The sequence below is a fragment of the Homo sapiens genome, chromosome 2, assembly GCF_000001405.40.
Source record: "Homo sapiens chromosome 2, GRCh38.p14 Primary Assembly".
Taxonomy (NCBI): domain Eukaryota; kingdom Metazoa; phylum Chordata; class Mammalia; order Primates; family Hominidae; genus Homo; species Homo sapiens.
Window position 1 is genome coordinate 94180582 of NC_000002.12, and position 72089 is coordinate 94252670.

Below are 72089 nucleotides of genomic sequence, written 5' to 3' on the forward strand. Positions count from 1 at the left end.
GATAGAGCAGTTTTGAAACACTCTTTTGTAGAATTTGCATGTGGATATTTGGACAGTTTTGAGGATTTCGTTGGAAACGGGAAAATCTTCATATGAAATAGAGACACAAGCATTCTCAGAAACCTCTTTGGGGTGTTAGCATTCGAGTCACTGAGTTGAAAATTCCCTTTCATAGAGCAGGTTTGAAGTACTCTGTTTGTAGTATCTGGAAGTGGACATTTTGATCGCTTTGTGGCCTAAGGTGAAAAAGGAAATATCTTGCACAAAAACTACACAGAAGCATTCTCAGAAACTACGTTGTGATGTGTTTACTCAACTAACAGAGTTGAATTTTTCTTTTGATAGAGCAGTTTTGAAACACTCTTTTTGTAGAATCTGCAGGTGGATATTTGGATAGCTTTGAGGATTTCCTTGGAAAAAGGAATATCTTCATATAAAATCTAGACAGAAGCATTCGTAGAATCACCTTTTTGATGTTTGCATGGAAGTCAGAGAGTTGAACATTCCCTTTCATAGAGCAGCTTTGAAACATTCTTTTTGTAGTATCTGGAAATGGACATTTATATGTCTTTGAGGTCTATAGTGAAAAAGGAAATATCTTCGCATAAAAACTAGACGGAAGCAGTCTCCAAAACTTGTTTGGAATGTGTGTACTCAACTAACAGAGTTGAATCTTTCTTTTGATAGAGCAGTTTTGAAACACTCTTTTTGTAGAATCTGCAAGTGGATATTTGGATAGCTTAGAGGATTTCGTTGGAAACGGGAATATGTCCATATAAAACCTAGACAGAAGCATTCTCAGGAAAAACTCTGTGAGGATTGCATTCAAGTCCCAGAGTTGAACATTCCCTTTCATAGAGCAGGTGTGAACACAAGATTTTGTAGTATATGGAACAGGACATTTGGAGTGCTTTGTGACGTATTGTGAAAAAGGAAGTATCTTCACATATAAACTAGGCAGAAGCATTCTCAGAAACCAGATTGTGATGTGTGTACTCAACTAACAGGGTTGAACCTTTCTTTTGAGAGAGCACTCTTGAAACACTCTTTTTGTAGACTCTGCAAGGGGATATTTGGATAGCTTTGAGGACTTTGTAGGAAACGGATATATCTTCATATAAAATCTAGACAGAAGCATTCTCAGAAACATCTTTGGGATGTTTGCATTCAAGTCACAGAGTTGAACATTCCCCTTCATGGAGCAGGTTTGAAACAATCTTTTTGTGGAATCTGGAAGTGGACATTTGGATCGCATTGAGGCCAATGGTGAAAAAGGGAATATCTTGGAATAAAAACTAGACAGAAGCATTCTCATAAACTAGTTTGTGATGGGTGTGCTCAGCTAATAGGGCTGAACCTTTCTTTTCATAGAGCAGTTTTGAAACACTCTTTTTGTAGAATCTGCATTTGGATATTTGGAAAGGTTTGAGGATTTCGTTGGATACGGGAATTTCTTCATATAAAATCTAGGCAGAAGCATTCTCAGAAACATCTTTGGCGTGTTAGCATTCAAGTCACAGAGTTGAACATTCCGTTTCATGGAGCAGGTTTGAAAAACTCTTTTTGTGGAATCTGGAAGTGGACATTAGGATCGCTTTTAGGTCTGTGGTGAAAAAGGGTATATCTTCGCATAAAAAGTAGACAGAAGTATTCTCATAAACTAGTTTGTGATGTGTTTGCTCAACTAACAGAGTTCAACCTTTCTTTTGATAGAGCAGTTTTGAAACACTCTTTTTTTAGAATTTGCATGTGGATATTTGGACAGCTTTGAGGATTTCGTTGGAAACGGGAAAATCTTGATATGAAATAGAGACACAAGCATTCTCAGAAACCTCTTTGGGATGTTAGCATTCGAGTCACAGAGTTGAACATTCCCTTTCATAGAGCAGATTTGAAGCACTCTTTTTGTAGTATCTGGAAGTGGACATTTTGATCGCTTTGAGGCGTACTGTGAAAAACGAAATATCTCGCCACAAAAACTACACAGAAGCATTCTCAGAAACTACGTTGTGATGTGTTTACTCAACTGAGTTGAACCTTTCTTTTGATAGAGCAGTTTTGAAACACTCTTTTTGTAGAATCTGCAGGTGGATATTTGGATAGCTTTGAGGATTTCCTTGGAAAAGGGAATATCTTCATAGAAAATCTAGACAGAAGCATTCGCAGAATAACCTTTTTGATGTTTGCATGGAAGTCAGAGAGTTGAACATTCCCTTTCATAGAGCAGCTTTGAAACACTCTTTTTGTAGTATCTGGAAATGGACTTTTAGATCTCCTTGAGGTCTATGGTGAAAAAGGAAATATCTTCGCCTACAAACTGGACGGAAGCAGTCTTCAAAACTAGTTTGGAATGTGTGTACTCAACTAACAGAGTTGAATCTTTCTTCTCATAGAGCAGTTTTGAAACACTCTTTTTGTAGAATCTGCAAGTGGATATTTGGATAGCTTAGAGGATTTCGTTGGAAACGGGAATATGTCCATATAAAACCTAGACAGAAAGATTCTCAGAAAAAACTCTGTGAGGATTGCATTCAAGTCCCAGAGTTGAACATTCCCTTTCATAGAGCAGGTGTGAACACAAGATTTTGTAGTATATGGAACTGGACATTTGGAGTGCTTTGTGACCTATTGTGAAAAAGCAAATATCTTCCCATATAAACTAGGCAGAAGCATTCTCAGAATCAGTTTGTGATGTGTGTACTCAACTAACAGGGTTGAACCTTTCTTTTGAGAGAGCACTCCTGAAACCGTCTTTTTGTAGACTCTGCAAGGGGATATTTGGATAGCTTTGAGGACTTCGTTGGAAAGGGGAATATCTTCATATAAAATCTAGACAGAAGCATTCTCAGAAACATCTTTGTGTGTTAGCACTCAAGTCACAGAGTTAAACGTTCCTTTTCATAGAGCAGGTTTGAAACACTCATTTTTTGGAATCTGGAAGTGGAATTTTGGATCGCTTTGAGGCCTGTGGTGAAAAAGGGTATATCTTCACATAAAAACTAGACAGAAGTATTCTCTTAAACTAATTTGTGATGTGTTTGCTCAACTAACAGAGTTAAACCTTTCTTTTGATAGAGCAGCTTTGAAACACTCTTTTTGTAGAATTTGCATGTGGATATTTGGACAGCTTTGAGGACTTCGTTGGAAACGGGTATATCTTCATATAAAATCTAGACAGAAGCATTCTCAGAAACATCTTTGGGATGTTTGCATTCAAGTCACAGAGTTGAACATTCCGTTTCATGGAGCAGGTTTGAAACACTCTTTTTGTGGAATCTGGAAGTGAACATTTGGATCGCATTCAGGCCAATGGTGAGAAAGGGAATATCCTCGAATAAAAACTTGGCAGAAGCATTCTCATAAACTAGTTTGTGATGTGTGTGCTCAGCTAACAGAGCTGAACCTTTCTTTTCATAGAGCAGTTTTGAAACACTCTTTTTGTAGAATCTGCATGTGGATATTTGGAAAGCTTTGACGAGTTCCTTGGAAACGGGAATATCTTCATATAAAACCTAGACAGAAGCATTCTCAGAAACATCTTTTGGGTGTTAGCATTCAAGTCACAGAGTTAAACGTTCCTTTTCACAGAGCAGGTTTGAAACACTCATTTTTTGGAATCTGGAAGTGGACTTTTGGATTGCTTTGAGGCCTGTGGTGAAAAAGGGTATATCTTTGCATAAAAACTAGACAGAAGTATTCTCATAAACTAGTTTGTGATGTGTTTGCTCAACCAACAGAGTTAAACCTTTCTTTTGATAGAGCAGTTTTGAAACACTCTTTTTGTAGAATTTGCATGTGGATATTTGGACAGCTTTGAGGATTTCGTTGGAAACGGGAAAATCTTCATATGAAATAGAGACACAAGCATTCTCAGAAACCTCTTTGGGATGTTAGCATTCTAGTCACCGAGTTGAACATTCCAGTTCATAGAGCAGGTTTGAAGCACTCTTTTTGTAGTGTCTGGAAGTGGAGATTTTGATCGCTTTGGGGCCTAAGGTGAAAAAGGAAATATCTTGCCACAAAAACTACACAGAAGCATTCTCAGAAACTACGTTGTGATGTGTTTACTCAACTAACAGAGTTGAACCTTTCTTTTGATAGAGCAGTTTTGAAACACTCTTTTGTAGAATCTGCAGGTGGATATCTGGATAGCTTTGAGGATTTCCTTGGAAACGGGAGTATCTTCCTGTAAAATCTAGATAGAAGCATTCGGAGAATCATCTTTGTGATGTCTGCAATGAAGTCAGAGAGTTGAACATTCCCTTTAATAGAGCAGCTTTGAAACATTCTTTTTGTAGTATCTGGAAATGGACATTTAGATCTCTTTGAGGTCTATGGTGAATAAGGAAATATCTTCGCATAAAAACTAGACGGAAGCAGTCTCCAAAACTTGTTTGGAATGTGTGTACTCAACTAACAGAGTTGAATCTTTCTTTTGATAGAGCAGTTTCGAAACACTCTTTTTGTAGAATCTGCAAGTGGATATTTGGATAGCTCAGAGGATTTCGTTGGAAACGGGAATATGTCCATATAAAACCTAGACAGAAGCATTCTCAGGAAAATCTCTGTGAGGATTGCATTCAAGTCCCAGAGTTGAACATTCCCTTTCATAGAGCAGGTGTGAACACAAGATTTTGTAGTATATGGAACTGAACATTTGGAGTGCTTTGTGACGTATTGTGAAAAAAGAAATATCTTCCCATATAAACTAGGCAGAAGCATTCTCAGAAACCAGTTTGTGATGTGTGTACTCAACTAACAGGGTTGAACCTTTCTTTTGAGAGAGCACTCTAGAAACACTCTTTTTGTAGACTCTGCAAGGGCATATTTGGATAGCTTTGAGGACTTCGTTGGAAACGGGTATATCTTCACATAAAATCTAGACAGAAGCATTCTCAGAAACATCTTTGGGATGTTTGCATTCAAGTCACAGAGTTGAACATTCCATTTCATGGAGAAGGTTTGAAAAACTCTTTTTGTGGAATCTGGAAGTGGACATTTGGATCGCATTCAGGCCAATGGTGAGAAAGGGAATATCCTCGAATAAATACTTGAGAGAAGCATTCTCATAAACTAGTTTGTGATGTGTGTGCTCAGCTAACAGTGCTGAACCTTTCTTTTCATAGAGTAGTTTTGAAACACTCTTTTTGTCGAATCTGCATGTGGATATTTGGAAAGCTTTGAGGATTTCATTGGAAATGGGAATATCTTCATATAAAATCTATGCAGAAGCATTCTCAGAAATATCTTTGGCGTGTTAGCATTCAAGTCACAGAGTTGAACATTCCGTTTCATGGAGCAGGTTTGAAACACTCTTTTTGTGGAATCTGGAAGTGGACATTTGGATCGTTTTGAGGCCTGTGGTGAAAAAGGGAATATCTTTGCATAAAAACTAGACACAAGTATTCTCATAAACTAGTTTGTGATGTGTTTGCTCAACTAACAGAGTTGAACCTTTCTTTTGATACAGCAGTATTGAAACACTCTTTTTGTAGAATTTGCATGTGGATATTTGGACAGCTTTGAGGATTTCGTTGGAAACGGGAAAATCTTCATATGAAATAGAGACACAAGCATTCTCAGAAACCTCTTTGGGATGTTAGCATTCGAGTCACAGAGTTGAACATTCCCTTTCATAGAGCAGATTTGAAGCACTCTTTTTGTAGTATCTGGAAGTGGACATTTTGATCGCTTTGAGGCGTAAGGTGAAAAAGGAAATATCTTGCCACAAAAACTACACAGAAGCATTCTCAGAAACTACGTTGTGATGTGTTTACTCAGCTAACAGAGTTGAACCTTTCTTTTGATAGAACAGTTTTGAAACACTCTTTTTGTAGAATCTGCAGGTGGATATTTGGATACCTTTGAGGATTTCCTAGGAAAAGGGAATATCTTCATATAAAATCTAGACAGAAGCATTCGCAGAATCACCTTTTTGATGTTTGCATGGAAGTCAGAGAGTTGAACATTCCCTTTCATAGAGCAGCTTTGAAACACTCTTTTTGTAGTATCTGGAAATGGACATTTAGATCTCTTTGAGGTCTATGGTGAAAAAGGAAATATCTTCGCCTAAAAACTAGACGGAAACAGTCTTCAAAACTTGTTTGGAATGTGTGTACTCAACTAACACAGTTGAATCTTTCTTCTCATAGAGTAGTTTTGAAACACTCTTTTTGTAGAATCTGCAAGTGGATATTTGGATAGCTTAGAGGATTTCGTTGGAAACGGGAATATGTCCATAGAAAACCTAGACAGAAGCATTCTCAGAAAAATCTCTGTGAGGATTGCATTCAAGTCCCAGAGTTGAACATTCCCTTTCATAGAGCAGGTGTGAACACGAGATTTTGTAGTATATGGAACTGGACGTTTGGAGTGCTTTGTGACCTATTGTGAAAAAGGAAATATCTTCCCATATAAACTAGGCAGTAGCACTCTCAGAAACCAGTTTGTGATGTGTGTAGTCAACTAACAGGGTTGAACCTTTCTTTTGAGAGAGCACTCTTGAAACAGTCTTTTTGTAGACTCTGCAAGGGGATATTTGGATAGCTTTGAGGACTTTGTTGGAAAGGGGAATACCTTCATATAAAATCTAGACAGAAGCATTCTCAGAAACATCCTTGGGATGTTTGCATTCAAGTCACAGAGTTGAACATTCCCTTTCATGGAGCAGTTTTGAAACACTCTTTTTGTGGAATCTGGAAGTGGACATTTGGATCGCATTGAGGCCTAAGGTGAAAAAGGGAATATCTTCGAATAAAAACTAGACAGAAGCGTTCTCATAAACTAGTTTGTGATGTGTGTGCTTAACTAACAGAGCTGAACCTTTCTTTTCATAGAGCTGTTTTGAAACACTCTTTTTGTAGAATCTGCATGTGGATATTTGGAAAGCTTTGAGGATTTCGTTGGAAATGGGAATATCTTCATATAAAATCTATGCAGAAGCATTCTCAGAAATATCTTTGGCGTGTTATCATTCAAGTCACAGAGTTGAACATTCCGTTTCATGGAGAAGGTTTGAAACACTCTTTTTGTGGAATCTGGAAGTGGACATTTGGATCGCTTTGAGGCCTGTGGTGAAAAAGGGAATATCTTTGCATAAAAACTAGACACAAGTATTCTCATAAACTAGTTTGTGATGTGTTTGCTCAACTAACAGAGTTGAACCTTTCTTTTGATACAGCAGTTTTGAAACACTCTTTTTGTACAATTTGCATGTGGATATTTGGACCGCTTTGAGGATTTCGTTGGAAACGGGAAAATCTTCATATGAAATCGAGACACAAGCATTCTCAGAAACCTCTTTCGGATGTTAGCATTCGAGTCACAGAGTTGAACATTCCCTTTCATAGAGCAGGTTTGAAACACTCTTTTTGCAAAGTCTGCAAGGAGATATATGGATAGCTTTGAGGATTTCGTTGGAAACGGGAATATCTTCATATAAAACCTAGACAGAAGCATTCTGAGAAACATCTTTGGGGTGGTAGCATTCAAGTCACTGAGTTGAACGTTCCTTTTCATAGAGCAGGTTTGAAACACTCTTTTTGTGGAATCTGGAAGTGGACATTTGGATCGCTTCGAGGCCTGTGGTGAAAAAGGGTATATCTTCACATAAATACTAGACAGAGGCATTCTCATAAACTAGTTTGTGATGTGTTTGCTCAAATAACAGAGTTGAACCTTTCTTTTGATAGAGCGGTTTTGAAACACTCTTTTTGTAGAATTTGCATGTGGATATTTGGGCAGCTTTGAGGATTTCGTTGGAAATGGGAAAATCTTCATATGAAATCGAGACACAAGCATTCTCAGAAACCTCTTTGGGATGTTAGCATTCGAGTCACAGAGTTGAACAGTCTCTTTCACAGAGCAGGTTTGAAGCACTTTTTTGTAGTATCTGGAAGTGGACATTTTGATCGCTTTGAGGTGTAAGGTGAAAAACGAAATATCTTGCCACAAAAACTACACAGAAGCATTCTCGGAAACTACGTTGTGATGTGTTTACTCAACTAACAGAGTTGAACCTTTCTTTTGATAGAGCAGTTTTGAAACACTCTTTTTGTAGAATCTGCAGGTGGATATTTGGATAGCTTTGAGGATTTCCTTGGAAAAGGGAATATCTTCATAGAAAATCTAGACAGAAGCATTCGCAGAATCACCTTTGTGATGTTTGCATGGAAGTCAGAGAGTTGTACAATCCCTTTCATAGAGCAGCTTTGAAACACTCTTTTTGTAGTATCTGGAAATGGACATTTAGATCTCTTTGAGGTCTATGGTGAAAAAGGGAATATCTTCGCCTAAAATCTAGACGGAAGCAGTTTTCAAAACTTGTTTGGAATGTGCGTACTCAACTAACAGAGTTGAATCTTTCTTTTGATAGAGCAGTTTTGAAGCACTCTTTTTGTAGAATCTGCAAGTGGATATTTGGATAGCTTAGAGGATTTCGTTGGAAACGGGAATATGTCCATATAAAACCTAGACAGAAGCATTCTCAGAAAAATCTCTGTGAGGATTGCATTCAAGTCCCAAATTTGAACATTCCCTTTCATAGAGCTCGTTTGAAACACTCTTTTTGTAGTATCTGGAAGTGCACATTTGGAGCGCATTGAGGTCTATGGTGAAAAAGGAAATATCTTCCCATAAAAAGAAGACAGAAGCATTCTCAGAAACTTGTTTAGGATGTGTGCACTCAACTAACAGAGTTGAAACTTTCTTTTGATAGAGCAGAACACTAAATTGAAGTTTAAAATAATTGTAACAATTCCATCTTATATAGCAGGTCAGATTTCATAGTTTGGTTCAAGTAGTTTTCAAGTGACAAATTTTCAAGGTTTTTAGTTTTCAAGAGTTGTGCAACTTCGTCAGCCAGAAATCAAGCAAAAGGCTAGATAAGTAGCAGCAGGTGCGGGATTCTTGATATTGAAACTTTTAGGACTTTTCTCCTTAGGGATTCCAATGTTGTACATTTTATTTCCAGTATAACCCCTATGCATAGGATAAAGTAGTTTCACATGTTTGATTTTTCTAATTAGTTATTTGGGTCTCAAAATGTCCAGTTTATCAAAACATCTTGTGCTGTGTACTGGGGACTATCTACTATAGCCTGATCATTGAATTTTTCAAGAACTTAAAGGGTTCCCTAAGTCCAAGGAAGACAATCAGCGTCTACAGGTCAGGAGGAGAAGGGGAAAGGGCATTCTAATCATTGCTTTGTTTTCATTGATTCTGTTGTTGCTTTCTTGCCATTGAAAGTACTCTTGCAGTCTGGTAATCATTATCCTTTGCCACCAGGATGCCCTTTCTATTTGAGATCCCTCAATCTTCATGTTGATCCATAAAAAGGCTTCAAAGTTACAACCATTTTTTTTAGTTCCCAGACTAACAAAAATAATCTAGCTTTTTGTCTTGACTACCAACCACTCTGGATTTTTGTTTTTTTTTGAGATGGAGTCTCGCCCTGTCGCCCAGGCTAGAGTGCAGTGGCGCGATCTTGGCTCACACAACCTCCACCTCCCAGGTTCAAGCAATTCTCCTATCTCAGCCTCCCAAGTATCTGGGACTATAGGCACACACCACCACGCCCGGCTAATTTTTGTATTTTCAGTAGAGATGGGGTTTCACCATGTTGGTCATGCTGCTCTTGAACTCCTGACCTCAGGGGATCCACCTGCCTTGGCCTCCCAAAGTGCTAGGATTACAGGCATGAGCCACCATGCCCGGCCCACTCTGGATTTAAGGACACTTCTTCCTTCAATCAGCAGCCAAGGAGTCCTGATTCCTGATTCTAATTAAGAAGTTTAACTTGGTATTCTATTTCTGATGGAAGGATGGCTGAAAGAAGGGAGACTCAAACAACAGATGAAGGCAAAATACTCTGTACTGAATTTTCAATGTAATCTTAAATTCAATGCTTAATTGAGATGACCCAAATTCTTTTTTTTTTTTTTTTTTTTGATACGGAGTCTCACTCTGTTGCCCAGGCTAAAGTGCAGTGGCATGATCTCGGCTCACTGCAACCTCCGCCTCCTGGGTTCACACCATTCTCCTGCCTCAGCCTCCCAAGTAGCAGGGACTACAGGCGCCCGCCGCAACACCTGGCTAATTTTTTGTATTTTTAGTGGAGACGGAGATGACCCAAATTCTTAACTGCCTCATAAATACTGTTAATATATTGAAAGTTTTGCCCTAGGCTTTTATTAAAGTCAACTATATAGAAAAAGTTTCTCCTATCTTGAAATGTATTATTAAAGACATCATCCCCAATAATATTCCATATTCTCTGTTTAGGAACCCCAATTGTTTTCAAATTCAAGAATTCAGAGAAATCTACTTGTTACAAAAGAGTAGAATGGATAATGGGCACCACATCCTGAAGTGTATTTTAATAAAAATTCATGTAAGATGGTTCAAAATTTCATTAACTACTTTATATAAAAAAAATGCCTGGGAGAATTCTGTTTCTAGCAGAGTGGCAGACTGATGCCTTGAACAACCCTCTTATTACAAAACTGAATACTCCACATGAAAACAAATCTTTTCAAATGCATTGTTAAGCTGTGAAGAGAATAACGAAAATTCTAAGAAACCAAAATCTAAATGAAAACACAAGTCCAGGCAGGCACTGAAAACCTAAAAAAAAAAAAGAACTGAAGAGGCCAATTGTTGGCAAGCATGTGGAACAGCAGGAACTCTTTAAGCTGCTGCTGGTGGCGGAGGCCAAGCCACTGTGCTCCCCGAACACAACACAGAAGCCTCCACACTGAAGCAGAGCACAGGTGCCCTGGAGTCTCCACCCCACCCAGGGATCCTCCAGCAGAAGTGTGTGTGCCCCTGCATACCTGCAAGTCCCATATCCAGACCTAGTGTTCAGGGCCGTGGGATAACAGCCAAAAATAGGAAATCATTTTACTCATCAATGGAAAAATGGTGACACAGTCATATAATGGAACTCAACAATGACGATAAATCAATGTCTGCCATAGACAAGAACATGGATGTGTTCTGTAATACTGAACCAAAGAAGCCAGGCTAAATAGAATGTGCTGTATTTTATAGAAGTCAAAACCAGGCAGAACAAATCTACATCAGGAACTGGGAAAGTAGCTATTTTGTAGGTTGGGGCAGCAGTGCCTGGGAGAGGCCACAGGTCAAGGCTACTGCTTGGTCCAGGGCGTGGCAGCCTGGTGTGCTACAGTTCATCTAGATGCACACTTATGATTCGGGCACTCTTCTGTATGTACATTAACATTTCAATAAAAAGCTTATTAAAACATTAAAACTTTCAGAAAAATCCACATTGCTTCAGTAGAAATTAGCACATTAACGTTTAAAAAATACATGTATATGGTGGGGGAAAAAATAGTTCAAAAGAGTATCCAGTGAAAAGTTTAAGAGGGAGTGATGCCAGCAAGGGGCTGATCAATAACCCCTTGCACTCATCCCCTGACAAAGACAGCCAAAGCAGCAAACAGCTATATTTTGATGAAAGTCACTAAAGGAGAGCCCCAGAGTGCATCAAGGAGTAGCAGAAATCCAGTAGAGCCCGGAAAACAGGACAGTCACATAAAGGAGGGAAGGAAACATCTGGCCCCCACCACCCATTCCCCCAGAGGGATCAGCCTGAAGCAGAGGGGATGTCTCCCTGCAGGGATAAGGAAGCAAGAGGGGCCCAGTAGCCCCAGCACTCCCCTCAGAGAAGGAACTGACATTGTGCCCCACCCCCATGGACCAGCTGCTGCTGCAACGTGCCCTCCTGGACCTGGACCACTTCGGGAGCATGTCCCACCCAGGGTGAGCAGCCACCGCACCCTTCTTCCATCCTCAGGCTTTGTTGCTCTATATCACACCCACCTAGTGGCCCACCACCCCCGAGCCGCTGTTACACTGTCTTAGGCCATTTAGTGTGGCTGTAACACAATACTTGAGACTCGGGGTAACTTATTTTATAAAAAAGGTTTATTTGGCTCACCCTGCTTGTGTCTGAAAAGTCCGAGATCGGGCAGCACAACTGGCGAGGGTCTTATGCTGCTTCATCTCATGGGGAAAGTGGAAGGCGAAACAGGTGTATGCAAGGGGCTCACATGGCAAGAGAGGAAACACGAGAGTCTAGGAAGCTGAACTCACTCTGATAACAATCCACTCCTGGTAACTAATCCAGTCCCATGAAAAGGCATTAATCTATTCATAAAGGATCTGCCCTGTGACCCAAATAACTCCCACTAGGCCCCACCTCCCACACCACCACATTTGGAATCAAATCTCAAATGGATGAAATTTCAAATGGCTGGTGGGAACAAATGATGTCCACATCACAGCATACACCCCACCTGCGGGGCCACGCTGCTGTGCCCCTCCCCTCCCAGCTGCCATTGCGCCCTGCCCCTTGGAGCCTGAGCTGACTTGGTGCCCTGCTTTCCAGGGAGTCAGTGCCTTGGCCAGTCTGAGCAGTCACATCCCCCACTGCACGAGAGCTGAAGCACTGCCCTGCTTCACAGGGAATCAGTGACTTGGCTGAGCTGAGCAGCCACACCTGCCAGGGATGAGCCAACATGGCACCCCCATATCCCAGGAAAACAGCATTGGCTGAACTGGGGTACCTTGCCCTTCAGGACAAACAACTGTAGAACCCTGCTTCCTTGGAACTGGACTAGCCCTAGAGAATCTGAGTTGCCCAGGCACCTGCCTCCCCAGGGAGAGAAGTAGTTGCTGCACTGGTCCCTGCCCCCAAGGGCCCAAGCCACAGTAGTGCTCCACCATTCTGGGGTCCTTGCTGATGCTGCGCCTGGCCTTACAGAGACTGAGATGCTGCTGTGTCCCACCACTGCAGGGTCCAGAGTCACTATCATGTCACTCCCATGTCCAGAGCCACTCCCATCCCCTGGGAGTTTACTTCTTAAACTCTTCGCAAAAACAGAGTGAGAGGAAATAATTCCAAACACATTTTACCAGGCCAGTATCACCTTAATACCTAAGCCAAACCAAAACACACACACACACACACACACACACACACACACACACACACACACACCAAACAAAAACTACAGGTCAACTTCTCCAATAAATTAAATACTGATGCAAACATCCTAAAAAAATTTTAGCAAATAGAATTCAACAACACATCAAAAACATTATACATCGTGTTTAAGTGGGATTTATCCCTGGCATGCAAGGCTGGTTTAAAATATGTAAATCAATCAATGTGATATATCACATTAACAAAATGAAAGATAAAATGACATGGTCACCTCAATTGATTCAGTAAAAGCATTTAACAAAGTTTAGCAACCTTTCTTGATAAAACCTCTTAATAGTTTATGTATAGAAGGAAAGTTCCTCAACATAATAAAGACCATTTATGAAAAACCCACAGTCTAATCATAGTTAGTGGGGAACAACTAAAGCTTTTCCACTAAGATTGAGTACAAGATAGGGATGGCCAGCCTCATCACTTTTATTCAATAGAGTGCTTGCAAGAGCAATCAGATGAGAAAAAAAGGCAACTAAATTAAAGAAGTAAAATTATCTCTATTTGCAGATGACAAGATCCTTTACGTAAAAAACTCCAAAGATTCCACAAAAAACTGTGAGAACTACTAAATCAATTCAGTTAAGCTGCAAGGTATAAACTCAACATATAAAAATCAGTTGCATTTCTGTATACAAATAACCTAGCTGACGAAGCAATGAAGAAAATAATCTCATTTACTATAGCATCAAAGAAAAACAAAAACTTAGGAATAAATTTAACCAAGAAGGTGAGAGATGTGTACACTTAAAAACCATAAAACATTGATGAAAGAAATTTAGACATGAACAAATGAAAAGACATCCTATGTTTATGGATCAGAAGAATTAATATTGTTAAAATGTTCACACTACCCAAAGCAAATATACAGATTTAACACAATCCTCATCAAAGTTCTGATGACATTCTTCACAGAACAGAATAAAACAATCCTGGCCAGGCACAGTGGCTCACGCCTGTAATTCCAGCACTTTGGGAGACCGCAGTGGGCGGATCACGAGGTCAGGAGTTGGAGACCAGCCCGGCCAACATAGTGAAACCCTGTCTCTACTAAAACTACAAAAATTGGCCAGGCATAGTGGCATGTGCCTGTAGTCCCAGCTACCTGGGAGGCTGAGGCAGAAGAATTGCTTGAATCCAGGAGGCAGAGGTTTTAGTGAGCCGAGATTATGCCACTGCACTCCAGCTTGGGTGACAGAGTGAGACTTCACCTCAAAAAAAAAAATAAATAAATAAAAGAAAAGAAAAAACAATCCTGAAACTCATATGGAACCGCAAAAAACCCCAAACAGCCAACAGATAACTGTGAAAGAAAAAGTTGGAGGCATCACACCTCTTGATTTAAAATTGTATTACAAAGCTATAGTAATCAAAACAGTATGGTGCTGGCATAAAAACAAAAAAATAGACCAATGGAACAGAACAGAGACCTTTGAAATAAATCCAAACATATACTGTCAACTAATTTTTGACAAGGGCAAACAAGACAACACAATGGTAAAAAAGATAGTTTCTTCAATAATAGGATTTTCACATGCAAAAGAATAAAATTCGACCCTGATCATACACCATACACAAAAATCAACTCAAAACAGATACAAGACCAAAGACCCAAATAAGACCTGAAACCATAAAACTCCTAGAAGAAAACATAGGGGGAAAGCCTCTTGACATTGGCCTTAGCAATAATTTTTTGGATATCGCACCACAAGCCAGGCTACAAATGTAAACATAAACAAGGAGGACTGCATCAAACTAAAAAGCTTCTGCACAGCAAAGGAACAACCAACAAAATGAAAGGGGAACCTATAGACTGGAAGAAATATTTGCAAACCACATATCTGATAAAGTGTTAATATCCAAAAATCAGTAAAGAACTCTTACAACTTAATAGCAGAAAAACAACCCAGTTGAAAAATGGGCCAAATAGGAAATGACCAGTAGGAAATGGGGAGATGTACATTAAAATAATACAAAGTAGCAGACATGTAGGATGAACAAGTTAGAGATCTAGTGTACATCATGAGGGCTATAGTTAATAAAAATATATTGTCTTTGGGATTTTTGTTAAATAAGTAGATTTTAGCTGTTCCTGTCACACAAACAAAAATCTAACTATGTGAGATGGTAGCTATGTTAATTTGCTTCACTATAGTAACCAGTTTACTATCTATATTTATCCTTTAAGATCATGTTGTCAACCTCAAATATATAAAATAAAATTTATTTTAAAAAAGAAAAGTTTGTCTTCAATCCAGAAAGAACCACTATTACCATTTTTTGGTGTTCCATTCCAAAATATCCCACAAATATACAATTGTTCAATCAAATTTAACATTAGACTTTATACTTGAACATTCAAAGTACGTAAGAAATTATAGAAAAGTGTCTGCGTGACTCCCTGTCTGTAGGGCACAGGCTTCATCTCCACTAACACACACACGACCAGTACCTTATACAGAGAGTCCTTGTTTGTCTTTAGTCTGACACCATGGGCGAGCCCGAGGTGGCCCGTGGTCCACATTCCTGACCAGGTGTCTTTCTCACCCACTGGTTTCAACAAAGATGTTACTGGGTTATAGAAGGCTGGGATGGAAACAGGATACCAAGTTCGCATGAAGACAATATCTGAAAAGAGGTAATTTACTTTAACATTTTCAAAAGAAGATTCATATCCATACTGCAAAGAAACAAAGAACAAAACCTTCACTCCAAACTTCTCTACCTGGCTGCAAAGTATTTGAAGGGAAAGCTCGCTAAGGAAACTATTCTCATAGATCACAGAACTGTTACTGGGTGTGGCCAGGGGGCTGCAGACACCAGGCGAATGGGCACACCGCATAAGACTGGGAGATCTAAGGCTGGAGCTGCTCAACTCTCTGGAGACCTGACTCCAGCCTCTCGTCACACTGGCTAGAAGTCAAGCATGAATGGTAACGCCCTGCCCTGAACACTACTTAAGACACTCACCGCTCATCCACAGCTTATCCTCAAAGCTAGCCTGGAAAGCTCCTTCTGGAGCTCAGAGTGCTCTCTTGATCTGCCCCCTTATCCCACTGACAGTTCGAATCACAGCATCTTCAAATTTGGCCACTTCCAAGGCAGAATTAAACATTCCCTACAGGTATAGCAAGATAAACACACACACACACACAAAATCGTATACTTTATGCTTTACTTCTTACTTCAAACATACATCCTTGATTAAAGAACAAAAACAACTCACTGAAGGGTGATAAAATAATCAAAATGTATTTGCCCCTGAAAGTGGAATTACTACCTCAAAAAGAATACAACTCTTTCATTTTCCCCAAAATAATCATGTGAGTTCACGGGCATGCTCATCACTGCTGTCTGTGTGGGAGAGAAGATTGAAGAGGGATTTACTGGACTGAATTGGCCTAGGAAGCCTTTGCTGGCATCTCTCAGACTGGACTGCAGCCCAGATCCTTTTACTCAGATGCATGCACTTAGAACATGAAAACATAAGATAAACGCCGGTGGTATTATTACCTTATATTGCAAGAACATTTTATGACTTCCTAACTCTGTGTTTTCAATAGAAACATCCCCACTAATGAAATTGTCAATAAATGCTGCTCAAACCACCCTCCCCAAATACTGTAAAACAGTACATCCGTTTCTCTGTACCCTTGCCAAGTTGTCTGCAAATGCTTTGTCGGTTTTTCTACTGAGTTAGACAAACTTGTGATTTTTTTCCCTTTCTTAACACCAATTTAAAAAGTAGGAAACAAAACCTAGTGGATAAAATGACATATTTTCAATATGAGTTCCGTGGCAGTCTCACATGGAAGTCAGGAGTAACAGCCTCAATTCCTAAATAGCTGTTTACCACTGCTTTTTTGAGCATATTTAAGTAATACAGAATATAAAGGAGCAAACAAAATATGAAGTTTATAAAAGATTTCAAACACTTTTCTAAAAATATGAGGCCCACATTTTAGAGGTATTTCATTCCTTTTCTCAAACAATATGGACATTTATAAATATGAGAATATATAGATATACAGACCTTAATAAATGAAGTGTTCTTGAAAATTTTATATGGAAAACCAGTTAGCTTTAATTTCTTCACAATTTTTATGGATTTATCCAGATCAAGGACAACTCCTGTGGCAGCTATCCGAAAATCAGGCTAACAGGAGCCCCAAAATTTGAAAATAGGAATAATATTAGCAAGAGAAAAACTTCAATTCTATGTAACACAATAAATTACCAAAGTGAACTTTACTTACAATTAGCTAAGAAAAACAAGAGAGACCATCTGAACTTGCAACCCAGTGGTTTGACAAAAGCAATCCAAAACTTTAAAGTTGGTAAGCCAAACTAACAAGGGTGACTTGAGGCCAGGCACAGTGGCTCATACCTGTAATCCCAGCACTTTGGGAGGCCAAGGCAGGTGGATCACCTGAGGTCAGAAGTTTGAAACCAGTCTGGCCAACATGGCAAAATTCCATCTCTACTAAAAATACAAAAATTAGCTCGGCATGATGGTGCACACCTGTAATCCCAGCTACTCGGGAGGCCGAGGCAGGAGAACCACTTAAACCCAGGAGGCAGAGGTTGCAGCGAGCCAAGATCGTGCCACTGCACTCCAGCCTGGATGACGGAGTGCGACTCTGTCTCAAAAAAAAAAAAAAAAAAAAAAAGAAAAGAAAAAGAAAAAAGAAAAAAAAAGGCTACTTGAGTACTTTCCTGAGAGTGATTTCAGAGGAATGTAATTTTACTATAATGATTTATTTGGAACGAAATGGAAAAGAAAAATACAGTTGCAATGTTTAGAAAATTAAAATTTGGACCTCCAGGGAAGATTCCATCTGCTCATTATTCTGCTTTCTTCTCTGTTAAATGGGACCAGTAAACCCTGCCCTGCCTGACTGGTCAAATGAAAATGGAGTGAACAGACTGCTACCCCAGCACAGCTGCAGGGAGTCTTGTGTCTGGGTGGTCTCTGATGGCTCCTCATAACCTCATATAGTGCTTAGCACACGGTGAGCACTGCTTAAATACTTGCTTAGATAAATAAATGCAAAAGATGCACAAAAATAGGAAATGTACCATTATAATTCTTCCACCTCCCCTCCTCTAATCCCACACCCTACTGAAAAGGATGTACAAAGATTAAAAGCAAAGGGAAATTTACTTTATAATAATAAAAATGAGTAATTTTCAACTTAAAGTCTCATGTACATAATAACCCACATTCAGGATATATTTCTCAAACCAATCTGTAAAAGAAATTGTCCAAGATAGTTACCATTATGCCACTGACAGACTGTATTGCCAAGAAACCAGTTCCCTGTGGAGTGATAGGGTCTTAAAGGAAAAGGAAAAAAAGAAATATAGCAAACCAGAAATTTTAGATTCTAGTTTAACATACTGGATACGGACATTTAGATTTGGATATAGATTTACATATATACTCCAAACCACCTCCCCGCTCCCAGAAAACAGAAACATCTTAGGAGTGGAATTTTATGAAAGGAAAAGCACAAAGCTAAAATAACGCAGCCTGTAAAGTTTAATCTCGGCAATAGGCAAGTTATTGTAATCATATTTTACCCCAAAAGGCTGCTCCACAATGCATGTGCTGTGGGGTATACTTTAGAAGCCTTTGTCTTCCATTGTGGTCTTCAATATAATAGAGCAGGATGGTCTGAAACCTCCTCCACCCTACAGAAAATATGATTGGATCTTGGGACTTGAGGATTTTCTTATACCAGCGATGTTTCTTCAGACGCATCTGAGGGGGATGAGAGGGTAAGATGACTGATGGAGGGGAAATCCACAGAGCCTCAGGCACCAAATATGCAGCAAAGGGACCCACCTGCACGTGTCCAACATTTCCCTCGCTGTTGCCCAAGCCACCCAGGATAATGGGGTAATGGGGGTCAAAGTTCTGCACAAATTCACAGGGAACATTTTCAATCTCAACGCGGACGTACATCCCAGGTCGAAAACCATCATACTGAACTCTGGCTTCATCATCTTGATCTTCAAATTCTACGTGATTCAGCTGTACATGACGGGGTGGGGGGAGGGGGGAGAAACCTGTATGCTGTTATTTGTAATAAACATAGGATTAACATGAACAAATAAGCAATTTCTAAGTAAAGGAACTGTGGACAGAATTATGTAGGCTTTATCCTATTAAAAATACTACACATTTGGCCGGGTACAGTGGCTCATGCCTGTAATCCCAGCACTTTGGGAGGCCGAGGCGGGCAGATCACATGAGGTCAGGAGTTTGAAACCAGCCTCGCCAACATGGTGAAACCCTGTCTCTACTAAAAATACCAAAATCAGCTGGGCATGGTGGTGCGTGCCTGTAGTCCCAACTACTCAGGAGGCAGAGGTGAGAGAATCGCTTGAACCTGGGAGACGGAGGTTGCAGTGAGTCAAGATCGTGCCACTGCACTCCAGCCTGGGCAATAGAGCGAGATTCCATCTCAAAAAACAAAAAAACAAAAAAAACCTACACATTTTACCTCTACAGTCTGTTCAGAATATGTCCCAACCATTTTCTTCTCTCCTGCTCCAAGGGACAGCAAATGTAGATAACTGTGGAGCCCTGCGTGCTCGAACATTGGAAACATCCCCAGTCCACACTTTCTTTCCTTCCTCTCCAAATAATTCTTTCACACTTTTCCCTTGTCTTCAAACACCCACCACCACCCTCACCTTCACTCAGCTGATGGCTGTTTCCTGATTCACTCCAAAACCAAAAGAACCTCTAAGGTCAACCCTCTACCAGGGTTTCCTCCCATATCCAGCCTTATCAGAGCTCTGACCTGGCCCATAGAGGAGCTATGTGTGGCTATTTAAATTAAAATTAATTACAATTACATAATATTTAAAATGCAGTTCCTCAATCACACTAGTCACACTGGAAGTGGTCCATATCAACTTGCGGCCAGTGTTACAATATTGGGAAGCACAGACGTGCATCTCCATGATCACAGAAAGTTCTACGGGCAGCTCAGGCACAGATGATTTGTCCATGCCTCTACTCAGGGCCACACATCACTTGCACACTAGACACCATCCACTCTTCCTGGACTTCATTCCAACAGCTCTTCCCTCTGTTCTCTCTCTTACCTCAAAACCTTTTGATTCCACTTCTTCCACCAAAAACTGCTTCATTTCTCTGCTTCTCTCTGCAGCAAAACCCCACAAAAGTTTTCCACAGTTGCAGCCTCCAGTTCCTCTGCTCCCATTCTCCTACATCCATGAAAATTGGTGTTTGCCAAGATCGCTGAAGGCCTCCACGCTGAAGGACTCCTCCAGTGGTCAACTCTGCCTTTACCGTAGTTAACACTGCAGCGGGATCTGAACAGTGCTTCGCCTCCGTGTACAACTGGACTCCTGCGTGCCTGCATGCTCACACTGCTTCTCCCTCTCCCTCCTAGGCACTGCTCAGGCCTCACGGCCGCAATCGCCCCATCTCGCCCATGCCAGTCTTCCTCCTCCCAGTCACTCTGCACTCACTCCCCGGCCACCTCACAGAGTTAAGTGGCATCTACATGCTGAGGGCTGTACATCTAAGTCCCTGGCCAGACCTGTCTCTCCAGACTTGACACTCCGCTTGTCTGCATGATACCCAGCCGAACCAAACATCATCTTCCCAAAACTGCATCTGCAGACAGTTTCCTATCTAACCTGCAACAACCCATCCTTCCAGGAACTTCCAGTCGCCATCCTCATTTCCTCTCACACACCCCACATTCAGTCCACCAGGAAATCCTACTGACCCAGCTTCCAAATAAACTCTATCCGCGTTTGACTCTTTGTCTCATCTCCACTGCCAGCCCTCTGGTTTGTGCCACCGGACTGATCTCTACCAGACTGATGTCTTGGCAGAGTGATCTGATTACCAGAATGTCTCTCCTCTGCTCAAAACCCTCCAAGGACTCCCATTTCAGAGTGAAACATTCAGTCTTTTCCAATGGCCCACAAGGCTCTAGGTAATTTTAAATTGTAAATGGTGTGAAGCAAAAACTTCAGAGTTAGCCTAGTCATGCCTTTCAAAGGTCAACACAGACTAGCAACCACTAAGCTAATGCCTAATCAGGAAACAGTCCTTTGACTAGATGAAGATCTAGGATGAAACTCCGTTTCACAAATCATATACCTAATCTGTTCCAGCTTACACAGGCACTCCTGGCCTCACTAACAAGACGCAACTCAGATGCTCACCATCAACTGTACACACGTTTCTGTGTCTGTCTCCTTCAGAGTGACATCACTGTCTCCAGCAACCTGCTCAGCAACCCCAGGCAGGAGGGCCACACCATCTCCCTTTATCTCCGCATCTGACCTTATACTCCACGTGTCCTTCTGAACTCTGACCAGGATGAGTTTTCAGAGCACTTCCCCTGGGAGCTCTGGTGTGTCCATAAGCCACACGGGCCACTGATCACCTGCCATTCAAATCAGGGAGCAGCGATCGGAATAGGCAGCATTGGCTTGCACTGAAATGAACACACTGTCTCAGATCACTACATTGTAAAAGTCTCAAAAGTAGAGACCATGTCTCAGTCATTTCGGTTTCCTAATTCTTGTTACAAAATAGGTATGGATCTTTTTCTGGTGATCTTCTGACTGTAGAAACAATGAGCTCACTGCATGAATAAACATACTCACATGCATCTACCCAGGAGTCCAAATGAAAGGCACAGAAGCAGGATAGGAAGCAGGGACCCAAAGACAGTCAGGGATTCCTGCACTATGTGATAGTCTTGACAAGGGGCTGAGAGGAACTGAGGTTTCTCACCTGTGCTTCTTTCTGCATTTCTCCTTTAAGATCATCAAAATATGTGCTTTCTCCTTCATCATATTCCGCATCAAACATCTCCTTCAATTTTCTCTTCTTATCCAAATGCTTTTTCTTGGCACTTTCTTCTTCGTCGGGGTCAATTTCTTCCTTGTTTCTCTATATCTTCATTCTTAAATTTCCAGAAGAAAAAATTTTGTGTATGTTTATGAAGGTCTTTTCTTTAAACATTACATTTTTTAAAGTTCTATTTAAACAAAAATCTTAGCAAAAATCTGTTATCGTTATCAATAAAACAAAACAAAACACAACATAATCTTTGTCTCTGAATAACATGGTACTGCTACAGGAAATTGTTACATCTGCATTACAATTAGCTGCTATTCCTTAAGCTGGCTGGGAACACAAACTAGAATAAAAATAACAGACATGTCCCTCACCCAGATGCTCCCAGACCCTGTTCTAAAGAAATATTAGGGAGAACAGGAACTTCATTCTTTTAAATGACACTTAAATTTAAAAAGAGGAGAATGATGGCAATGGTTGAATGTAAGTCTGAGAAGCTAAGACTTCTGTGAGTGAAAAATCACAGTAGTCTTGGCAAATGACTATGGCAAGAAACAGTAGTAACTGTCGTCCAAAACTTAACAAGTAAACAAGAAAGCTTCTCTTTGGTCCCCACATCCCCACCCTTTAGGAAGGAATCTATCCATCCAGTCTGCAATCTTCACACATCACAAGTAAGATTTGCATTTCTCAATGTGGGCCTCTCTCAGAACACAATGACCAAGAACAGCCAGCTACGACAAAGTCATACCTGAGTGTCGGGGCCCGATTTTCCCTTGTGCATGTCCCCTGTTTCCAAGTCTTCAAAGTCACCGTAGAGCTCCTCTGGGAAAAGAACACCCAAAGGCTGCTCTGTGAGCCAGGCATGCATGTGCTGCTGGCGCCACCCACGACAGGCCCACAATGCGCTCCGCGTTCCAAGCCTCATTCTTACTGTTCCCGTCACTAGACACACAGGCAAAACTTTGCACTAGGGAATGCTTCGTAAAACAGTATTTCATCATCTGTTTAGGTAAACTAAATTGACCCAATCCACATTTCCGCACTTCATGTCAAAAATCCCAATCTCAATTTTTCCAGTATAGATAATGGACACTCTTTCGTTTTTGTTTTTTTTTTTTTTTTTGGAGACGGAGTCTCACTCTGTCACTCAAGCTGGAGTGCAGTGGCACGATCTCAGCTCACTGCAACCTCTGCCTCCCAGGTTCAAGCAATTCTACTGCCTCAGTCTCCCGAGTAGCTGGGATTATAGGCACCCGCCACCAGGCCTGGCTAATTTTTATATTTTTAGTAGAGATGGGATTTCACCATATTGGCCAGGCTGGTCTTGAACTCCTGACCTCGTGATCTGCCCTCCTCAGCCTCCCAAAGTGCTGGGATTACAGGCATGAGACACTGCAACCGGCCAATGGACACTTTTTATGAAAGACACAGAGGTCTATCTGTGTCCCCCAAATGAATAATTCAAAGAGTGAATGGAAAAGTCCCATGCTGATAACCAGCACATGTGAAAAGGAGTCTCAATGTAAGTTCAACACAACACGATCGTGTAACACACCTAGGGGAAATTTTAGATCATATAAAACATAGCATTTAGATTAAGAGTAGAGCCCCAAACCACACCAAACCCATGGGAAGAGCTTATTCACTCATTCATTCCTTCATTTGTTTTTGGAGCTCTGGGTTCAGTTATAGTTCCCACTCTTAAAAGAAATAGACAAGTAAGGCTGGGTGCAGTGGCTCACACCTGTAAACCCAGCACTTTGGGGGCCCGGGAGGCAGAGGTTGCAGTGAGCCATAATTGCATCACTGAACTCCAGCCTGGGTGACAAAGTGAGACCCTGTCTCAAAAAAAGGAAAACAAAAGAAAGAGGCAAGTTAAAACTCATTTGGGAGAGCAATGTTTAGAAGGCTATTAAAACATTTTCACATAAGGGCCAAAGAACCAGGTAGATGTTATAAAAGATAGGAAGCTCCTATTTGTAATAAAAGCAAAAAAGGATAAAATAGGAATAAACCTAACAAGAAGTGCACCAGAACTTTATTTATTTAAAAAAGAAGAAAAGCTTTAATATGCTACCAAAGGACAAAAGGAATAGCATCACTACCAACACTCGTAAGTGCTCTCCACACCAGGCACTGTGTTAAGTACTTTCATTGCCTTAACCACATTCTTCAACCCAAGGAAGTAGATGTTGTAAATATTATATACTGAATAATGGTATGTCCTCATTTGAAAAGGAAGACTCGACATCACAAATACGCCAATTCTCCCTTTAGCACAGTTACAACCCGAAACCACCACTAAGGATTTCTGGTCTAGAGAAGATAACACATTATACCCTCCTCTAGAAATAATAGACAGGAGATGATCAATGGAGAATTCCGAAAGGTGGACAGAAAAAGGCTGCTGAGGGACTCTAGGACTAGGGAATGCATAGTGGCCAGGTGTCTCCCTGGACCTCATCCAATAGGACGGTGACCCAGGCCCAGAGTTTCCCAACTCCCAACGTAGCAATAGAAGGCAACCCAGGCAGACTCAGTCCCCGCAGATCAAAGGAGATCTTCCCCACAACAAGAAAACCAGCTCCACACACCAACACAACCACCACTCCCCACCCACCTAGCTGCAGCAGGTGGCCCAGCCTGGGGCAGCTCCCCTGTTCCCTCAGGTGGGCAACAGCAGGGACTGGTGGGAGAATCCCAGTGACACATATTAGCCAAACAGACCAAAATAACACCATGAAGGCTCTGAAATTAAATTGCCATTGGAATCACAGCCCACAAAGTAGACCAAGACCTACAGACTAAACCTAAACAGGAGGACTGCCTGCAAAAATAAAAAAATTACATAGGCAGATGTTGGAACCACCTGACTCATCACTTATAACAGTCAGTATAAAAATGCTCAACAAGCAACTACAAATCCTATGTCAACAATCAAAGAACTGAAAACGTCAGCAAAGAAACTGAAGAAGAATCAAATGGAAATTACAGAAATATAAAATACAGTAACAGAAATTTTAAAAAAATCTAACTGGATGGGCTCTATTGAGTAAAAGTGGAGACGACAGAGGAGAGAATCAGAGAAGCTGAAACCTGATCAACAGAATTCACCCAGTCTAAACAATAGAGAGAAAATAACCTGAAAACAAATGAACAGAGCTGCACGGACCTGTGGGACGATAACAAAAGACCCCACATTTATGTTATCTGAGTCCCACAGGAGACCAGAGCTGCGAAAGCATGCAAATAACTAATTCTTGAGGCTTCCCACATTTGGTGAAAGATATAAACTTACAGATTCAAGAAGCTGAGCAAACCTCAAAGTATACCAAAAGAAAGCAACACTGATTAAACTTTCAAAACTAAAAACAAAGAGCAAAAATGGCAGAATGCCTGTAGGGACACGCCAACTCAAATGCCATGGAGGCCAGAAGGAAGTGGCACAACATTTTCAAGTGCTTAAAAAAACCAACCAAACAAAAAAACTGTTGGCTGCAAATTCTATATTCCATGAAACTACCCTTCAGAAATGAAGAGAGAAATATAGACATTCTCAGAGGAAGAGAATATAGGAATTTGTCACTGGTCAATTTAGAAATGCTAAAAAGTGGCTACAGAAATATGTTCTGTCATTTCCACAATACAAAAAATTAAAACAAAAAATCAAAATAAAAAATGGCTACAGAAAGTTCTTATGCAGAAGGGATGAATATGGGACTATGGGAGGAGGGACAAAGGAAAGACCAGAAATGTGGATACATACACGAGACAATCCACAGTTCTTAAAATCACATTTGACGACTGAAACAAAAACTATACCACCACGTACTACTCAAGCCAGTGATTTATACAAGTGGAAAAGGTAAAGAGACATAAATCCAAGGCAGGTTTCCACACTTTGAAGTGGTAAATACTGGTACCAGTAGACTACTATATTACAATACACATATTGTAACATCCAGAGCAAACACTTTAAGACTATACAAACAGATACACGCAACAACATTATACAGAAATAGATCAAGATGGAGGGAAAGAAAAAGGAAACAAGCAAATAATAAAAACATCAGACATAAGCAATTATGTAACAATAAGCACCTTAAATGTAAATGGTCTAAATAAACCAAAAGACAGATTGATGGAGAGCCTATAATAAACACATGGTCCAACTAAATACTGTTCATAAGAAACTTCAAACTCACTTAAGGACCTAAGTAGGTTGAAAGTAAAAGAATGGAGAAAGTTATCCTGTGAAATCATTAATTTTTTAAGGAAGCAGGAGTGAATATATTAATATCTCATGAAGTAGACTTCAAGCAAAATAATTTACCAGAGCTGGAGAGGGTCTTCGCTGAATTTTAAGATCTAAAATTTCCTATGCTGCCTTGACATCTTTGAGCCTCACAGGGCCCCAAAGGCCTAGCTGTGGGTTTTCCTGTTTTTACCAGACACCCCCTACCCCGCCACCCAACAGGAAAGGCTCCCCACCTGGCTAGTTCTTTTATCAGCCAGAACAGTTGCACCTCAGCCTAAGAAGTTTCACTTCACCTGTCTGCCAGCCCATGAATTTATTCAAACAAGCCAATTGCTCTCCCCCTCGGGAACCATTGGTCATCGTGTGCTCTTGTTACTACCAAGCCTGCCTGCTTCCTCAGCCCCCAGCCCTCACTCCGCTACAGAGTGCGGTGCCCATCTGACCCTGTGTGGCATGCAGTGTCCTCCTCTGAGCTGTGGGTATATGTGACTAAAACACTGCTGTCAATCTCATCCATCCACGCCAGGTGTCGTGTTCAGCCATCTCCTACACTTTAGGGCAGGGACCCCTCCTTCACCAATGGGGTGAAAAGGAAGTGACCATAACAACTGCTTAATGACAAAAGGATTAACCCACCAAGAAGACATCTACTTCAACATCCTCCTCTTAGCAACTGTTAAAACTAGGCAGAGGCCGGGCACAGTGGCTCATGCCTGTAATCCCAGAACTCTGGGAGGCAAAGACAAAGGATAGCTTGAGGCCAGGAGTTCGAGCCTGGGCAATATAGCAAGGCCTCATCTCTCCAAAAAATTTTAAATTTAGCCAGGTGTGCCGGCACACACCTATAGTACCAGCTACTCAGGAGGTTAAGCCAGGGGAAGTACTTGACCCTAGGAAGTCAAGGCTGCAGTGAGTCATGTTCGTGCCACCGCACTCCAGTGTAAGTGACAGAGTGAAACTAGGCAGAAAAGGAGCAAGGATTTACAAAAGATCTGAACAGTCAACCAGCAAAATTTGACATCCGTATAACACCCCACTCCCCAACAGCAAAACACACACATTTTTAAAGCCAATAGAAATCTACCAAGGTGAGGTACGCTTGGGGCAATAAAAGAAATCACAGCAAATCTTGCTGTGCGCCCCTCTGAGCCTGAGCCGGCGCCGGCGCCGTGCCCCTCTCTGCGCCTTCTTTTCTCACCGGGGGAAGCGTTTGGGGGCCTCTTGAGGGACCCCCTAGATGCTTCTACTCAGAGCCCCCAAAGCAGGGGAGCCTCCACTCCTCTGTCTGCAGCCTCCCCTGTCGGTTCTCGCTACCCAGGGTTCAGTGGCCTGGGGGCTGACGGAGGTGGTCGCCTCTGCCAAGGCCCCTCCTGGCACCTCCCTGGCTCATCCAGCCCACCTTCCTCCCACGCTGGCTCACGCAAAGTGCTCTGGTCACCAGGAGCCCTTCCTGACCAGCCCCGGCCCCTTCTTGGCCTTCGCCCATCTGGCCTCCCCTGGAGCCCTGACCTGGGTGCCAGGCCTCCTGGGTCCAGAGCCCACCCCGCCCTGAACAACCCCGAGTCTCAGCCACCCTCAGCTCTTACCCTTTCACAGCTGGGGAGTGGACCTGGGCCTGCGCCTCTCCGCGCCAGCGCCTGCGCTGTGCGCCTCTCCGCGCCTGCGCCGCCGCTGTGCGCCTCTCCGCCGCTGTGCGCCTCTCCGCCGCTGTCCGCCTCTCCACCGCGCCGCCGCTGTCGGCCTCTCCGCCGCGCCGCCGCTGACCGACTCTCCGCTGCGCCGCCGCTATCCGCCTCTCCGCCGCTGTCCGCCTCTCCGCCGCGCCGCCGCTGTCCGCCTCTCCGCCGCGCCGCCGCTGTCCGCCTCTCCACCGCGCCGCCGCTGTCGGCCTCTCCGCCGCGCCGCCGCTGACCGACTCTCCGCTGCGCCGCCGCTATCCGCCTCTCCGCCGCTGTCCGCCTCTCCGCCGCGCCGCCGCTGGCCGCCTCTCCGCCGCGCCAACGCTGGCCGCCTCTCCGCCGCTGGCCGCCTCTCCGCCGCGCCGCCGCTGGCCGCCTCTCCGCCGCGCCGCCGCTGGCCGCCTCTCCGCCGCGCCAACGCTGGCCGCCTCTCCGCCGCTGTCCGCCTCTCCGCCACGCCGGCACCAGCGCTGTGTGCTTTTGCAAGGGCGGAGCTGCGTTCTCCTCGGCACAGACCCGGAGAGCATTGCGAGGGCGGAGCTGCGTTCTGCTCTGCACAGACCTTGGGGCACTGCCTCGCTTTGGGACAACTCGGGGCCGCATCGACGGTGAATAAAATCCTTCCTGTTTGCAGCCATGTTTGTGGTTGGTGGCAGCGATGGACACTGCAGCCAGCCAGAGTGTAGAAAAAGGCATCGGGGTAAGTGCGCTATCCAGGCTGCACTGCTGGTGGCCTGGGACGGGTTGGGAGCCCTATCTCAGGCGTCACTGCCCGTCTTGGGTGACTGGTTGGGTGTGCTATCTGAGGCTGTGCTGCCTGCAGCGGGGGGGCGGTTTGGGGGCTCAAACCGGGGCTACACTGCCTTTGGCGGGGAGCCGGTTGGGGGCACTATCCCAGACTGTATTGCTGGCAACAGTGAGGTGGGTTAAGTGTGCTATCTGGGGCTGCACTGTGCGGCTGTGGGGGGGGTGGCGGTTTGGGGTTGAGGGCGCTATGGGGTGCTGTAATGCCCATGGTGCGGGGAGGCGGGGCAGTTAGGGTATGTTGGGTGTGCTATTGGGGGGGGCGACACTGCTGGTGGTAGGGGGCAGGGTGGGTTGGGGGCCATATCAGGGGCTGCACTGATTGCTTTAGCTAGGATTTCTGGTACTATGTTAAACAACAGTGGTGACAGGGGGCATCCTTATCATGTTCCAGATCTTAGAGGAAAAGCTTTCTATTTTTCCGCATTCCGTATGATTCTAGCTGTGGGTGTCTTTCCTGTAGTTTTTATTATGTTGCGGTATGTTTCTTCTGTGCCCGTTTCTTTGAGGATTTATAGCATGAAGGGATGTTGAATTTCATCAAATGCTTTTTCGGTTTCAGTTGACATGATCATACAGTTTTTGTCGTTTATTTGGTTGATATGATGTATCACATTATATGTTGAGTGACTCTTGCATTCCAAGGATACATCCCACTTGATCATGATGAATTATCTTTTTAATGTATTACTGAATTTGATTCACTGGTATTTTGTTGAGGATTTTTGCATCAATATTAGAGATCCTGGCCTGTAGTTTTCTTCTTTGATGCTTTTATCTGATTTTCGTATCACAGTAATAATGGTCTCATAGAATAAGTTTGGAAGTATTCCCTCCTGTTTTTCAAAATAGTTTGAGCAGGATTCGTACTAGGTCTTTAAATTGTTTGGTGTGAAGCCATCAGCAGTGAAGACATCAGTTCCTGGGCTTTTCTTTACTGGGAGACTTTTTCTGATGGCTTCAATCTCATTACTTGTTACCAATCTGTTCTGGTCTTGGATGTTTTCATTGTTTAACCTAAGTAGGTTGTATGCATCTAGGAATTTGCCAATTTCTGCTAGGCTTTCCAATTTATTGGCATATGATAGCCAGTTATGATCCATTGAATTTCTGAAGTATTAGTTGTAATGTCTCCTTTTTTTAATCTGTTGATTTTATTTATTTGAATCTTGTCTCTTTTCTTAGGCTGGTTAAAAGTTTGTCAATTTTGTTTAGCTTTCCAGAAAACCAACTTTTCGTTTAATCTTGTGTGTTTTTTATTTCAATTTTGTTTCTGCTACGATCTTATTTGTTTTCTTATTTTCGGTTTAGTTTGTTCTTACTTTACTAGTTCTTTAAGATGTATTGTTTATTTGAAGTTTTTCTTTTGTTTGGATAGTAGGCACTTATAGCTGTAAATCTCTGCCTTTGTACTGCTTTCTGCGTAACAAGTTTTGGTATACTGTGTTTTCATTACCCTTTGTTTCATGAAATTTTTGAATTTCTGTCTTAGTATCTTCATTGACCAGCTAGTCATTTATTCAGGAGGGTAGTGTTTAACTTCCATGTGATTGTATTGTTTCCAAAATTACTTTTCTTATTGATACCTAGTTTTATTCCTTTGCAGTGAAAGAAGATGGCCACGGAGACAGACAGCAGCGTGGTCAGAGTGGTAGGAGCCGGCCATCAGCGAGAGCTGCTCCATGCCTGGCTGCTGGGAGCTAGAGCCTGCGGCCCACTGGCTTGCCTCACTGTAGTTGGTGGTGGCGGTGACAGAGACTGCAGCATGACCAGAGTGGTAGGACAGGGGCTATCCAGGGCTGCACCTTTCACAGTGTGGGGTGGGTTGGGGGCGCTATCCAGGGTGTCATTGCCTGCATTAGGGGTACTGGTTGGTAGCACTGCACAGGGCTGCACTGCCCACGGCAGGGAGGGTGGGTTATGGGTGCTTTCTGGGGCTGCAACGCCCATGGAGGAGGACAGGTTAGGGCATATCGGGTATACGCTACTGGCGGCATTGGGGGACGGAGGTGAGGGGCGCTATTGAGGGCAGGACTAGCCGTGGAGCGGGGGCGAGTTCGGTGCTATCAGGGGCTGCACTGCTGGCAGCAGTCAACAGAGTTGGCATCCAAGGAAGGAGTGGTTCTCCTCTCCCTGACTCCACACTCCAGAGGGCGAACCACTCTTGGTCATACTGGAGTGCGGCAGGGCATGCAGCGTTTGCATGGGAATCCTGAGCATGGCAGAGCCCCCACACCCACCGTGGTTCCTGGGCCTGTGCACTCTGGGTCTGTGCCTCAGAGGCTGCCAGGCACCCCTGGGGACACCACGGGGGACTGGGCCCTGTGTGTGGAGGCGTCCGGAACAGGAATTGGCACCTGGGTGCGGAGGGCTGGCTGGGTCTGAATTTGTCTGCTTCTCCTGTTCCCCGAGGAGTGCAGCCCCGGTGGGCCCAATGGTTCCTGTGGAGTGGGGAGCTGGGTGCTGTGGTGTCTCCAGCACCCACCCCAGACCCCAGTTCCCGGCCAGCTTGGGCCAAAAGGAGAGGCTGGACTTTGGAGGGTGGGTGTGAGTGCCTTTGCTGAAACTGGCCCCTGCCACCCAGTGGCCAGCATGACAAGTTGAGGCTCTAACGCTTCCACTCCTCACAACTTCCTCTAGGCTTTTCTGGCTTTGCCCACCCAGCTGCTCCGTGCCAGGAGGAGGAGGAGACACCTAGAGCGTGCAACACCACGGCTCGCCTCGCTGCGGGTGGGTGGCAGTGACGGAGACTGCAGTGCACCAGAACGGTAGGAGAGCGGCCGTGCTAGGAGGGCAGGCGGCTGCAGGCAGGGTTGGGAGTCAGGCTTACAGCGATGGACGGGCTGCAGCAGTGGCCAGGTGGTAGGAGCCTTGTAGGGAGGGCTGGTGCATTGGCAATGGGCCTGGCTTTGCCCTGTGCCTGCCGTGGATCTGGCCCTGTACTGCCCTGCCTTGCCCTGTACCTGCCCTACTGTTACCTGGACTCTCGGCCCTGTCCTGCTCTGGTCCCATCCTGTCCCTGTCTTGGCCCCGTGCTACCCTGTCCCTGCCCTGGTCTTGCCCTGGCACTGGCCCTGCCCCGATCCTGCACTGGCCTGACCTTGGCTCTGGCCCTGGCTCTGGCCCTGCCCCTTGTCCTGACCCTGGTCCTGTCATGGCACTGGCCCTGCCAATGGTCATGGTCCTGCTCCTGTTCTGGCCCTGACCTGGCCTTGTAAATGTCCTGGCCCTGCTTTGGCCCATCCCTGCCCTGGCCCCACCATGGGCCTGCCTGTTCTGCCCTCTCCTGGCACGACTTTGCCCTGTCATGGCCCAGTGGTGCCATTGCCCTGCTTTACCTTGCGCTGGTTGTGCCTTGGCCCCGCTTGGTGCTGGCCGCTCCCTGGACCTGCCCTGGACCTGCCCTGACCCTGCCTTGGCTTTTGCCCTGCCCTCACTATGGCCTGGCCCTGGCCCTAGCCCTGGTCCTGCCATATCCCTGGCCCTGCCCTTATCCAGGCCCTGCCCCTGCTGCTGCCCTGGCCCTGGCCTGGAACCTGGTCCTGTCAAGGACCTGCCCTGACTCTGCCATGGCCCTGGCCCTGCTCTGCCTTGTTCCTGGCCCTGACCCAGACCCAGACCCTTTCCTGGCTCTGCACTGGCCTTTCCCTGGCCCTGAGCTGGCAGTGGTCTGCCCCTGGTCTTGCCATCACCCTGCCCTGCTGTGCTCCGGGTGTGTCATCACCCTGCCCTGGCCCTACTCTGCCTTTGACCCTGCCCTGGCCTTACCTTGGCCCTCACCCTAGTCTTCGCTAGGCCCAGCACAGACCTGGCTCTGACCCTGGCCCTGGTCTTTGTCCTGCCATAGCCTTGGCCCTGAAGTGGACTTGGAGCTGTCCTGGCCCCTGTGTAACATGGCTCTGCATTGGCCTGTCTCTGCCCTGCCCCTACCATCGCCTTGCCCTGCTCTGCCCTGTCCCAGTACTGACCCGGCCATGCTATTTCCCTGCCCTACCCTGCCTTGGCTGTGCCCTGGCTCAGTTCTGGCCCCGGCCCCGGCCCTGCCCTGGACATGCTCTGACACTGCCTCAGCCTTGGCACTAGCCTGGCTCTTTCTTGGCATCAGCCCTGCTCTCTCTGTGGACCGGCTCTTGTCCTGTCCTGCACTGGCCATACCATGCCCTGCCCTGCCCTGCCCTGACTCAGCCCTGACTCAGCCTTGGCCTTGGCATTGCCCCTGGTCCTGCCATATTTCTTGCCCTGTCCGTACCCTAGCCTTGGCCCTGACCCTTACCTTGCTCTGGCCCTGCCCTTGCCCTAATGCAGCCCCTGGTCCTGTCGTGGCCCTGCCCTGGACCTGTCCTGGCCCTGGCCCTTCCCTGCTTGAGACCTTGCCCTGGTTCTCCCATGGCCCTGACCCTGAAATGCCTGGCCCTACCCTGGCCTTGCACTGCTCTGGCCCTTGCCCTGACTCTGGTCCTGTCACTGACCCAGCCCCAGCCCTGTTGCTGGTCTTACCGTGGCCCAGACCCTGCCTTGGCCCTGCCCTGACACTGTCCTGGACCCTGGCTGTGCCAAGAACCTGTACTGTCCTTGCCCTTGTTTTGCTCCTGCCCCAACCCTGGTCCTGCCCAGGCCGTTTCTATGGCCCTGGCCCTGGCCCTGCCCAGGTCTTGGCACTGGCCTGGCCCTGCCCTGCCCTGGCCCTATGCTTTCCTGGCCCTGCCTTGCCGGCCCTGGCCCTGCCTTGGCCCTAGCCTGGCTTTGACCCTGCCCTGGCCCTACCTTGGCCTTCACCCTAGCCTTACCTGGGCACTGTGTTGGACCTGGCCATAGCACAGACCTGGTTGTGGCCCTGGCCCTGCCGTGGCCCTGTCTCAGACCCTAGCCCTGCCAGGTACCGGTCCTGGCCCAGCTCTGGGCCTGGCTTTGTCCCTAATTCTTAGATGACCCTGGCCCTGCCCCTGCCCTTGCCCTTGCCCTGGCACTGGCCTTGGACATGTCTGTGGTCCTAACCCTGGCCCTGTCCTGGAGCTGCCACTGTCTTGGCCGTGCCCTGGCTCTGGCCCTGCCCCGGCCCCAGCCATAGACCTGCCCTGGTTGGTCGTGCCCTACCTTAACCCTGTGCTACCCTGGGCCTGCTCCACCCTGCCCTGGCCCTGCCCTCCCTTTGGCCCTGCCCTGACCCCACCTTGGCCCTCACACTGGCCCTAGCACAGACCTGGTCCTATCTGTGGCCTTGGCCTGGCATTGACCCCTGCTCCTGACCCCGGTCCTGCCATGGCCCTGGCCCTGCCAATGACCCTGGCAGCCCTGACCCTGGCCCTGTCTTGGCCCTGGCCCTGAACTGGCCCTGCCCTGACCCTGGCCCTGAAGTGGATTTGCAGGTGTCTTGTCCCTGATTTAACCTGGCCCTACCATGGCCCTGTCCCTCCCCTGGCTCTGTCCTGGTCTTGTGCTGACCCTGACCCAGACCTTGGCCCTGCCCCAGCCTTGTCCTAGACCTGGCCATGGCCCTGCGTCTGCCCTGGACCGGCGCTGGCACTGGCATGGGCCCTGGCCCTGGCCCTGGCCCTTCACTACTTAAGGCCATACCCTGGCCCAGCCCTGGTCCTGACCCTGTCCTGGCCCTAATTTGGCCTGGCTCTACCCTGGCATGCTATTCTGGCCCTAGCCCTGACCCTGTCCCTGTCCCTGTCCTGGTCCTAGCCCCGTTGCTGGTCCTGCCATGGCCCTTGTCCTGACATTGCCCTTTCCTGGTTCTGGCCCTGGCCCTGTCCCAGCCCTGCTCTGGCCCTGGTCTGAACCCTGGCCCTGCAATAGACTGCCTTGGTCCTGCTCAGACCCTGGCTCTGGCCCTACCTCTGCCCTGGCCATACCCTTGCCCTGGCCTGGACCCCAGTCCTGGTCCTTGTCCTGCCCCAGCCGTGGCCCTGGCCCTGCCCCTGCCCTGCCTGTGCCCTGTTCTATCCTGGGCTGGCCCTGCCATGGCCTGGTCTTGCCATTGCCCTGCCCTAGCCTGCCCCGCTTGTGCCCTAGATCTGCCCCGGCCTTTGCCCCTGTCTTGGTTCTAGCCTCGACTCAGCCCTGGACCTTCCCTGACCTTGCCTCAGCCCTGGCACTACCCTGGCATTGCCTTGGCATTTGCCCTACTCTCTCTATGGCCTGGCTGTGGTCCTGCCCTGCTCTGCTCTGGTTCTGTCCTGACACAGTCCTGGCCCTGGCCCTGGCCCTGCCGTATCACTGGCTCTGGTCCTGCCCTTATGCAGACCTGACCCTGCCACTGCCTTGGCTTTGGCCTGGACCTTGGCCATACAGTGACCCTGCCATGACCCTTTCCTGGTCCTGGCCTGGAACCTGGCCCTGCCAAGGACTCGCCCTGGCTCTGTCATGGCCCTGGCCCTTTCCTGGATTTGGATGTGTCCTGTCCCTTATTTGCCCCGGCCCTTCCCTGGCTCTGCCATACCCCTTCTCTGGGGTAGGGCCAGGGTCAGGACCAGACCAGGGCAGGTTCAGGACCAGGGTAGGGCCATGGTAAGGCCTGAAGATGGGAAGGGCCAGGGCAGTGGCTGGACCAGGGAAGGGTCAGGGCCAGGGATGTAGTAGGACTAGGGGCAGAGCCGGCACTAGGGCTGAGCCAGGGCAGAGCAGGAGAGATTACTTTAGGCTATTACGTAAAATTTTTATTTTAGATTTTTAAGATAACTATAGTAGTAGTAATGTCTATACTATGTTGTTTGTAATAGTAATGATATTTGCAGTAATCACTAAATTTTAACTAATATTATCTTTGCTTCCAGTAGTGTCCTATGAGTATAATTTTATCAACATGTAAATATGTGAGGCATTGATTCTCATAATAATTCTATATGCTAGGTACTTAAAGCATCCCCATTTTCCAAATGTAGGAAACAGGCATAAAGAAGTTAAATACTTGGCCAGATTACTCCTGTAATCCCAGCACTTTGGGAGGCCAAGGCAGGCAGATGGCTTGAGCTCAGGAGTTTGGAACCAGCCTGGGCAACATTGTGAAACCCCATCCCTACTAAAAATGCACAAAAAGAACTAATTTAAGTTTCTTGTAGGATTCTGGTTATAAAACACTGGTCAAACACACAGGGCATGGATAGGGCAGGGCCAGGGACAAGGTCAGGCCAGGAAGGGGCCAGGGCCAAGGCAGGGCCAGAGCTGGACTTGGAGGTGTCCTGGTCTGATTTGCCCTGCCCCAACGTTGGCCCAGCCCTGCTCTGGCACGTCCTGTCATGCCCTGTCCCTGGCCTGAGCATTGGCCCTGGCCCTGTCCTGCTTCTGGCCCTGCCCTGGAGTTGACCAGGCACTGCCATGGCCCAGTCCTGCATTGCCCTGCCCTCCTCTGCCCTGGTGCTGCCATGGCCCTGCTTGGGCCCTAGCTCTGCCTCGACTCTGGACCTGCCCTGACTCTGCTCAGCCCTGGATCTACCCTGACTCTGCCTTGGTGTTGCCCTCCCATCTCTATGGCCTGGCTCTGGCCATGCGTCGCACAGGCCATGCTCTGCCCTGCGTGCCTCAGCCTGGGCCCAGCCCTCATCCTACCATATTCCTGACCCCAGCCATACCCTTGTTCTGGCCATGACCCTGCCGTGGCCCTCTCCTGGCCCTTCCTTGGTCCTGCCCTGCCCTTCCGTGCCCTGGCCTTGCCCTCACCCTGCATTGGCCCTGCACTGGTCCTGCCCTGCCCTGGCACTGCCTTGGCCCCGGCCCTGCCTTCTCCCTGGCCTTGCCTTTGCCCTGCCCTGGCCTGACCCCAGGCCTACTGAGTCCATGAAATGGCCCTGGACCTGCCTTGCCATCCTCTGTCCTGGCCCTGTATTGTCCCCACCATGCTCTGGTCCAGCGCTTGCCCTAGCCCTGTTGCTAGTCCTGCCACTGCTATGGCCCTGCTCTGTTTTTGGCCATGCCCTGTGCTACCCTAGCCCTGCCCTGCCTTGGCCTTGGCCCTACCATGGCCTTCTCCTACCCTGGCCTGGCCCTACCCTGGCCTTTTCTACCCTGGCCTTGCCCTTCCCTGATCTTGCCCTGCCCTGGCCTTGCCCTACCCTGGCCTTGGCTTTGCCTTATCCTGGTCCTGGTTCTGCCCTGACCCTGGCCTTGCTCTGGATCCTCTCTGGTTCTGCTTTCTCCCTGGCCCTGCCCTTGCTCTGGCCCTGTCCCTGGCCCAGCCTTGACCCTGACCCTGGCCCTGACAATCCCCAGGTCTGACACTGGCCATGCTTGGCCCTGGCCCCTCCTTTTGGCCCTGCCCTGGCCCTGCCTTAGCCCTGTGCTATCTTAGTCCTGCCCTGGCCCTGAACTCGCCCTGGCCCTACCCTCACCCTACACTGGCCCCACCCTACCCTGGCCCTGCCTTTGGCCTGCTCTGGCTCTGGTTCTGCCCTGGCCTTGCCCTTGCCCTGGACCCTCCCTGGCCATGTTTTTTCCATGGTCCTTCTCTGGCCTTGCCCTTGCCCTGTCCCCTTTCTGGTCCTGCCATGTTTCTGGCCCTGCCCTGTCCATGTCCTGGACCTGACTCTGGCCCTGGACCTCCCTGTCCCTGCCCTGCCATACCCTGGCCTGTTCCTTGCTCTCCACTGGCCCTGCCCTGCCTTGGCCCTGTGCTACCCTAGCCCTGCCCTGGCCTTCTGCTGACCCTGATCCTGCCATGGCCCTGGCCCTGCCATGTCCCTGCCCTGGCCCTGGTTCTGCCCTGCTTCTGGCCCTGGCCTTGGTCCTCTCATGTCCCTGGCTGTGACCCTGCCCCTGGTTTTTCTCTGGCCATGACCCTGCCCCAGTTCTGTCCTATCCCTGGACCTGTCTCAGTTCTGTCCTAGCCCTGGCCTTTCACAGTACTTTATGCTTAGTAAAGCTCCATGGTGTCTGTGAGTTGAATGTTGTGTTCATAGTATCTGCCAAAACAGAAAGAAGAAAACAAAATATTTTGATAAGAAGTTAAAGCTTTGTATATAATATGCCTTGAATTGTAAGTGCCTGTTATTGGTTGTATTACATATAGGTCATGGTTTTGTACACATAACTCCAAACCGTTGATACTGTTAAAAGGATATATGAATATATGAAAGAATGTATAAATGTAAGAATGTATCAGTATCTAATGACCTTTCCAAATTAATTTTTAATTTTAGCTCTATTAGATTTTTCTCAGTGTAACAAATGTTTATTCCTATGTTATTAAGGGTGTATTTCCTGTCCAGAATATTCATATTACCTAATTGAAAATTATATGATACAAAAATATAATACTATTTTTAGGCCAGGCATGGTGGCTCATACCTGTAATCCCAACATTTTGAGAGGCCAAGTTTGGAGAATCATTTGAGTCCAGGAGTTGATCAGCCTGGGCAACATAGTGAGACCTTGTCTTTGTTAAATAAATAAATAAATAAATAAATAAATAAATAGTTTGGGCACTGTGGCTCATATCTGTCATCCCAGCATTTTGGGTTGCCAATGCAGGAGGATTGCTTGAGCCCAGGAGTTTGAGACCAGCCTGGGCAGAATAGCAAGACTCCATCTCTGCAAATAATAAAATATTAACCAGGTGTGGTGGTGCGCACCTGGGGTCCCAGCTACCTGGGAGGCTAAGGTGGGAGGTTTGCTCGAGGCTGCAGTGAACTGTGAATGCACCACTGCATTCCAGCCTAGGCCACAGAACAGGACCTTGTCTATAAATAAAGAAATAAGTAAAAATATAAATAAAAATAAGTAAAAATAAATATAAGTAAATATAAATATAAATACATATAAATATAAAAATGCATACATGAAAAGAAACAATTTTTAAATTTAACATCACTGAGGGCATCCTATCCATTTCATTTCATGATTCCATTACATCATTTCACTTAGATGAAATGATAAGATGACTTGAGATGAGATGAAATGATGAGATGAAATGATGAAATGAGATGAGATGAGATGATGAGATGAAATTTTGAGATGAAATGGTGAGTAGAAATGAGATGAAATGATGAGACGAAATGACAAAATTGAAAAGAAATTGAAAGGAGATGAGATGAGATAAAATGAGATGAAATGATGAGATGATGGATGAAATGATGAGATGAAATGATGAGATGAAATGAAATGAAATAATGAAATGATATGAAATAATGAAATTGAAATGAGATGAGATGAGGTGAAATAATGAGATAAAATGATGAGATGAAATGAGATGAACGATGAGATGAAATGATGAGATGAAATGAGATGAAAAATGATGAGATGAAAAATGAGATGAAATGAAATAATGAAATGAGATGAAATGAAATGAAGTAATGAAAGGAAATTATGAAATGTAATGATGAAATTGAAATGAAATTGAAATGAGATGATTTGACATGATGAGATGTAATGATGAAATGAAATGATGAAATGAGATGAGATAAAATGAGATGAAATAATGAGATGAAATGAGATAATGAGATTGGATGAGATAAAATCATGAGATGAAATGAAATGAAATGATGGATGAAATGATGAGATGAAATGAGATGAAATGTAATGAGATGAAATGAAATGACATAATGAAATGAAATAATGAAATGAGATGAAACATAATGAAATGAAAATGAAATGGAAATGATGAGATGAGAAGAAATGATGAGATGAAATGATGAAATGATGAGATGAGATAAAATGAGATGAAATGATGAGATGAAATGAGATGAAATGAGATGAAATGATGAGATGAGATGAAATATGATGAGATGAAATGACATAATGAATGAAATGATGAAATGGAATAATGGAAATGATGAGATGAGATGCAATGAGTTGAAATGAGATGAAATGATGAAATGATGAGATGAAATGAGATGAGATGTGATGAAATGATGACATGAAATGATGACATAAAATGAGATGAAATGAGATGTAATGATGGAATGAGATGAGATGAAATGAGATGAAATGAGATAAAATGATGATATGAAATGATGAGATGAATGATGAGATGAAATGATGAGATGAATGATGAAATGATGAGATGAGATGATGAAATGAAATGGTGAGATGAACTGATGAAATGAAATGAAATAATGAAATGAAATTGAAATAAAATTGAAATGAGATGAGATGAAATGATGAGATGATGAAATAAAATGATGAAATGAGATGTGATGAGATGAAATGATGAGATGAAATGATGAGATGAGATGACATGAAATAAATGAAATAATGAAATCGAAATGAGATGAGAAGATACGAGATGAGATGAAATGATGAAATGAGATAAGATGAAAAGAGTTGATGAGATGATGAGATGAAATGAGATGAAAAGAGATGAAATGAGATGAAATGAAATGATGAGATGAAATGAGGTGAAATGAAATTAGATGAAACGTAATGAGATGAAATGACATAATGAAATGAAAAAATGAAATGAAATAATGAAATGAGGTGAAATTAAATGAGATGATGAAATTAAATGATGAAATGAAATAATGAAATGGAAATGAAATGGAAATGATGAGATGAATGATGAGATGAAATGATGAGATGAGATGTAATGATGAGAGGAAATGATGAGATGTAATGAAATGAGATGAAATGAATGAGATGAAATGAAATAATGAAAGGAAATTGAATGGAGATATGAGATGAAATGAGATAAAATGAGATGAAATAAATGATGAGATGAAATGATGAAATGCTGAGGTGAGATGAGATGAAATGAGATGAAACGATGAGATGAAATGAAAGAATGAGATGAAATGATGAGATGAAATGATGAAATGAGATGAGATGAGAAGAAATGACTTGATGAGATGAGATAAAATGATGAAATGAAATGAAGTGAAATGAAATTGAAATGAGATGAGATGAAATGAGATAAAATGATGAGATGAAATGAGAAGAAATGAGATGAAATGATGAAATGATGAGATGAGATGAAAAATGATGGGATGAAAAATGAGATGAAATGATGGGATGAAATGAAATGAAATAATGAAATAATGAAATGAAATGAATTGATAATATTGAAGTGAAATTGAAAGATGAGATTGGATGAAATGATGAGATGAAATGAAATGTTGAAATGAAATGAAGAGATGTAACATGAAATGAGCTGAAATGATGAGATGAAATGAAATGAAATGAGATTAAATGATGAGATGAAAAATGATGAGATGAAATGATGAGATGAAATGAGATGAGACGAATTGAGATGAGATGGGATGAGATGAAATAATGAAATTAGGTGAAATAATGAAATGAGATGAAATAATGAAATAAAATTGAAATGAGATGAGAAGAAATGAGATGAAATGTTGAAAAGAAAGGAGGAAATGATGAGATGAGATGAAATGATGAGATGAAATGAACTGAGATGATGAGATGAAAAATGATATGAAAAATGATATCAAAAACGACATGAAATGAAATGAGATGATATGAAATGACATAATGAAATAAATGAAGTTAGATGAAATGAAATGAAATAGTGAAATGAAATGATGAAATGAAATAATGAGAATGAAATGGAAATGAGATGAGATGAGATTTGATGAAATGATGAGATGAAATGATGAGACGATATGAAATGATGAGATGAGATGGGATAAGATGAAATGATGAGATAAAATGATGAGATGAAATGATGAGATGAAATGAAATGATGAGGTGAAGTGATGCACTGTCACGTGTGTGTCTTTTTCCCAACCAACAAAAATTATAATTCATTAATTTTAATTTTATTATTTAAGAATATTCTTAAGAGTTGAAGGAAAAATAATATCTGTACATTATGGGTTACAATTAAGTATAAATAATACATAAATATATTAAAACTTACAAAGAATATGTTTCGGAATCGAATATACCATGCTTCTGTGATGACAGTTATTTCATGCTGGTTGTCACAATTTTACATGAAAAACTAATGAAAAAATGTTTTTAACTGTTTCTGAAAATAAGTTTCCAAAACAGTTTTACATTCAAAATAGGAGAAAGATGTCTTTGTGTTCCTTAATCTGATGAGATTTTCACACTCTGCACATGATAATTGTTAGATTTTTATTGTGTTGATAAATTGTATATCAAATAAAAAGTGTTATTACCTCTTAAATTAGGATTTTTAGGTGATATAGGCAGAAAGGAAGGCAAGTTTTTATAACTTTGTCTAAATGAACTTTCTAAATGTCTGAGTATTAAAAGATAGCATGTCTATAAATCACAATGTATATATTACTGTATGACCTAGAACCAATCAAAACCATTATCTCTGATAACATTATATTGTGCCCAGTATAAAATAGATATAATAATACCTCAAACTTAAATCCAGGCATTGTCATTGAATATCTTAAGAATATGCAGCAAAGGTGCTTTTAAAAATACAAGCTAGTGATTGTACTAAATTTGTAAATCACATAGGATAGTGGGTCATTTTAAGAATATTATTTCAATCTATAAAAGTGGATGTCTTTCCTTTTTTATGTTTTCTTTAATTTCTTTCATTAATGTTTGTCATTTTTGTTGTCGAAATCTTTTACTTCCTTGGTTAAATTTATTTCTAAGTACATTTTTGTAGCTATTCTAAAAGGAATTGCTTTCTTAATTTCTTGTTTCAGCTAGTTTACTATCAATATATAGAAATGCTACTGATTTTTATATGTTGATTTATATCCTGCAACTTTATTAATTTCATGTATCACCCCAAGAAGCTTTTGGTAGAGTCTTATTTTTTTCCATGTATAAGATCACATTGTCTTTAAACAGGGACAATTTGACTGTCTCCTTTCCAATTCAGATGTCCTTTATTTCTTTCTCTCACCTAATTGTCCTGGCTAAGACTTTCACTATGTGAAATATGATTGGTGAGAATAGGCATCCTTTTCTTGTTCCAGTAAAATCTTTTTCTTGTTCACAGTAAAATCTTTCACCTTTTCCACACTCAGTATGATCTTAGCTGTAGATTTGTCCTTTATGTCCTTTGTGTTAAGGCATATATTTTCTATACTAAATTGTTGAGAAGTTTTTTGTCATGTAAGAATATTTAATTTTGCCAAACGCTTTTATTGTGTTTATTAATTTAATCATATGGTTTTCAGTATATATCCAAAGGAAAGAAAATCAGTATATCAAAGAGTTACCTGCACCCCCATGTTTATTACAGCACTATTCACAATAGCCAAGATGTGGAATCAACAAAAGTGTCCATCAACAGATGAATGGATAAAGAAATGTGACATACATATATAATGGAATATTATTTAGTCATAATAAAGAACAAAATCCTGTTATTTGTGGCAACAAGAATGCAAGTGGGCGGCATTATGTTAGGTGAAATAAGCCTGGCATAGAAATATAAACACCACATAACTATGTGTTCTCACTTATGTATGGAAGCTAAAATTTTTAATCTCGTAGAGGTAGATAGTAGAGTTTTGGTTACCATATCCTGGAAAGAGTAGGAGAAAGAAGAGTATAAGAAAAATGTGGTTAATACATACAAAATTACAGCTGGAGAGAAGGAAGAAGTTCTAGTTCTCTACAGCACTGTTGGGTGACTGTAGTTAACGGGAATTTATTGTGTGTTTTCAAATAACTAAAATAAAAGATTTTGAATATTCTCACTGCAAAGAAATAATACATGATTTAGGTAATGGATATGATAATGACTCTGACTTGATCTTTACGCATTGCATAAATATATCAAAATATCACTCTGTACCCCATAACATGTACATTTATTATATGTCAATTAAAGTAAATTTAAAAGAGAAAAAATGAGGTAAAGGTAAATGTACAGAATTTAATTACTTTTTCTTCTATAAAACCTGAGTCAGTACCAAGAAGAATCAATTTATTAGTTTTCTAAAATAAAAAAAATCAAAATCACCAAAAAAGAGCAATATCCAAGAAAGCACTGAAAATGAAACACAACATTTAGTAAGAATAGAAAACTTGGGCACTGTATCACCCTGTTCCTAGATACCGATTTACTGATGGCCATTTAAATAGAATTTTATTCTATCTAGTTCATTTATACTCCCAGAGTTTGAAATTACATTTTACCTACAATAAATGAGATAACACTTGTAAGTTATATGGTACTCTGCCTAACACACGTTAATAGCTCAATACATGTTAGCAATAAACTTTTAGTATAGTAGTCAAAGTATTAATTTCTCACATTGCAATTTCCTTCAAAGGCATAAATACAACCTCTCTAATGACTCCTTGTTCATCAAGATACCTCTTCAAATTATTCTATTTGTTTCATTCAGTATATTATCTGTGTATACCGATATTACACTCTTTTCTTTCTTTGAGGTGGAATCTCATTCTGTTACTGATGCTGGAGTGAGGTGGCATGATCTCGGTTCACTGCAACCTCCACCTCCCAGGTTCAAGCGATTCTCCTGTCTCAGCCCCCCAAGTAGCTAGGACTACAGGTGCACACCACCATGCCTGGCTAATTTTTGTATTTTTAGTACAGTCAGAGTTTCACCCTGTTGTCCAGGCTGGACTCGAACTCCTGACCTCAGGTGATCCACCCACCATGGCCTCCCAAAGTGCTGGGATTACAGGCATAAGCCACCGCACCCAGCATGATATTGCACTCTTGGATTTTGAACACTGAATATCTTCTTGAAAGATTACACCTCTTTACCTCTTCGTGCTTCAGAAATTATTTTCCTTCAAGTGTTCTAAGAGTCTAATGAAGAATGAAGTCATGTTTTATCACTTTTGACCTTAAAGATTTCAGACATGCTGAAACTGATTGAAGTATCATTTGCTACCAGATAGATTAGTTATCTCTAGTTGTAGGAGTGGGTACATCTTTAATGGTATATTCTGGGTTATTGTCTTATTTTTGATGTAGTATTCTATCAACAATTTATTAAACCTGGCATCCTTGGGTGAGCATGGATTTTTCAACTTTGGTGTTATATTGTGTTTGCTTTTAAAAACTGCTTTTGAGGCCAGGTATGGTGGCTCTTGCCCATACCCAGCACTTTGGGAGGCCAAGGTGGGCGGATTACCTCAGGTCAGGAGTTCAAGACCAGCCTGGTCAACATGGCAAAACCATGTCTCTACTAAAAACACAAAATTAGCCAGGCATGGTGGTGCATGCTTGTAGTCCTAACCACTCGAGAGGCTGAGGCAAGAGAATCACCTGAACCTGGGAGGCAAAAGTTGCTAGGTTGCTGTGAGCCAAATTCGCACCATTGCACTCCAGCCTGTGTGAAAAGAGCAAAACTCTGTCTCAAAAAAAAAAAAAAAAAAAAAAAAAAAACGACCAAAAGCTGCTTTTGAATGGAGTTGTACATACAATTTTGATGAAAAAAATGATCAAGTGCATAAGTTCATAATAGAAAAACCAATAATACTCCAGGCACAAGTTAGTACTAAAAAAATTATGTTGAATATGCTCTAATACAACATGCTTTTTCCCTTCATGAACAATTTGTGTTTTACTGAGAAGAGTCATTGTTTATGGTAGACATTAGACTACAGATGAATATGCACTTTAAACACTCTTAGTTGCTTTCTTAATTTTATATCTGCTGCTTTATGCTTCTGTTTATTTTCATTCTTTCCGATGTCCACATTCTAGTAAATTTGAATATTTTAATCCAAGTTTATATACTATTTAATATTGCTTGTATAGTTTAGTATTGTTAAGACTCAAAAAGGTTTACAGAAAGAAGAAAAAGATCAACATGTTATTAATCATTTAAAGATCATTTTGAAGTCTTTGACCTTTATATTTTAATGAATAAAATATTAGTAGTTATTAGTATAAAATAATTTATGTCTTTTGGACTTAGCATCCAGTATTTCTTTTTTAATAAAGAAAATAATTATTCTCTTGCAATATACTATGTTTACCTGGGTTTTGAAAAGTGATGTTTCCTTATATGAGAAAGCCATTTACATTTTTAAATCTACAAAGGCAAATGGAATGGTACTAAATTATTTACATAATAATGTTTAGATGGTGGCCCTTATAACATTCTTTCTATACTTCCTACAGAGTTGGGGATAGGCAATCCTAGAATATTTCTGGGAGCTAATCCTTTAGCTTGATGAATGAAACAAGACTTTTAAATAAAATTAAACTTTCAAATTATCCAGGTAATGGGCCTGTCTTTTAATTCAATGGATATGGAGCATAATGAATTATCCCCTGTTCATTGGGTAATAAGTTCTCATTCTTAATTTATAATACTCAAAATGTCCTTTAATTTTTAATTTTTGATAGTCATATCATTATCCCTAGGTATTTTAGCTTCTATCTTAAATTCTAAAATAATTTTGAAACAGGAGAAAGTATTCTTTATTACTATATGTATTAAACATCATGGTTTTCGAATTTAACTGCAAATGTATCTTTTCATTGCTTCTTGGTGACGCCCTTCACCCTATCCATATTGTCACTACCAAGTGGTGATTACTTTTCAGGTTCACATATTCTTTAGAAAAATCTTCTCTGTGCCTTATAAAGAATATGATTGTTGGCATTCAAAAGCCAGCGAAATATACATTATTAGCCTGTTGCCTAACTCATTTCTTTAAGAAACTACACTAATTACCCACATACTTATGTTTTTATTTCCTCATTATTTCTGGAGAAAACAAATATTGCTAACATGATATTTGTAAGAGAGAAAAAACTCTTTTCTTGAAAAGTGCTGTCATTGTAGTACTAACTTATAGTATCAACTTCTTTATCAACTCCTTATACACTTTTTATTCTGAGAGAAATAAAAAAGCTAAAAGTGAAGTGACTTTTTTTAACTCTCCATATTATAAGCACCCATCTTGGCAATTTAGGGTCTTTATAGTTAGGGTAAGTTGTGTCATACCGAGGTTACAAAATAAAAAGTATTTTGTCTCTTTGGGCCTTTCCTTATTCAGTAATACTGTCAGTTTGGCTTTTTTTGTAGGTCAACTTACTGAACTCAGTATTCTGAAATAATGTGTTTACTATCTTTTGATAAGCATTTAAAATATTAGATTTATTGTTACTCTTCTGCCTTCATTGGGCTGGAAGAATAATTGTTTCACTCCACAAAAACCAAGTTGCAGAGAAAAACACATAGACATTCAACTGCAAAGCAGAGAAACTTGACTATTTTCTGCAATTTTAAAGTGTATATTGAATAAAACCATCTTTTTATTTTCTTTTTTGCTCACTGGCAAATATTAACAACATCAAGTGCGTTATTATAATGTTATCTAGTTAAAAATCTCAAAAAGTTTTCATAATTACCATTTAAAAATATATAAATAAGTGACCTAATGTTAATTTTTATTGTCTGAGACCATGTCTGTTATTTCACTCTTTAAAATCAGTTAGTAATGCAGAACCTAGCACTTAGTAGATACTCAAAAATTATTTGCTGAATAAAAAAGGGTTAAACATGTAATATACACAAAATGTACTGGAAAAAATGCACCAAATAATTTTGTTATACCAGTTTAATGTAAATATTGCCTTTAAAAGATAATATAGTTTTCAGGTGTCTACAGTGATTTTGTAATATTTGTGCACATATAAAATAATATTTCCAAAAATGTAATCCAGTGGGGAAATATACTTTCTAAATTCTAGATTTATAATTTAGGGTTTAAATTATAAAATCATTAAATAAGACACAAGTGAAATATAGTCAAATATCCCCTTGGAAAAAAATTAAGTGGCCTCTAAAGTGAGGTATTCATATATGTAATTTTACAATCCCCTAGTGATAGAATTAATTAAATATGCCACCAAATTGATTAATTCCTACAGTGTTAAAAGAGAAGCACTAACAATGCCAGTGACCATGTAACATGGATTTAAGCTACAAGTCATAGAAATGTGATGAGAAGCCTCAGCACTGTAAAACCGAGGGTGGAGGAAAGCTTTTCCTCTCTCAAATGAGCTTTGCAAGGTATACTTCTTGAAGGATAGGAAGTTGAAGTGTTCAGGACTTTTATGTCTATTCTACTTTGGCTTAGTTTACATGATTCTTAGTTTATTAGCCTAGAAATGGCCAAGAAAACTTAAGGCTCAATAATTAGTTATAAATATGAAATATCCCCAATTTTTAAGATAAAAACAACTTATAAATGTATTTGTCTGTAAAAATTGTGTATATTTTTACAGGACATCTATTTCTTTTTTTATTTTTTATATATATTTTTTATACTTTAAATTCTAGGGTACACATGAACAATGTGCAGGTTTGTTGCATATGTATACATGTGCCATGTTGGTGTGCTGCACCCATTAACTCATCATTTATATTAGGCATATCTCCTAATGCTATCTCTCCCCCCTCCCCCCACCCCACAACAGGCCCTGGTGTGTGATGTTCCCCTTCCTGTGTCCAAGTGTTCTCATTGTTCAATTCCCACCTATGAGTGAGAACATGCGGTGTTTGGTTTTTTGTCCTTGCGATAGTTTGCTGAGAATGATGGTTTCCAGCTTCATCCATGTCCCTAGAAAGGACATGAACTCATCATTTTTTATGGACGCATAGTATTCCATGGTGTATATGTGCCACATTTTCTTAATCCAGTCTATCATTTTTGAACATTTGGGTTGGTTCCAAGTCTTTGCTATTGTGAATAGTGCCGCAATAAACATACGTGTGCATGTGTCTTTATAGCAGCGTGATTTATAATCCTTTGGGTATATACCCAGTAGTGGGATGGCTGGGTCAAATGGTATTTCTAGTTCTAGATCCCTGAGGAATGGCCACACTGACTTCCACAATGGTTGAACTAGTTTACGGTCCCACCAACAGTGTGAAAGTGTTCCTATTTCTCCACATCCTCTCCATCACCTGTTGTTTCCTGACTTTTTAATGATCACCATTCTAACTGGTGTGAGATGGTATCTCATTGTGGTTTTGATTTGCATTTCTCTGATGGGTCTATTTCTTTAAAACAAAGGGAGGGGAGTCTCTCATTTACATTAGTTTTTTTCATAGCCTTTTGGACTTTGCAATTTCTATGTTTTGGAACCTATTTCTTACAGTTTTTCTATGCTAAACTCTGTCCTGGTCAGTTCCAGAGTGTATGAAGAACCAAATCATGTAATTGTATGTGACCTGGCTGTAGTGGAACAAATTTGACTCTTAAGTATGCAGGCTCTAATTTTCCTGTCTGGTTTTGGTAAGTATTCCTTACATAGGTTTTTTCTTTGAAAATCTGGGATTGAGAGGTTGATGAATGAAAATTAAACCTTTCACTTTGTTGTATATAGGTTTGCAATATTTAGGTCAGAGTGGAGTTTTAAGGTCATGAAGGGGGCTGATGACTTACAAATAATGGGCTCTGATTGGGCAACTACTCATCTGAGTTCCTTCCATTTGACCTAATTAAGCTTGTGAAATTTACACTAAGCCATGAGCTCATCTTTAAAAAGTTTTGTTAAAAGATTTTCAGCTGTTCCAAATGGGACTTATTAGTGGAATGTGTTTTAAAGGATCATATCAGATGAATGAAAGGTATTTGATCCTTTCTTTCCTTAATAATAAAATGATGGTTTGGAAAAATAGGCTACAGTCTAACCACAGTGCTATTATTAGGCTTTCTTGTTAAACATAGGTCTAAGCCTAAGTATGTCAATACAACAAATACTTACTGTTTCATTTCTAGTAATAAAAAAAAAAGTCTTTCTGGCATAAGGATGATTTTGATCTGGTTATTTTGAAACATTTTTGTAAAATAAATTTACATCTATAAAGAACATTTTTATTCGTAAGGAGGGGTATGTCTCTGTGCACTGGAAGAGAGGGAGGACTAAATCACTGGGAAGTCTTATGATAAAGAAGCCATTGGCTTAAATCAGCAAAGCAAGCCATCCCTTGGTTTAAGGTGTTTTTCCTGGCCATCCTGTCTTGACTAGAACTTTACCTACACCTTCCTTTTTGGTTTAGGCAAATTATAGTATCTAAACCTGAAGTCTCAGCTCTGTGTCTTTGAGATATAAATGTTCTACCATGTCTTCTCTGGAACCTGATAACTATCTATCTCTTTAAAATGGAAGTCTAGGGAGATGACTCATCAGAAAAAGAAGAAAAAAGAGGTATTTGGAAATTGTGCAAATTAAAGCAGCCCCTGATGCCAAAGTCTACACATTCCTGAGTGAGTCAGTTCTGGCCAGTTCTAGCTGGGTCAAGAGAGCTCTGCTGGGCAGGCCTGAAGAGCAGCTGGATGGCAGACACCTGAGGAGCCAGGTGCCTGAAACTTCCCCCACCTGCTTGAGGAGCACCAAAGCCCGGGTGCTGGCTGGACAACCCCTTCTGGCTGCCTAAGCCGGTGGCAGAGGAAGGAAAAAAGGTCAGAGGCAGAGTGTTGAACCCTGCCTCCCAGGTGGGTGGAAGATGCCTGTTGCCAAACTAGGGCCCAGCTTGCCGGGTGAGGTGGGTGAACTGGTGATCCCCCGAGAGAGCGGACGTCAGAACTACATGGTCCCAGACTTCAGCTCGGCCAGTGAAGGAGAGAGAGGGTTAATGTTAACTGCAGGAGGCCCACTCTAGCCTTAAATTCTGTAATTCAAACCCTTCCCTTGGAGACAAAACAAACATAACAAGGAATTCTGAGGTCAGGGGACAAGAATCACAAGTTCCCTAGTGGGAGACTGAGGAGGCAGTGTCCTTTCTGCCCTTGGTCTGCTGGCTAAGAACCTTCCTCAGCCTGACCTTTCCACATTGCACTTTCAGCTCTGTTTGCAATTTTCCTCCTTTAGTGCTGAGGGAATCCCAGTGTTCGATCCTGAAATCTCTACGTTCCTAATGGGTGGTTAAAAAAAACCTCAGCAAGAGAAGCAGAAAATGTTTCCTCTTCCTGAAAAACTGTAGAAAGGCAGGCACCATTCTGGGTGGGACATGGTCCTTGCAAAAGTCTTTATGTTTTGTTTTTTTTTTTATGTTGAGATGAAGTTTTGCTCTTGTTGCCCCGACTGGAGTGCAGTGGTGTGATCTCTGCTCACTGCAAGCTCTGCCTCCTGGGTTCAAGAAATTCTCCTACCTCAGCCTCCCGAGTAGCTGGAATTACAGGCACCTGCCACCATACCTGGCTAATTTTTTGTATTTTTAGTAGAGATGGAGTTTTGCCATGTTGGCCATGTTGGTCTCGAACTCCTGACCTCAAGTGAGCCACCCGCTTCTGCCTCCCAAAGTACTGGGATTACTGGCGTGAGTCACTGTGCCCGGCCAAGATTCTGTTTTGATAGAACACTTGTGTCTCTCTCACCTTGTATTTAGAAAAGTTAGAAAGTAAAGGATAATGTATATAGAAAGCTTTTTGAAGACTCTTAAGAAGTTCATAAATATGGGGCACTGTGACTATGCATATGAAAATATTTCCTATCAGTTGGCAGTTACCACCTCTTATAGTGGCATGGAACCTCTTGAGTTAAACCAAGGCTCAGTGAGATTTGGTGATTTAGGTAGTGTCATTTTATGAACAAGGGGGACCCTACTCAGGTCTTTTATTTTATTATACTTCTCTTTGACATTCACTCCAGTTAAAGAACTCTTTCAAAAGACCTCATGCCTGGTCTCACGGAGATTCAAAGGTGTTTGAGTCCTTCCTTATTATGCCCTTGGAAGATGCTTTGAGGACCCCAGTGATGAATCCCAAGAACTCTGTCTCCATTATCCCTGGTATAGGGCACCTCATCACTCTGGTGTTATCCCTGAAGGGCCTTCATAATAATGTGCTTAAAGAGTCCCCTATTATGTCCTTCAGGATGGAGCTTGACTTGCCCAAATTGCTATGTACATATTAAAGAGAGGCTGGAACTGAAGTTGGTCATTTCTCACTGGATCAGTCAACAAGATTTGAGTACTTTCTGTGTGCTCTGCATCATTCTGAGTACTCTGGGGGACAGAATAAGGCATGGCTCCTGCCTTCAAGGAGTATGGAATTTAATAGAAGATGACAACATACATGATTGTAAATCTATCTACATGAGAGTGCCTAATTGTGAGATTCCTAATAAACGGCAAGATATGTTCTGAAAATCTGAAACATAAATGAGGTTGAAGAAATTGTGAAAAGTTTAGCAGAGGAGGAATAATTCGTCAGGTTCTTTAAACACAAGTAAAGGGGAAAGGAAGGACCATTTTTAAGTTTAGATATTCCAAGCGTTAGTGGTGAGGTTGATTATGGTATGTCTTCTCGTTGATGAGGGAGGAGACTGGTGAATAGTGGAAAATAAAGTTAAATAGCTAGGGTGGGGCCAAATTCTGGGTTTTAATAAAAGCCAGGCATAGAAATTTAGATTGGGGTGGTAGAAAAAGGAAGGCTTTAATAGTTTTTGATCCAATGAATGACATCATACAAGTTCTATATAAAGAGCAGTGATTTCAGGATGGGAGAGAATGGCATCAGGAAGACCCACTTGAATGCTGGTAAGTAATGTTACTAACAGTGCCATTAGTAACATTAATGTTACTAGGGCCTGGACTGATATGCTGATGGAAGTGAGAATGAAGAATAAGGTGGGATGAAAGAGATTTTGACAAGAGTTTTTTAATGAACCTGAAACGGGAAAGGGCGAGATTAACTAAGCCTGTTTGCCATGGACAGCAATGGGGTTGCTAGAAGATTAGCTGTGCGGAAAAATTATGCATTTACCTTTGGGCATAATAAAATGCAATTGACTCTCCATATTCATGGGTTCTGCATCCACTGATTCAAACAACTGTGGAACAAAATTGTCAGAAAAAACAATACAGTGATAAAAAATGATACAAATAAAAAACAACATGGTATACCAACTATTTACATAGCATTTACATCGTATTAATTGTTATTAAGTAATCTAGAGATGATTTAAAGTATATAGGAGGATGTGTGTAGGTTATATGCAAATACTACACTATTTTATACCAGTAACTTGAGCATCCATGGATTTTGGCATACAAGGGGGATCCTGGAACCAATTCCCCATGCATATCAAAGGATGACTGTATGAGTTATCTGTAAAATGGTTTGGTTGAAATGTTTAGAAAACAGCTAGAAATACAAGACTGGCTGTTGGATGAAAAAAACATAGGACTAGGAAATTCAGGTATGCTAGTCTTTTTGAGTATTGCTTAAAGCCATGGGAAAAGAGCTCTCTGTGAGTTCCAAGACAGATGCAAGGACTGGCATTCATGCACAGCTTCTAACAGATAAATCTGAAGAGTTCTTAGTATGCATGTTGACTGAAATTACTTTAGAAGTAATTTTTCTCCTGGTGATAAAAGGCATGTAAGGCTATTTTAGGAAATTGAAAAATGCAAAAAGGTATAAAGAAAAAGAAAAGATAATCATTAATAGTACATTAGTAAACAAGATTTGACTAAAGATATGACTTTCCTCCCGCTTGTTTTCTTATGCATATAAAGGGATAGGAAATATGTATGTGTGTATGTGTGTGTATAGGATCATGCACTATATATAGCTTGCTTCTTTTTCCGTTATGATAATTTTCCCATGTCATGAATTACGGCTTGCAAGTGCTTATTCTTAAAGGGCTGCATTATTTTTCATTATTTGGATTTATTATTTAATTGGAGCTCTATTATTGAACATTTAGATTGCTTCCAAAATTTTTTGCTCTTGTTAATATATTGTAATAAACTTCTGTGAAACACATACTCTTCACCTGCTACTTACATATGACTTCTGTAAGCAGAGACCTCTGTATCCCCAGGACCTAGAAGGTTACCTGGACATAGTAGTTGCTTAACTAAAAAAAATTATTGATTGAATGAAAGAAGACTATTAAATGTTCAGTTCTTCTTTTTTTATTCTGATTCCCTGTGTATCCAGGGGCCTCTTATTTGTCTGCATGTATGAGTTTGGCTGTAATGAAAGTATTGGCCGTATATGACCATAAACAGGCATTGCTATTTCTGTCACAGTTATATTTGTCATTCTGTATTAATACATCTATATGCTGATTTCTATTGAAGCATGGTTAATTTTGTTTGCTTCTAAGCAATGTAGCTACCCTACTGATGCTGATAAAATTAAATTTCTGAACCTATAAGACTGAGGATTGGGCCTAGGTTGTGGTAAATTGGCAAGATAATGGATGCTACCCTGTCAAGAGCCCTCTGAAGAGAAAAGTCTGCCACCCTTCACCAGGTAGAAACTCCTGGCAGTGCCACATTTTCCAGTTTGACGCCCTGTGATACCCTGAAAAGACAGATGTTTGACTCTTTTCAAATAATATTTTAACATATTTTAAGACGCAAAGGCATTGTGTCGGACTTTTTTCTTAAGAATATATTTCATTACCACTCAGAAGTTAGCTTCCAAAAGAAACAAGTGTGTGCAAAGGTTTATGATAGTGGTGTAGAGAAGTTTTTAAAATAAATGTGCATCTTTTATGGTAATAAAAGCACATTATGAAGAATTTTTTAGGTCCAGTTCACAGATTCCTTGTGCCTGGGGAAAACTTTATTAGAAAATTAGATAATTTCTAATTTGATTAGGGGAAGTCTAATGGGAAAACTTTTTAACTGAGCGGTCCAATTCGAAACATGAATATCTGTGCTGGAAGCTTCTATTGAACTTTACTTAAGTCACATCTAAGACCCTCTGCCTGTCAGTCCACCATTACCCTAACTGTGGTAGAAATTCTCTATATGACACCTAGATCTTTTTTTGTTGCACTTTTAAGCTGTGTAGGAAACACACTGCCCACATGTTCATACAACACAGAGTGATTATCCACTTAGTTCCTAAAAAGTTGTATTTGGTTATGGGGTTTGATCCCACTTGTCCAGGGTTTAGGTCAGCTACTGAAGATTAGGATATCTGGGTACCTCTTACTGGAGAATGCATTCCTGTTTTCATTTCATTCCTGGGGGCAATATTCAATCTGGTGTGGCCCTCTGTATTATAAAATGTTTCCCAGATTGTGTTTATCTGAAATACAAATCCAAGAAGAAGCATGGTGTTAATTGCCGTGTAAAAAAGATTCCAGAGTCAAGAGCTTGAGAAGTTCTGTTCCTTCCTTCATAGGTTCAGTTGTTTAACCCAGCATTTTTCAAACATATTTTACTCCTAGAACCTGTTTTTCCTCAGACATATTTAAGAAAAAAGCATTTTGTAGAACACATTTGGACAAATGATACTTTATATCATTGCTTTGTTTTTTAAATTTTAGTTTGACTCAATTTTACAGTTTCAGGATTTTGTTTCTGTTTCAGGTTTTAAGCTTTTCTTTTATAAATAGTTACTTTCCTAGTCTGAAATCTATACATTGTTTCAGTAATGAATTCATTATGTAAATTTGCCCATCATTCATCTAAAGGGAATAAATGTTAAATTGTTTTTTTAAATTTTGACTTGTGTCACATATGAGAATATAAAGTATATCTGTACAATAAAGGAAAATGAAACATCAAAGTATCTACCTCAGGTTAAGAAGCAGAACTTGGCTGGGCATGGTGGCTCACACCTGTAATCCCAGCACTTTGGGAGGCAGAAGTGGGAAGATCACTTGAAGCCAGGATTTGGAGACCAGCTTGTTCAATAAAGGAAGACCTCATCTCTAACAACAACCACAACAGCAAAAAATTAGCCAGGCACGGTGACACATGCTTATAGTCCCAGCTACTGGTGCAGCCTCAAACTCCTGGTCTCAAGCCATCTTCCCACCTCGGCCTCATGTTGTAGTGAACTTTGTTATGCAGTGTCTCCTATTCTACATGTGCAGGAGTATTTTTACAGTATGTACCTGGAGTGGAATTGCTTGGTCATTGGGCATGTGTGTGTTCAGCTCTATTGAGTGGCATCATACTGTTCTCCAAAGCAGTTGTACCAATCTACACCCTCACCAGCAGTGAATAGTCTTCCCATTGCTCTTCCTCAATGAAACTAGATATTCACAGCCTTTTAGGTTTTTCCTAGAGTATGAAGTGGTATCTCTTTGGGGTTTTAATGTTTATTTCCCTGATTAGAATTGTAGTTGAGCATCTTTTATTATGTTTATGGGCCATTTATGTTTTCTCTTCCGTGAAATTCCTATTCGGGTTTTTTGCTCATTTTAAATGTTGTTGTTTGTGTTTTTCTTATATAGGAATTCTTCACGCAATCAAGATGCACGTATGTTGTTCAGAATAGTACCTGAGACATAGAAACAACTTTGTAAGAATAGCTATCATTACATTACCATTGTATTTAATCCTTTGTTTTTATGTGTTACAATTATCTTCTGCTAATTTGTGGCTTATTTTTCATTCTGTGATGCTAATTTTTTAACCTAGTATTCTATTATTTTAAAAATACACAATCTTGAGTAGTCTACATGTTCATAACCATGACATATTCATGTTGCATATGTTCTGTGTCATAACCCAGAACTTTCTTTCTTTTTTTTTTTTTTTTTTTTGAGATGGAGTTTTGCTTTTGTCACCCAGGCTGCAGTGCAATGGCGTGATCTTGGCTCACTGCAACCTCTGCCTCCTGGGTTCAAGAGATTCTCCTGCCTCAGCCTCCCGAGTAGCTGGGATTACAGGCACCTGCCACCATGCCCAGCTAATTTTTGTATTTTTAGTAATGACGTTGTTTCGCCATGTTGGCCAGGCTGGTCTCGAAATCCTGACCTCAGGTTATCCGCCCACCTTGGCCTCCCAAAGTGTTGAGATTACAGGCATGAGCAGCTGCACCCGGCCAACTTTCAATCTTAAGTACCATTTTTTGCTGCTGTTTCTTTTTTTGAACCCCAGGAAAAAATTAACTCATTTAATCCCCTATTCAAACTGCTACAATTTTATTTTCAGTGTTGTCGCCTGGTTGTAGATGCATTTGTCTCTCCAAATGCACTGTGATTATTTCGAAGACAAAACATTTTTGGCATTGTGATATATATATATATATATATATATATATATATATATATATATATACATACACACATATATATATGTATGTATATATATGTATGTATATATGTATATAATATATATATGTATGTATATATGTATATAATATATATTGTATAAATATGTTTTATATATCATATAAAAATTATATATATATATAAATGCCACTTATCCCTAATATAGGGACTCGATTAGTTTCTGCTAGTGTGGAGACAAGTCATGTCATGGCTAGGGGCCATGATGGTAGGAGCAGTCAGAGGATTTCTTGCATTGTGGTGAGTGCATATAAGTTAAGTAAGCCACTTATCAGTAGATTTGATAGCAGGATAATAGTTATATCACTGATACCTAGGCAGTACATGACACTCAGTAAAGAATAGATTAATCCTCATGCTCTTCATCTTCCTCCTAATCTCTTTACCTGTGCTGCCCTCCAGCTTTCAAAGTGCTCTGAGTCATCACTTACACAGTGTTCCTTAGCTGCCCCTTCAGTGAGCCAGTGTTTCTGTGCCCCAGTGTTCCTGAGAGTTAGAACACAGAAAACAGAGCAGGCTCTTGCCCACATCACAGAACATCTTTGTCTCCCTGTGGATACCGCACATTTGTTCATTAGAGCTCAGGAATTGCCAGAGACTGGCTTTTCTGGCAATGGACACTAGATTCTTCAGAAGAATATTGGTTGAAATCTTCCTGCTGTGACAGTTCCCTGCACGCAGGGCAGGAGTGTGTGCTTCTTCCCAGCAAAGACAGAGGCAGGGCCTACAGAAACTGTGCCCGCAGCCTATAGTGATGGGGTCTGTGAGGTAATTCAGGCAGATGAGGCAGGTGAGTTCTTTCTGGAAGGCTTGTGGGAAGTCTAAGTCCATTTTTCTGAGGGAAGAAAACCAGAAGAATTTATTCTTATGCCATAGAGAGACAAAGATCTACACAAAGTTTGAATCAGGTTTTGAGTAGGATCTGCTCACAGGTTTAAATCTATAGCAGGATACGATTTTATTTTGCACGTAACAAAAATGAAAAATTGAGGCACAGAATTCAAGCTTTGCAGAAAAATGTGTTGGCTCCCTAACCAACACACACACACACGCCTACTTTCCCAAATTCTTTCCTCCTGTATGAAAAAACTTAAGGCTGGGCACAGTGGCTCATGCTTGTAATCCAGCACTTTGGGAGGCTGAGGCAGCAGGATTGCTTGATCCAAAGAATCCAAGACCAGCCTGGGCAACATGATGAGACCCTGCCTCTACAAAAAGAAAAGGAGGAAAAAATTAGCTGAGCATGCCAATAGTCCCTGCTACTAGGGAGGCTGAGGTGAGAGGATTGCTTGAGCCCAGGAGGTCAAGGCGGCAGTGAGCCGTAATCCAGCCACTACACTCTAGCCTGAATGACAGAGCAAGACTCTGTCTCAAAAATGAACAAAGAAAGAAAAGAAAGAAAGAGAGAGGGAGGGAAGGAGGAAGGAAGGAAGAAAGGAAGGAAGGAAGAAAAGGAAGGAAGGAAGTTTACAGAGTTTTTTGAGGTGTTAGTGTTCCCTAAATTGTATGGTCTTCAGAGGTTTACCCTCCTATAGCTTCAAGGGGTGAGTCCTGACTGGTAGGAAAATCAATCACACTCTTACTTGCCAGTGATTCATTTAGGGAAGACAGCTAACTAAGCTCTTCCACTTTGATTATTTCATTTAATTGTAACAACCATCTTATTATGACTTCTTCAAAATTACCCTGCCAGTAAGTGTTGGAGGACTCCCCAGAAGCAGAAACCACCATGCTTCCTGTATAGCCTACGGAACCATGAGCCAACTAAAGGTGTTTCTCAGGTATTTCTTTATATCTTTGGCCAAAATTAAAGAGTTAGGCTTTACTCTCCAAGATACTGCAACAGACAAAAACAAGCCACCACTGTTTTCTAATGTTGTTTTCTTGTTAATTGAATCAACAAGTATTTTCTGGTAAGTTTAGTGTTCCAGAGACTGTTAACCTGGTGATGCACCGGTTAATAAAACATCTGTAAGAGAAATAAAAGTTTAAAAATGAACCAGATGATAAAATGCAGTAGTGTACACAATGCCACTTATCCGCATGTCTTCTGTGTGTCACCCATGATCCAGAAAATGTCTTTAGTATAAGCCATTGATAAGGATGCCTGAAAAATTCACGTATAGAAGACATAGTCACAAAATTATTTTTTTCCTTTGATATCCCTTGTTACTTCAAACAGAATTTACCACTCCAATTCGATTTCTGAATACATGGGAGTTAATAGAATACTCCTAATCCATTTATAGGATCTACACTAAGTAAAAAAATTAAAGACATCTGAAAACTATTTTGTGAGTCCTTATAATCCATATCAACAATCATGGAATATGTTAAGTAATAGACCAAAAATTAATCATCATATTAACCAAAAACACATAGCAAGACAAGATAACTAAATATTTTCATTTGGAAATTGGGAAATTTAGTCAATTTTAAAACTCAGCAAATGAGATCATTTCACAGAAGCAACCTAGGTTTGCTGGTAAATTAAAATTTTGACATTTTGTTTTGGTTTGGAAGGGTAGTTCCTCTTCTGTAAATTGTGTACTCACATAAGAAATATATCTATGTTCTCACGGACACTTGCTGTAGAGGTAATAATATGAAGTTAGCTCAGGTATCAGGGCCTCACAGTGCAGTGCTGGTAGCTTTTTTTTTTTTTTTTTTTTTTTTTGCCCTGCACCTTGAGTAAAAGTTTCCTGAGGCCTCCCCGGAAGCAGAAACCACCATGCTTCCTGTATAGCCTATGGAACCGTGAGCCAACTAAGGGTATTTCTCATGTATTTCTTTATAGCAATGCAAGAACGTACTAATACAGCTAAGCAGAGGCCATCAGGACCAGCAACAGTCTGAGCTGGATGAGAGACAAAGCTAAACTTTGAGCAGCAGCAGGAGCTGCCAGGGATTACAGAAAGGAAGGACGGACTCCTAAATTCCAGGATGTCTCCTTTAAGTCTGTAAGAAGCTCAGCCACCGTCTCCTTACCTGACTCCTCTGGGAAAGAGTTTCCCTAGGTTAAGCCATACAGGGATAGGGTAGGAGATGCCATTTGGATCTAGGAGCAGAGGGCAGAGCCTCAGCAGGAAGAGTGTCTCTTTGAGAAGGAGACACAGTGGAGCAGGTGTGTAGGTTCACAGGGCCAGCTATGGGTAGAGTCGGGTGTACATTTTTAGAAGCCACAATTCCCAAAAATCTCCTGACTATAACATCAGTGCACAGAGCCAGTCAAATGGAGGAGGAGTGGGTCCAGGCAATTCAGGAAGAAGGAAAGTAACAAATGAGTGGTTGCAGGAGGACACTTTTTCTGTCGAGGTCACTAAACAAAACATTGTCTCCTCCCCTTAACTTCAGAAACAATGGAGGGTAAAAGTGTCGCCTGGGCCCTGGGGGCAAAGACAGTAGATAACTTCTCTGTCGTGTTCTCCAGAAGGGCCCAACAATTACAAGGTTCTACGGTTCTAAATTCCAATCTAGTCTTCCACATCATTTTGAAGGTATAATATTACTTGTCAAAGTGGGATGATAGAAGATATGTGTGGACATAAATTGTTGTCAAGGAAAAAAACTAAAATAAGAAAATAAGAGAAAAAATATATGTATGTACAGTGGTTAGCTAGAAATATGCCTTTTAAATATTTGGCATGTGGTATGTGGGCCTCAATGTGTACTATTGCACTAGCTTCCCAAATATTAAAGGATGTCTTTTAAAAGAAAAACCTCTTGCTAAAAGGTTAACAGTTAAAATAACCAGAGTGGCACAGGTACCAGTCATTAAGTGAAACCTTTCATCTTCCCAGAATAGTGCCTGTTCCCAAGCCAGCTTCTTTGAAAATCACTTTTCTCTCCTTTACTATTTAGTTTACAGATTGTATAGTAACAATACAGAAACCACAATAGTAGCAAAAAAAATAAAGAATATTTTTAAATGAAAACTCACATCCTAACTCTACCAAAACATGAAAATTAAACCTGAATGCCTCCCATTCCTGATATATTTTTCACCTAAATATTCAGCTCTGGGATTGCATTGTTTTTGGATTGAGTGGAAATTATTGCCTGGTCTTGAAATCTTCCATAATGTGTGTGTGTGTGTGCGTGTGTGCGTGTGTGCGTGTGTGTGTGTGTATGTATGTATGTGTGGTGAATATACTTCTTTTTGTTCAGAGCAAAGATTTTTTCAATATGTATATTTATTTTAGGCAGATTATGCTAGTAATTTTCTACAAATGTGCTTTTTAAAAAATAACCTTTAATTTAAAAAAAATTATTCTTACTCAGTGGCCCACAATTGTTAAAAACGCTACTAATGGAGCTGGGTATGGTGACACACACCTGTCATCCCAGCTACTTGGGAGACTGAGGCAGGGGTATTGCTTAAACTTGGGAATGTGAAACCAGCCTGGGCAACGTAGTGAGATCCCAATCTCAAAAATCAATCAATCATTAAAAAATAAAATAAAATAAAACACTACTAATAGCTTTTTAAAAAATAGTTCTTAACCAATTTTCCTAGCACCTTCCCTTCCTCAGTGAAGTATAGAAATATGTGGTCAGGCACTGTGGCTCACACCTATAATCCCAATAATTTGGGAAGCCAAGGCATGAGGATCAGTTGATTCCAGGAGTTCAAGACTAGCCAGGGTGACATAATGAGACTTGGTCTCTAACAAATTTTTTTTTTCTTTAATTACCAGGGCATGATGGTGCATGCCTGTAGCCCAGCTACTTGGAAGGCTGAGGTAGGAGAAACACTTGAGCCCAGGAGGTGAAGGCTGCAGTGAGCCATGGTTGCACCACTGCACTCCATACCTGGGTGACAGAGTGAGACACAGTAACAAAAACAAACAACAACAAAAAGTATTTGTTTTAGAAAAAACATTTGGTGAGGTTTGGGCTTAAAAATATATTATTCTAAAATATTCATAAATATTCTCTAGTAATGATAAGATTAAAGTGACAAAGACAAACTTTTTTCCTGTGCAGTTCCATCTCTCACCTTCCCGTAATTTGTCTGTCCCATGCAGCTTCCAAAGGAAATTATTTACAAAATAATGTCTGCATCCTGGGTCTATATATCTATTGCCTATGAGGAGAGCATTTCAGATCTGAGCCATCTTCAAGTCTTATACTTTGTGTATAGCTCTCATGTTTTTGCAGGTTATGTAAGTTTGTATACCCTTTCTTTTATTAATCTGTGTATGGTCAGTTCATTTCGGGTAATCTTCAGAGGGTGAAAGGCGAAGCTTTTCACTTCACTCCTACTGTGACAACTAACTACCTTCTTGCTTATTCAATGTTTTAGTCTATATCAACACTTTTATATACATTTACTTTTAAACAAAATTTTGCATCATTACACTTAAATTTTTATTTACCTTTTAAAAAGGAAATTAAAAATTATAAAATTTTACATAATAAAAATAAAATAAATGATTTATATAAAAATTAATCTGACCTGTGAAAAACACTGTCCAGAGGCCAGGCGCGGTGGCTAACGCTTGTAATCCCAGCACTTTGGGAGGCCGAGGTGGGTGGATCACGAGGTCAGGCGATCTAGACCAGGATGAAACCCCTCTCTACCAAAAATACAAAAAATTAGCCGGGCGTAGTGGCGGGCGCCTGTAGTCCCAGCCACTCGTAGAGGCTGAGGCAGGAGAATGGCGTGAACCCGGGAGGCGGAGCTTGCAGTGAGCCGAGATCGTGCCACTGCAATCCAGCCTGGGTGACAGAGCCAGACTCTGTCAAAAAAAAAAAAAAAAAAAAAAAAAAAAAAGAAAAAGAAAAAGAAAAACACTATCGAGAGAATAAAAAGACAAATCACAGACTGGGAGTAAAAATTTACAAAAGCTATATCTGGTGAAGATACATTTGTTATCCAAAACATACAAAGAACTCTCAGGACTCAATAATAGGAAAACAAATAGTCTAACACAAATGTAGAGATCTGAACAGACATTTCACCATAGAATACAGATGGATGATACGTAAGCACATTGAAAGATGTTCAACATCATTCATCATTAGGGAAATGTAAATTAAAACCACAATGAGATACTGCTACATGCCTATTAGAATAGCTAAAATTTAAAAGACTGACCATACTAAACATTGGTGAGAACACAAAGGAACAGGAATGCTCATACACTGCTGCTGGAAATACAGCCACTTTGTCAGTTTCTTTATAAGTTAAACTGGCTGGGAGCGGTGGCTCACGCCTGTAATCCCAGCACTTCGGGAGGCCAAGGCGGGCGGATCACGAGGTCGGGAAATCGAGACCATCCTAGCTAACACGGTGAAACCCCGTATCTACTAAAAATACAAACAATTAGCCAGGTGTGGTGGCGAGCGCCTGTAATTCCAGCTACTCCGGAGGCTGAGGCAGGAGAATGGCGTGAACCCGGGAGGCGGAGCTTGCAGTGAGCCGCCATGCACCACTGCACTCCAGCCTGGGCGACAGAGCGAGACTCCGTCTCAAAAAAAAAAAAAAAAAAAAAAAGTTAAACATATCACACCACCTAGTCATTCAAATCCTGCTTATTTGCCCAAGACAAATGAAAGTGTATGTCCAAACGATTGGACAAACATTCGTAGCAACTTTATTTGAAATAGCAAAAACAACCGGAAGCAAACCAAATGTCCATCAAGAGGTGAATAGATACACTAACTGTAGAATATCCATACAATAAAACTATTTTTTTAAAAACTACGGGGCAAAAAACAAAAAAACCAAAGATAGAATCTAACTTCTTGGTAAGTACATTCACTATTAGGGTTTTTATAACAGAGAAGTCATTCTTTATTAACACTCTTTTGACTATGAAAATATTTTGACATCAAAAATCTGCAAAATATGAAGAAACAAAGGACACACAGCTTTTTCTATTTTCTATTTTTATTTTATTTTTATTTTTTTGAGAAGGAGTCTCTTTCTGTCACCCAGGCTGGAGTGCAGTGGCGCGATCTTAGCTCACTGCAAGCTGCGCCTCCCGGTTCATGCCATTCTCCTGCCTCAGTCTCCCGAGTAGCTGGGACTACAGGCGCCCGCCACCAAGCCCGGCTAATTTTTTTTTTTGTATTTTTAGTAGAGACGGGGTTTCACCGTTAGCCAGGATGGTCTCAATCTCCTCACCTCGTGATCTGCCCGCCTAGGCCTCTCAAAGTGCTGGGATTACAGGCGTGAGCCACCGCCCCCGGCCCCAGGACACACAGCTTTAAAATTTCTCCTTGGTCTCACCCAGTGTCAACCACCTAAAACCTCTCATTTTCCCCCAGACATTTCTTCTGCCTCCAGGATGGAGGTAGAGAATCTTGGCCTTGGGCCACGCACTGGGGACCATGCTGGGCTGCCATGGTCAGTGACGGACTCAGGTTCTCACCAGGATCCCCAAAATAGGCCCCTGAAAAAAATGTTACCATCAGGGTGCGCTCCCTGATTCTTGTGTCTGCTGGAAGGAGGAAATCAAGCCAGGAACATTGTCAGGATAGAGATGAAAATAGGGCTCACTTTTCTGTCTCTTGTGATGTCAGACAAGCCTTTCAGCTCTGTCTCCTCAGCCCTCATGGAATTGTTGGTGTGGACGCACCAAGATTCTGAACTGGGTCCCCTTTCCCTCTGTCCTTCTCTGGGGCCAGATTCTGAGCTCTCCATTCCAATTTTTCCCCCAATTTGCCCTTGCATTTATTTATCTGGATTACTGTCTGCCTGTCCCAAAGAACAAAAGCTTTATCACAGTGGGGACTTTGTTTAAAAAAATAATAATAACAGCTATATTTTTAGGACCCATGACACTGACCAGCATATCGGTGGTATCTGATAAAAAATGTTTGTTGACTGAATGAACAAATATATTATTCACAATTCACATTATCCTGAACTGGCTAGAAAATTAAATACCTGATATCAGTATTGGCAACATTATGAAGTAAATATAATTCTGATACAGTGCTCGTGAAAGTCTAATATGAAATGCTCATTTTAGAAAACATTTTCTTGTAGATTTGAAAATGTTTCATCTCCATGAACTAGTTGTATATCTGCAAGTTGTGTATCTTTGGGTTAGGCAGAATAATTGCCCCCCACCAAAGACAGCCACATCCCAGTCTTCAGATAAGGTGAACATGCTAACATAAGTTAGCATGTTCAAAGGGACTTGGCAGATGTGATTACCATTAAGGGCATTGAAATGGGGAAATTACCTTGAATTACCTTGGTGAGCCAATCTAATCTCATAATTCCTTGAGAGCAGAGAATATTTTCTGGATGCTGAGATTCAGACAGATGGCAGTATGAGAAAGATGTGGCCTGCTATTACTGGCTTTTAAAACAGTGGTAGGGGGCCACAAGCCAAGGAAAGCCAGTGACCTTTAGAAGCTGGGAATGACCCGAAGTTTACAACCAGGAAGAAACTGAGGATCTACAACCACAAGGAACTGAATTCTGCCAACAACCCAGATGCTCTTTTAGAGCCTTCAGAAAGAAATGCAGCCTGCCAACATCTTGATGTTATTTCAGTGAGAGCCATGCCAGATTTTCAACCAAAACAAATCTAAGACAATAAGTTTGTGTGTGTTTATTAAAACTGACTCAAATCTTACAAAAATGTGTTATTTTAAGCCACTGAATTTGTGGTAAATTGTTACAGCAGGAATAGAAAACTGATACAACCCTAGAGAAAGTCTTGTACATGTGCCCTATAAACACACAGCAGAATTTTTTTAACTTCTTATTGAGTTAAAAAATATATATATAATTTACCATCTGTACATTTTTAGAGGACAGTTTAGTGGTGATAAATACATTTATATTTTCTTCTCTTAATCTCCTCTTCCCCCTCCCCTTGCTGGCCTCTAGCAACCACCAATTTACTTTCTATCTTCATGAGATCCACTTTTTTACTGCCCACATATGAGTGACAACATGTGGTATTTGCCTTTCTGTGCTTGGCTCATTCCACTTAACATAATGGCCTATGTTCATTATGTTAAGCCAAATGGCCAGCGCCACCTATGTTGCTGCGAATGACAGAATTTCATTCTTCTTTGTATCTGAGTAGTATTCCATTATGTATGTATATGACTTTTAAAATCTATTCATTTGTTGATGAGCACTTACATTGATTCCATATTTTGTCTATTGTGAATAGTGCTGCAGTACACATCGGCATGTAGATATGTCTTTGATACATTAATTTCCTTTATTTTGGATATATATCCAGTAAAGAAATTGCTGGACCACATGGTAGTTCTATTTTTACTTTTTTGAGGAACCTCCATACTGTTCTCCATAGTGGCTTTATTAATGTAGATTCCCACCAACAGTGTACTAGTATTTCCCTTTCTCCACATCCTTGCCAGCATCTGTTCTTGCCTGTCTTTTTGAAACAAGTCCTTTCAACCAAGGTGAGATGATATTGCATTGTGATTTTGATTTGCATTTCTTTGACGATTAGTGATATTGAACATTTTTTCGTCTTCCTATTGGCCATTTGTATGTCTTCTTTTGAGAAAATATCTGTTCAGATCTTTTGCCCATTTTTTAATTGTATTTATTTATATATTTTTAACTATTATGTTTTTAGAAGCAAGGTCTTGCTTTGTCACCCAAGCTAAAGGGCAGTAGCATAATCATAGCTCACTGTAACCTCAAACTCCTGGGATTAAGAAATCCTCCTGACCGGGCGCTGTGGCTCACGCCTGTATTCCCAGCACTTTGGGAGGCCGAGGCGGGCGGATCACGAAGTCAGGAGATCGAGACCATCCTGGCTAACACGGTGAAACCCCGTCTCTACTAAAAATACAAAAAATTAGCCGGGCTTGGTGCCGGGCGCCTGTAGTCCCAGCTACTCAGGAGGCTGAGGCAGGAGAATGGCGTGAACCCCGGGGGAGCAGTGCCTGCAGTGAGCCGAGAACGCGCCACTGCACTCCAACCTGGGCGACAGCGAGACTCCATCTCAAAAAAAGAAAAAAAAGAAAAATAAGAAATCCTCCTACCTCAGCCTCTTCAGTAGCCCATTTTTCAATCAGATTTTTTGTTTGTTTATTATTGAATTGCTTGAGCTCCTTATATATTCTACTTGTTAATCCTTTATCAGATAGATAGTTTGAAAATATTTTGTCCCATTCTGTGGTTGGCTCTTCACTTTATTGATTGTTTCCTTTGCTTGAGGCTTTTTAGTTTGATATAATCCCATTGTCTATTTTTGCTTTTGTTGCCTGTGCTTCTGAGGTCTTACGCAAAAAAATCTTTGCCCAGACTAATGTCCTGGAGCATTTCTCCTGTGCTTTCTTTTTTTCTTTCTTTTTTTTTTTTTTTTTCACGCCATTCTCCTGCCTCAGCCTCCCGAGTAGCTGGGACTACAGGCGCCCACCATCATGCCCGGCTAATTTTTTTTTTTTTTTTTTGTATTTTTAGTAGAGACGGAGTTTCACCGTGTTAGCCAGGGTGGTCTCGATCTCCTGACCTTATGATCCGCCCGCCTTGGCCTCCCAAAGTGCTGAGATTACAGACGTGAGCCACCGCGCCCAGCCTTTCCTATGCTTTTTTTTTTTTTTTTTTTTACCAGCTTCATAGTTTCAGGTCTCAGATTCAAGCCTTTAATCAATTTTTATTTGATTTGATTTTTGTGTATGGTGAGATGGGTTTAATTTTATCCTTCTGCATATAGTTATTCAGTTTTCCCCGGATCATTTATTGAAAAGACTGTTGTTTTCCCAGTGTATGATCTTGATGCCTTTGTCAGAGATGAGTTGTTTGTAAATGTGTAGATTTGTCTGCGATCTCTATTCTGTTCCACTGTCCTATGTGTCTGTTTTTATGCCAGTAGAAATATATTGGCAATAATTAGTACAGAAAAGCTGAAACAATGAAATGACAAAAGTGAATTATACTGATATAATTCATTATGCTCACTAAATGCAATAGCCTACAGCCAGGAAAACAATGTAGTGCACACGGTATTGAAATACAACACAATTCAATATACACAGTGCTCACAGTGGCCATCGTTAGAGTGTTGAAGAAGGGGATGTAGTCAGCAAAAGTTGTACAGGTGACTTCAAAAGTAATCATAAGCACTTATGATTACTTTTGGCTTAATTTCTTAAACCAAGACTGGAGACACAGGTGTTCATTATGTGCTTATTGTATATATAAAATAAATATTTTATAAATATATTGTTTCTGTTCAGTATTTAATAAAGTAAATCAATAGAAAAGGTTAAAAAGCAATGCACACATATTTCAAATATTTTTTGCTCCAAATTATATAAACATTGCATAGTTATTGCCCTGGGCCTGGCAAGGTGACTCACACCTCTCATCCTAGCACTTTAGGAGACTGAGGCAGGACGATAGCTTCAGCCCCAGAGGTCAAGGCTGCAGTGAGCCTTAATTGCACTACTGCACTCCAAGCCTAGGTGACAGAGCGAGATGCTGTCTGAAGATAAAAATAAAAATAATATATAAATATATGTTTATATATTAACTGATTTCATTAACTATATATATATATAGTTGTTGTCTTGGTCTATAGGCAGTCTTACAGTGCTTAAGACTTTGATACTGAGAACAGATCTCCCAGGTATATGCTGTGTTTCTGGGGTGACATGATGCTCTCATCTGGCCTCTGTGAGCCTAATTCTATCTTACATTTACCCTACTCTTCAACAACAACTTGGGGAGGTGTCCCTAAACATTCCCAGGTGAACCCAAACCTGTGGCCCTCAACACATTTCTAGGTAAAGCAAGCTCCTGACATATCTGTGGATATCCTCTCATTGGAAGAAGGGGGAAGAGACCATCTCAAAATAATTCATTTAATATAGCTTTTCAGCATTGATTTTATTTTGATAAAGAGACACACAGTAAATAAAATTTCTAAAAAACTATAAACTTTCAAGCATTCTCACGCTAAATCTAGACCTGCTCACATGCCAGGGAAATATAAAGGTAATCTGTTTCTCAACCTGACCAGGATGCTACAGTAATTAAAAATAAACTCAATCCCTGGATCCCTACCAAAGGGTCATTTCATATGGATCAAAGTTCTGGAAAAATTATTTGTCTGGAAATAGACTAATTCTCCAAAATATAATTGAAATAACAGCCTCTGGAAAGGGCCAAATACGACTCTTAATGATACAACAGCTAAATATAGGTCTGATGCTCATTCCGTGTGGACAACAATAGCAGCCATTCCCACAAATGGCTGATTTGTAGGAAGTAAACACTACTTTTGCAGAATCTTACATGATTTCAGTAGAAGGGCAAGGACATTTCAGTTGGGAACAGATTGCTCCATGGTAATGTGATCACTGTGTACCCAACAATGGCTCTTTCTTCCTAGCGTCAATGCAGATGTTATTTTCACCTTAACTGTTATCATTGTTGTTTCTAACCACATGAAAGTGTATCCTTTATATATCTGAAGTAAATTCATACTAGTGGTGTAACATCTCCAGCCATTTAAGTGTAAAAACAGAAAACGTATGATGTGTTTACGTACTGTTTTATACTCCTAACGCATGAAGAGAAGATCCTTTTATTCATTGCCTATACTTTTATTTCTAAACTTTCTGTAACACTTTATCTTATATCCAGCATAGAATTAAGATTTGCTTTTCGATTTAATCTGACAATATTTTTTCCTCTAATAAGAGTCAAGTCCACTTACTTTTAATGATAAGTTGTGTTTGGTTATATTTTGATTACAGTATATTATGCTATGATTTATATGCACATATCTGTCTTTTGCTGTCTTGTTTGTTTTTATTGCTTTTGTTTTGATGTTGTGATATTTGGAAGAGTTAAACTTTTATTCTGATGGCTACCTTATGTAATTTCATAAAATCATCTCTTTCTTTGGACAGTAGCTAATGTCTCTAAACTAAGAACAATGGTATTAGCTGTATTCTCTTTCTTGTCCTCCCTATGTGATTTTTCATCCCACAATTTGATTTAATCATATTAACTTTGTTTCCCCTGGTGCCATTAAGTATGCTTACATTTCTATAAACAATATCCTTTGACTCCCAGGCATTACAGATGAGCAGTCAGTAAAATCATTCTGAGGAATACTTTCTCTTTCCTTTTCTTCCATTTTTCTTAGTTGTATCATTTCTATATTGCCAGAGCACCTACAGTTGCATTTCTTTCTGTCAGCTTTATCCAGCATTTGTTTTTGTCTTTTATTTGAAGTTAAATATATTCCTTGCTCACTACAACACTGGGGGAAGGAAGGTTTCTGTTGTCATTGTTGTGCTTGTACAGTTGTGTATTTAAAAACATTGGCGAAAACAAAAACTGTACGTAGATGGAATGGAGATAAGACAGAAAATGAGAGAGACTGATGATGAGTGTGCCTATTCTAGACTGGGAGGGGTGCTACACTGAACAGTGTCTCCAAGGCTGCAGGAAAGGATGGTTGATTGTGAGCAGGTGGACTTTCCACTGGAGGAGAGAAGTCCTGCGCTCAACAACCTGTGCAGAACCAGAAACGGGTAATGGTTCAAATCAACTTACAGACCTGGAGGTAGAAATTTAAGAAAACTCATTTAGCACCTAGGTTCCTAGAAAATATTAGCTACTATTTGCTGAGCATCTGTCGGTCTGTCTGTAGCATGGAAGATCTGAGTACAGGGGAAACTGGATTAGTAACAGTGGGTCAGAAAATTATATAATATTCAACCAAAATTCCTGCTTTACATACACAGCACCTGGTATTTCCAGAACTAGAAGGTAAAGAAATTATTTGTGCTTGAACTTGCAGAAAACTGCCTTTTCCCTTCTTCTCTTGCATCTTAACCTGGAGCTTCCCTTTTCTTGAGCCTCAGTGTGCTTCCCAACTCAACTTATAATTGACTTCCTGCAGTTTCTCCTTAGGACAGGGCTTTGTTTTGGGGGTGGTCAATTTGTAGGGTTCATAGGAAACAGACCACTCACAGCACCTGCTTTATGCCATCCTCACTCTCAGCAATGAGTTGAGGCCCAGGAAGCCTTCTGCCAGCCTCAGCTGCTGTTCTCAGATTAATCTGCTGAGTTCTTTTTGCCTACTAAGAATCTCTGAATTTAGGAACATAGATGTTAGCGCTTGTATATCTAGGTTTTCCAGTTCCCAGGGCCATTAAACATTTTTTTCCTTTCCTTTCCTTCTTCCAAAAAAATTGGTGATTCCCCTGGGTCCCTGTGGTTTAACCTCACAAAAGGTCCATGATGACACCCTGTTACATTGTTTTGTCGTAGTTAATACCTTGTTATCCTAGTTGCTCAGTCCGTTTTTGTGAGAGATTCAGGGATATTAATAAAACTGTGCTGCTACTGCTACTAACATCTTGCATAAAAGCCCTATTAATTAAAATGTTTATTTTGCATGTGATTTGAACTTGTAATTTTTATTCAAAGTTTTTCAACAGAGATCCAGAAAAGACCCTCCTTATATTTTTAGTTTTGTGCATTGCAACACTTTCTAGTGAAAAAAAAAAAACATGAGAACAACACAAGTGATTTTAAAAGAATAAACCTACAATCCATTAATTATAAAATGAAATACTATGCAGGTGTTAAGAACGAGGGAATCAATAAGAACTTGTGTGGGGTAACTATAAACTTTAAAAAAATAAATTTAATGCTCATGTGACCATATTATCGTTAAAAAAATACAAGCATACTTGCACACACCTTCAAGCAAAATGGGTACACGCATTTAAAGATATTTAAATTAAGTAAATGGCCCAATAATTTAACTTTGTATAATTCTATGTTCTCTGATTATTTTATATGCTAGAAACAGGCATTACTGTTTTGTTTATTTCATTTGAAATAATTGTAGTCACATGAGGTTTAAGTTATAATACAGAGAGGTCACATATGCCTATTTTCTAATTGGATACCTTATTTATTACTATTGAGTTTTGAGAATTTTTTACATATGCTAGATGTAAGTTCTTTGTCAGATATATGGTATGCAAATTATTTCTCCCACTCTGTAATTCATTTTTTCAACCTCTTTACAGGGTCTTTCTAACTAAAAAAAAAAAAAAAAAAAAAAAAAAAAAAAAAAGTGTTTATTTATTTGAATGAAGTCCAGTTTTATCACTTTTTCCTTTTGTAGATTTTGTTTTTGATATCAAGCCTAAAAATTATTTGCCTAGCCCAAGGTCTCAAGAGTTTTCTTCTATTTTAAAAAGTTTAATGAATTTATTTATTTATTAATTATTTTTGAGACGAGGTTTCACCCAAGCTGTAGTGCAGTGGTGCCATCATTGCTCACTGCAGCCACTAACTGCTGGATTGAAGTGATCCTTCCACCTCAGCCACTTGAGTAGTAGCTGGGATTACAGGCACGAGCTACCATACACAACTTTAAGTTTTATAATATTACATTTTACATTTAAGCCTGTGATTTATGTGAGCTAAATTTTATATAAAGTATAAATTTAGGTCAGTCTTAGTTTTTGTACCTGTGAATGTCCAATTGCTCTAGCACCATTTGTTGAAAAAGATATCCTTCCTTTAAGCTGATTTTGCATTCTTGTTAAAAAAAAAATCAGTTGAATATAGTGTGGTCTGTCACCTTTTA

General features: G+C 41.3%; 1 protein-coding gene and 1 pseudogene across 7 annotated transcripts; one reads left to right on the forward strand and one right to left on the reverse strand.

Moving 5' to 3' along the window:
• Window positions 1–11949: 11949 nt before the first annotated feature.
• BMS1P23 (BMS1 pseudogene 23) lies at window positions 11950–27838 on the reverse strand (annotated as a pseudogene). 6 transcript variants are annotated; one of them, NR_146106.1, is made up of 10 exons: window positions 27729–27838; window positions 22633–22706; window positions 21816–21987; window positions 20141–20199; window positions 18870–19058; window positions 18605–18785; window positions 18300–18358; window positions 17055–17177; window positions 15992–16139; window positions 11950–15649 (listed from the first exon to the last, which is right to left on the reverse strand). The product of NR_146106.1 is annotated as a BMS1 pseudogene 23, transcript variant 2 (transcript). The 6 variants fall into 6 exon arrangements; NR_146105.1 differs by lacking the exons at window positions 15992–16139; window positions 20141–20199 and adding an exon at window positions 21239–21462; NR_146107.1 differs by lacking the exons at window positions 15992–16139; window positions 20141–20199; window positions 22633–22706 and adding an exon at window positions 21239–21462.
• On the forward strand, window positions 27380–52375 carry LOC107985915 (MAGE-like protein 2). The gene is made up of 5 exons (XM_047446873.1): window positions 27380–27487; window positions 27722–28521; window positions 30232–30402; window positions 31266–31393; window positions 51339–52375. Exons 1-2 carry the CDS (start codon window positions 27380–27382, stop codon window positions 28505–28507), a joined length of 894 nt encoding a protein of 297 aa, XP_047302829.1. The 3' UTR covers window positions 28508–28521; window positions 30232–30402; window positions 31266–31393; window positions 51339–52375.
• The last annotated feature ends 19714 nt before the right edge of the window (window positions 52376–72089 follow it).

Coding starts and splice junctions, on each gene's coding strand:
- LOC107985915 (XM_047446873.1), top strand. CDS start 27,380: ATGCTTCTACTCAGAGCCCCCAAAGCAGGGGAGCCTCCACTCCTCTGT. Junction 27,488..27,721: donor TGGCCTGGGGGCTGACGGAG/GTGGTCGCCTCT, acceptor AGCCACCCTCAG/CTCTTACCCTTTCACAGCTG.